Source organism: Coregonus clupeaformis, chromosome 23 (assembly GCF_020615455.1).
Source record: "Coregonus clupeaformis isolate EN_2021a chromosome 23, ASM2061545v1, whole genome shotgun sequence".
In the NCBI taxonomy this organism is placed as follows: domain Eukaryota; kingdom Metazoa; phylum Chordata; class Actinopteri; order Salmoniformes; family Salmonidae; genus Coregonus; species Coregonus clupeaformis.
Window position 1 is genome coordinate 9,814,751 of NC_059214.1, and position 72,089 is coordinate 9,886,839.

Here is a 72,089-nt window from a genome sequence, read left to right on the forward strand (position 1 = left end):
TAAATCCAACACACTGCAACTGTCTCTGCAAAGCAATGCTGCAAGGCAAACATTCCATTGAAAATAAATGTACTTCTGGTGTACCAAAACGCAATGAGATGTAGGTGTGATGAGATGTAACGCCTTGATCATACAGACAGCGTTATTGCATCAATGCTGAGTAACTTTTTGCTGAGTAACAAACATTTTCATTATGTAAATTTTTTTGTGGATATGTGTGCAACAAAAGTTCAACATCCACTATTTATGTGAAGTCTACACATACAATTTGATGCATACATTGGATAAATCCAACGTATGCACCACACAGAACACAGAACGCACTGCAACTGCCCCTGCAATGCAATGCTGCAAGGCAAACACAGCGCTCCATTGGAAATGAATGTAGACTACTTCTGGAGTACGAAAATCCAATGTAACTGTCGGTCTGATCGAGGCATAACTGTAGGACTCTGCCTGCAAAACATACACACGGTCGACGCACTGAGGTCTATGAGGAATCAAAATACTTGTTTTACTTTCTTAAGAACTTCAAGTTTTGGGAATGTTGATTTCCCTTATGAATGTCACTGATGTTATCGTTTATTGCCAAGAATCTCCCGGGAAAGAACACAATATTTCTTAAAACATCTTATTCAGATGCAGTAGACCTACTTCCTCACACATCCCGCACACCAGCGACCAGCCTACCAACATAATATAGGCCTATTCGCAGCTCAGACCTGTGATATAACTGGCGCATCCTGACTGGTTGCATCACTGCCTGGTATGGCAACTGCTCTGCCTCCGACCACAAGGCACTACAGAGGGTAGTGCATACGGCCCAATACATCACTGGGGCCAAGCTTCCTGCTATCCAGGACCTCTATACCAGGCGGTGTCAGAGGAAGGCCCTAAAAATGGTCAAAGACTCAAGTCACCCTAGTCATAGACTGTTCTCTCTGCTACCGCATGGCAAACTGTACCGGAGCGCCAAGTCGAGGTCCAAGAGGCTTCTAAATAGCTTCTACCCCCAAGCCATAAGACTCCTGTACATCTAATCAAATGGCTACCCAGACTATTTGCATTACATCCCACCCCCCTCCCCCTCTTTTACGCTGTTGCTACTCTCTGTTTATTATCACTTTAATAACTCTACCTACATGTACATATGACCTCAATAACCTCAACTAACCTGTGCCCCCGCACATTGACTAGGTACCGGTACCCCCTGTATATAGCCTCACTATTGTTATTTTACTGCTGCTCTTTAATTATTTGTTAGCTTTATTCCTTTTTTTTAGGTATTCTTTCTTAAAACTGCATTGTTGGTTAAGGGTTTGTAAGTAAGCATTTCACTGTAAGGTTGTATACCTGTTGTATTTTGCGCATGTGACAAATAACATTTGAATTTTAAAGACTGTTTTTAACATCTGAATGATAAATGAATAAAACAATTAACTACTGAAGTCACACTTATTGTATATTAATAACGTATTTTTGAATAGGTATTTTCTCAAAAAATTAGAAGAGCGCACGGCATAAACAACACAGCAACCAGCTCTTGCAGACAGCGCCTCTGCTGAAGAAGACTCGCGGTACTTGGCTTAGAACTCTCGCGAGGGGACATTGTCACTTCCACAGGAGAGGGAGAGAGATGGAGAAAGATGCGGTCTGAAAAGGACCAAATGCCCGGAGGCAGGGAGAAAAGTGTCGTCGAGATACAACTTAGAGACATTCCGAGGGAACAGGACGCCGTCTCTGTCAACTCAAAGCAGAAAGAAGAGAAGAAGGAGGTATTTACTAAGGTAGGCAGAGCGCTGTGATGGCGTGTTTGGTATTGCAGTCGGCCGCAGATATGGACGTGGCAACATAATCAGCACCACAGACAGCGAACGCGAGCCGTATGCTTAGAGTCAATGTATTCTTGATCCGAAAATGTTGTCTGAGGCTCCTTATGGAGGGTGTGACGCATTTACGGAGCCTCCAGAAGGCACACAGAGGCCAAATTGAGCTCTCTGTACTGCATCGCCGTGCGCCTCCCACATTTTGTAACGATCTGCATTAGGCGCATGCAGTATATGTCAAGAACAACATACATTACATGACCAAAAGTATGTGGACACCTGCTCGTTGAACAGCTCATTCCAAAGTCATTAATATTGAGTTGGTCCCCCCTTTGCTGCTATAACAGCCTCCACTCTTCTGGGACTTGCTTCCATTCAGCCACAAGAGCATTAGTGAAGTCGGGCACTGATGTTGGGCGATTAGGCCTGGCTCGCAGTCGGCATACCAATTCATCCCAATGGTGTTTGATGGGGTTGAGGTCAGGGCTCTGTGCAGGCCAGTCAAGTTCTTCCACACCGATCTCGACACACCATTTCTGTATGGACCTGACTTTGTGCACGGGGGCATTGTCATGCTGAAACAGGAAAGGGCCTTCCCCAAACTGTTGCCACAAAGTTGGAAGCACATAATCGTCTAGAATGTTACTGGAACTAAGGGGCCTAGCCCAACCATGAAAAACAGCCCCAGACCATTATTCCTCCTCCACCAAACTTTCCAGTTGGCACTATGCGTTCGGGCAGGTAGCGTTCTCCTGGTATCTGCCAAACCCAAATTCGTCCATCGGACTGCCAGATGGTGAAACATGATTAATCACCCCATAGAACGCATTTCCACTGCTCTAGAGTCCAATGGCGGCGAGCTTTACACAACTCCAGCCGACGCTTGTCATTGCGCATGGTGATTTTAGGCTTGTTTGAGGCTGCTCGACCATGGAAACCCATTTCATGAAGCTCCCGACGAACAGTTCTTGAGCTGACGTTGCTTCCAGATGCAGTTTGGAACTCGGTAGTGAGTGTTGCAACCGAGGACAGACGATTTCTACGCACTACGAGCTTCAGCACTCTGTGGTCCCGTTCTGTGAGCTTGTGTGGCCTACCACTTCGCTCTTGAGCTGTTGTTGCTCCTAGACGTTTCCTTCACAATAACAGCACTTACAGTTGACTGGGGCAGCTCTAACAGGGCAGCAGTTTGATGATGGAAAGGTGGCATCCTATGACAGTGCCATGTTGAAAGCCACTGAGCTCTTTAGTAAGGCCACAATACTGCCAATGTTTGTCTATGAAGATTGCACGGCCGTGTGCTGGATTCTATACACATGTCAGCAACGAGTGTGGCTGAAATAGCAGATTCCAGTCATTTGAAGAGGCGTCCACATATGTTTGTATATGTAGTGTATCTGATATCGTAGGCCTTTGTTTGAACTCAGTAATATGTCTGTTTGCTGTACGATCATATGCATGTAAAGCTACTGCAGCTTATGCTACGCTATGTTGATAAAGCGGCGAAGGTGTTGGCTGTGCACCTGTGCCGCAAAGATAGCCTACAGCACATTGCTCAGTTCAATGAACATAAATACCCGCCTGGAAACAAGCGCACGCTTGTGTATTATCGACTATTTAGGTCTACCTGTCAAGGCAATGGTAGTTGTCTATAACTAGATATGAAAACATCGTCATTATGTAATCAAACAACCGAGACGCACAGCACGGATTCAATGCTAAAGAGTAAATTCCATCCAACTATTAAACGTGACCATGAATGTCTTTGGTGTCTTCCCAATTCTGGTGTAATTTCAACCCACTATTTTGTATTTGTGTATGTCCTTCTCGGTTCCAGGTAGTAATAAGGCGACTTCCACCCAACCTGTCCAAGGACCAGCTGGAAGAACAGCTCAGTCCTCTTCCATCCTATGACTACTTCGAGTTCTTCCCTGCTGATCAAAGGTGAATATTTAGTAAGCTACTTAATGCAATGACTCCATGTGTTGGGACAGGGTGCCTCCACAGATCAGTGTTTTTCTCAAATTCATTCTGCATTGTGTGATGCCAACATCATAATATTGACATTCCCCACAGTTATCAAACAATTGGCTTCACCTAACCTTGGTTAGTAAAGTCCATACCATCTTTGCTGTTAAGGACGATTCAGTCTGAGTGGATGAATTCTAAATAATCTTGCCAAAACAAAGCTAAGACACTAGCACAGCAATCTAATCATTAGGTTACCACCTAAAAGCAGGGTGTATCAGAGAATATGTAATCATCATACCTGTGGCGTCACCCCCTTTTAACCCCACATTTTAGATAGGCTGCGCTGATGGAATGGCTTTCTAAAACAACCTGTTAATTCCATGCAGCCTCTACCCACACTTGTTCTCCAGAGCTTACATCAACTTCAAAAACCCAGAGGACATCCTGCTCTTCAGAGACCGCTTTGATGGCTATGTTTTCATTGATAACAAAGGTAGAATTTTTATGTAGATTTATAATTCAAAACATGATGGGGAGGTTTCCTGGACACAGATTATGCCTAGTCCTGGACTAAAATGTATTTTTGATGGAGATTCTCCATCGATCTAGCTTTTTAGTGCAGGACTAGGCATAATCTGTGTCCGGGAAACCTCTCCTAAATATTTCCTATTACCAATGTGTTAATGCTTAGTAGTTAGTGTTTACACAATGTTTTTGAGCACATAGTGCTGTGAGTAAAAGTACAGTGCCTTTGGAAAGAATTCAGACCCCTTGACCTTTTCCACATTTTGTTACGTTACAGCCTTATTCTAAAATGGATTAAAGAAATAACAATCCTCCGCAATCTACACACAATACCCCATAATGACAAAGTGAAAACAGGTTTCTAGAATTTCTTGCTAATTTATTTCAAACAAAAAACAGAAATACCTTATGTACATAAGTATCTAGAGCTCTAGAGTTCCTCTGTGAAGATGGGAGAACCTTCCAGAAGGACAGCCATCTCTGCAGCACTCCACCAATCAGGCGTTTATGGTAGAATGGCCAGACAGAAGCCACTCCTCAGTAAAAGGCACATGACAGCCCGCTGGCTAATAGTATTGATGGGAGAGGCAGTTTACTCGCTCGCCGTCGGATCCTTACAAGGCACCCCGACCTACGTCCACGATATCTCCGTCTCTTCCTCAGGCGAATGACGGGGATCTGGGCCTTGCCGGGTGTCTGTAGAATATCCTTCGCGTCCGACTCGTTGAAGAAAAAGTCTTCGTCCAATGCGAGGTGAGTAATCGCTGTCCTGATATCCAGAAGCTCTTTTTGGTTATAAGAGACGATGGCATAAACATTATGTACAAAATAAATTACAAATAACGCGGAAAAACACACATAATAGTACAATTGGTTAGAGGGCTGTAAAACGGCAGCCATCTTCTCCGGCGCTGTGATGGAAAGGGGCGTGTACTCCGAGCATGTGCTGACCAACTGGCAAGTGTCTTCACTGACATTTTCAACATGTCCCTGACCGAGTCTGTAATACCAACATGTTTCAAGCAGACCACCATAGTCCCCGTGCCCAAGAACTCTAAGATAACCTGCCTAAATGACTACCGACCCGTAGCACTGACGTCTGTAGCCATGAAGTGCTTTGAAAGACTGGTCATGGCTCACATCAACAGCATAATCCCAGAAACCCTAGACCCACTCCAATTTGCATACCGCCCCCAACAGATCCACAGATGATGCAATCTCTATCGCACTCCACACTGCCCTTTCCCACCTGGACAAGAGGAACACCTACGTGAGAATGCTATTCATTGACTACAGCTCAGCATTCAACACCATAGTGCCCTCTAAGCTCATCACTAAGCTAAGGATCCTGGGACTAAACACCTCCCTCTGCAACTGGATCCTGGACTTCCTGACGGGCCGCCCCCAGGTGGTAAGGGTAGGTAACAACACATCTGCCACACTGATCCTCAACACGGGGGCCCCCTCAGGGGGTGCGTGCTCAGTCCCCTCCTGTACTCTCTGTTCACCCATGACTGCATGGCCAGGCACGACTCCAACACCATCATTAAGTTTGCCGACGACACAACAGTGGTAGGCCTGATCACCGACAACGATGAGACAGCCTATAGGGAGGAGGTCAGAGATCTGGCCGTGTGGTGCCAGGACAACAACCTCTCCCTCAACGTGACCAAGACAAAGGAGATGATTGTGGACTACAGGAAAAAAAAAGAGGACTGAGCACGCCCCCCATTCTCATCGACGGGGCTGTAGTGGAACAGGTTGAGAGCTTCAAGTTCCTTGGTGTCCACATCACCAACGAACTATCATGGTCCAAGCACACCAAGACAGTCGTGAAGAGGGCACGACAAAGCCTATTCCCCCTCAGGAGACTAAAAAGATTTGGCATGGGTCCTCAGATCCTCAAAAATTCTACAGCTGCACCATCGAGACATCCTGACTGGTTGCATCACCGCCTGGTATGGCAACTGCTTGGCCTCTGACCGCAAGGCACTACAGAGGGTAGTGCGTACGGCCCAGTACATCACTGGGGCAAAGCTCCCTGCCATCCAAGACCTCTATACCAGGCGGTGTCAGAGGAAGGCCCTCAAAATTGTCAAAGACTCCAGCCACCCTAGTCATAGACTGTTCTCTCTGCTACCGCACGGCAAGCGGTACCGGAGTGCCAAGTCTAGGTCCAAAAGGCTTCTCAACAGCTTCTACCCACAAGCCATAAGACTCCTGAACAGCTAATCATGGCTACCCGGACTATTTGCACTGCCCCCCCACCCCATCCTTTTACGCTGCTGCTACTCTGTTAAGTATTTATGCATAGTCACTTTAACTCTACCCACATGTACATATTACCTCAACTACCTCAACTAGCCGGTGCCCCCGCACATTGACTCTGCACCGGTACCCCCCTGTATATATAGCCTCCCTACTGTCACTTTATTTTACTTCTGCTCTTTGTTTTTCTCAACACTTTTTTTGTTGTTGTTTTATTCTTACTTTTTTTGTTTAAAATAAACGCACTGTTGGTTAAGGGCTGTAAGTAAGCATTTCACTGTAATGTCTGCACTTGTTGTATTCGGCGCATGTGACCAATAAAATTTGATTTGATTTGATTTGATTTGGAGTTTTCCAAAAGTCACCTAAAGACTCTCAGACCATGAGAAACAAGATTCTCTGGTCTGATGAAACCAAGATTGAAGTCTTTGGCCTGAATGCCAAGCGTCACGTCTGGAGGAAACCTGGCACCATCCCTACGGTGAAGCATGGTGGTGGCAGCATCATGCTGTGGGGATGTTTTTCAGCGGCAGGGACTGGGAGACTAGTCAGGATCGAGGCAAAGATGAACGGAGCAAAGTACAGAGAGATCCTTGATGAAAACCTGCTCCAGAGCGCTCAGAACCTCAGACTGGGGCGAAGGTTCACCTTCCAACAGGACAACGAACCTAAGCACACAGCCAAGACAACGCAGGAGTGGCTTTGGGACAAGTATCTGAATGGCCTTGAGTGGCCCAGCCAATGCCCGGACTTGAACCCGATCTAACATCTCTGGAGAGACCTGAAAATAGCTGTGCAGCAACGCTCCCCAGCCAACCTGACAGAGCTTGAGAGGATCTGCAGAGAAGAATGGGAGAAACACCCCAAATACAGGTTTGCCAAGCTTGTAGCGTCATACCCAAGAAGACTCAAGGCTGTAATCACTGCCAAAGGTGCTTCAACAAAGTACTGAGTAAAGGGTCTGAATACTTATGTAAATGTAATATTTCATTTTTTTTTCTTCATTTTTATGAATTAGCAAACATGTCTAAAAACCTGTTTTTGCTTTGTCATTATGGGGTATCGTGTGTAGATTGATTATTATAATTTAAAAAAAATCAATTTTAGCATAATACTGTAACCTAACAAAATGTGGAAAAAGTCAAGGGGTCTGAATACTTTCCGAAGGCACTGTAAATAGTGGGTAGACGTATAGTGTTGCTGCATATATAATGCATTAAAACACATAGCCGACAAGGCAATGATGTCTCAGTGTGTGTGTGTGTGTGCGCTCTAATCTCTCACGAGACAAGAGGATTCTCCTTTCACTTCCCCAGGTGCCATGGTAATGGTTTGATCATTGCGTCAGGTGTTGTCTAATGATGATCTGTCTCCATGTCAATATTTGCTCAGGCCAGGAGTACCCAGCTGTGGTAGAGTTTGCACCCTTTCAGAAAGTCTCCAAGAAGAAACTCAAAAAGAAAGATGCCAAAGCTGGAAGCATTGAAGAAGGTAGGTGCTGGACTCGTCTCTTCAGAAACTATCCAGACATACATCGTGGATGCCTGATTGTTGTCAAAACACGTTGGCACTGACAAACACAGACTGAACCCATGCTTCCCTTTACATATATAGTATATGGGTTTTCAGCCCCCTCATTGTACTTTATGCAATTATTCAGCATCTGCTGAATATCACAAATATTAAATATACAAATCTGGGATGTAGTGAAGGGATGAACGCTCACAAATGCCAGTAACAAACCTTTCTATTTTGTGAATAGAGATACGCACCTATTACAGCAAATTAGCGTATTTAGCATAAGAGTTTACATTTAGGATAACGTTACCGCCTGTCATCTGAAGCTTTAACCGTATATTTTGACCCACCTTTTTCTTTACCACTACACCCTTGTGACTGATGGACCTCCTCCCTCTTCTTGACTCATCCTAATCCTTCTCCCCCTCGCAGACCCAGAGTACTGTCGGTTTCTGGAGAACTACTCCTGTGATGAGGAGAAGTCCATGGCCAACCCTGAAACCCTGCTGGGAGAGATCGAGGCCAAGACAAGGGAACTCATAGGTACTAGGATCAATCAGTCAACCAATAAGTCAGGCATTCAATCAATCTGACTTTGCATTATATGTGATTTAATTTCAGCCAAAAGAACAACACCTCTTCTGGAGTACATCAAGAATAAGAAACTTGAGAAGCAGGTAAGAGCAATGTAACAGTGAAAAATAATGAATTTATAGTTGACCTTTGTGGACTCTTATCCAGATATACAGTGGTTCCTCGATTAAAAGTTGCGTCATACCACGGTAGAGTGTGGTATGCCATGGTATTGTAAGGTGCATTAAAGCCAATTTATGCTTGATCCGAAGGCATACAGAGGCCAAATCGAGCTCAGTACCACATCGCCATGCACCTCTCAAATGTTGTAACATTGCAGAGGGCTCAGTATAGCTCCGCATTGACATGATCGGTAGGTGAGGGCGGGAGGTCCGGTATAAACACAATCTCACTTCCTTGACAACTATTAATGTTCTGGACTATGTATTATGTCATGTTTCATGTGGACCTCAGGAAGAGTAGCTGATGCTTTTGCAGCGGCTAATTGGGGATCCTAATAAATACCAAACACCAAAGCTTCCTTCACAACAGGTCTGTGCTGCTCTGCTATGTGCAAAAAAGTATGTTTGCTCTGACTCCTGCGGAGGCCACATCGCAGTAAATGGCCTATATAGTGGACATACAGCATTTTATGGTGCTTGCCGTTAATGCTCCTTTCGAGATCACCATGCCATGCAATTTGTGAATACACTTCATGATTAAAATGGAATTATATATTTCATTGTAAACCTATAGGAAGAAAAAAGGAAGAAGATCAAGCCGAGTCCCAATATGGGCAGAATAGTGTATGACATATTCAGACGGTTAAAGGCCGAAATCTGTGCGTTTCAATTCAAATGTGACTCGTTCTATTCTCATTCCATTGATATTATATCTTGGCCTTTATTTACGATTATTTTAGTTGTAGCCCGTTCTCCAATTCACAGCACTGTATGGGTTTTGGCTGACAGCCATTATAAACTTCAGCACTGCGCGACAAGAAGATGCCCCTATCTCTCCCGCTAATTGGTATACTTTTGCACATTTGTTGTCTAAATGAGGGAAATTCTGTAAATCAAGATGCCACCAGATGCTTATTTCTATTGTTGTCCAAGAGTCCCTCTGCTCTCGCACTGTAGAGTCTTGCCAGAATACAGCTTCCTAGTGAATTACCATGAATATAAATAAAGAAGAACAGTCTCAACAGCCCAAAAATCAGTTGGCGGGTGGTCCTGGAGTTGAGAGAGAACTAGGGTGATGGCGCAATTACACTCGACATGTGGACTGATGATTTTCGGAAAAAAAAGGATACTTGTCCCTTACAGCCCATTACATAAACAAAGAGTGGGTGCTTGTGGAGAGGGTGCTATTCACCACGGAGTGGGACAGTTCCCAGCGCAAAACATAACCGAAGGACAGCTATTGTGAAAGAGTGCTTGGGGATGTTGTTGATTTCCTCTATCGCTTCAAAGAGGCCACACTCGCCTTGGAGGCAGGCAAACAGCCTACTCTTCACCTGGTAATTGTGTGGTTCCAAAGGATAAGTCGCTTTGGATAAAAGCGTCTGCTAAATGGCATATTAAATTAAATTAAATTAAATAAAGTGTCACCTACAGCTGGATAGGCCTACAGTATATCTAACCGTTTTTTTTTGTATCAACTAAAAACATTCATCCATAATTCTACCAAGCCTACAAGAGTTTTGGCTCGAGAAGACGTTTTACCTCGAGAAACTGACAATGCAACAAATACATTGATCATCTCAGCAAGGTTTTACCCATGGTTGTGGAGCTGGGGGGAAGTGCAACTAAAATGGTGTTAAAATGTAGTTGAACTAAACATCTGCATTTTTAAAACATACTTTTTTATCATTCTTTTATTAACGAAAACACAAAGATGTTGATGAACAAATACTGTAGATCAGGGGTGTCAAACTCACTCCATGGAGAGCCTAGTGTGTTTTTGGTTTTCCCTTTCAATTAAGACCAAGACAACCAGGTGAGGGGATTTTTTAAACTAATTAGTGACCTTAATTCATCAATCAAGTACAAGGGAGGAGTGAAAACCCGCAGACACTCAGCCCTCCGTGAAATGAGTTTGACACATGCTGTAGATTTATTTATAAAACCCAAATAACAAAGGGAGCCTTGAATAAGTAAACAATAAATAAACCGCAACATGTCGACCAAAGGAATTGCATTCACGAATGCATGCGACTGTTTTTAATCTTAGAACAGATAAAACATTGTTTGTAAGTTATTAGTGTATTTGTTGTATTGTTTACACTGTTCCAAATGGTCAAAAAAAGATTGTTCACATGTTTGATACACGCACTGTGATAAGCACACAGCGCTCGCTCCTCCTACCCTCTCTTCTTGATCTCAAGTCCCTAAAAATATAAATCAACTCGGCGTCAAGAGTCTATTGTCCTGCTGATAGACCATCAAGGGTGGATGGCTTCTTTTGTATTCCAATTTATTGAATGAATAGGTACGGCTGCCAAACGGTTTACACCTGACCCACAGCTTTGTAGCGTACTTACAGTGCGCTTTCACAACATTCTCCGCCTGACTCTTTACCAATGCCACCAGATGCTTCTTTTATATTGTTGTTATCTATTCGGTAACATTCCACTAGTAAATTGTATAAATAAAACAAAATGTGAAACCTTTTCCCCCCCTCCGTATCCACAATGTGCATAAATGAGGCCCATACAGCCTGTCGGTTTGTCCTCGCTGGACTCTCTGTCATTCCGTTTCTTCTTCATATCAACAAAGAACAACTCTGCGCTGTGTGCTTCATATGATGCTTTCGTTTAGGATGGTCATAAAAAACAGGATGCTATGACAATGTATTTCAATATAACCGAATAGCACGTTTTGAGTTTTATTGATCCGGGCTTAGTAGCCGAGGCTATATGGCTGCGCCATCAACTTATTCATTTAGGAGACATCACTCGCGTATATTCAGTCAGCACATATATTCTAAGAACATAATGGAATATAACAGAACATTTTAGTTTGTCTTACAATAAAAGCATTACTGTGTAACAACAGTTATAGTAAGTAATAGGCTACGGTCCAGTTTCAGCTTCTTCTGACGAAGTAGAAGAAAAAAAATAGGTGTATTTTTCTGGGTGTGTACGCGGGACAGAGGAAGAGCAATTCTTACACTATTGTTCTAAATGCAATCACCCTCTTCTTCTTCATCCTCATCATTCAGTTTATTAAAATTAAATTGTGAATTCAAGAGGCAATTATCAGTTTCTATCTGGTTTCTATTACCCATTCATCAATTCACGTCGTTCATTCAGTGAGAAGAGAGACACGTTAGCGCCTGGGTACCAATGCTTTACACCGAACCCAAAAGCATAATCAGTGTTCTAGCTCCCCCTTGTGGTGGGGGAGATAGTGTACCGCACTATACCACAATCTACCTCAATGCTCTGCAGCCTAAACTTGAAACTTTGAATTTAGGAACCACTGTAGATCAACTCTCACAATGAGATGCCATTTTTCTGCAGAGGATAAGAGAGGAAAAGAGAGAGGAGCGTCGACGCAGGGAGATGGAGAAGAAACGCCAGAGGGAGGAGGACAAAAGGAAGCGGAGGGAGGAGGAGAGACGCAAGCGCAAGGAGGCAGATAAAGTGAAGAAACTGTCGGAGAAGGAGATCAAGATCAAGGTGGTCACTGGTTCTTTTGAAACAAAGTTCAAATCCAAAAACATTTTGAGTGGTATATGCACATTCACTAAATTCAAGCTTTTAGGAAGCCCTTTGTGTGCTGGATTTTGTTAGTCTTAAGTATTAGTTAGATAGTAATCTCGGGACCCAGAGTTAAAGCGGCAATCAGCAGTAAAAACAATAACAAATCACCCTCCCAGCCCCTGTTTCGGTAAAAAACAATCACTCTCAAATTCAAAGATAATTTTGCAAGGACTGACCAAAATTTGAGTTTTAACCATGTTTTGAGGCTATAGTGTTTGTGTACATTTACTTTGTTTACAAACATTGGAGTAAAACAAAAATATATTTTGGGTTCTGATTGGGTACGAGCGTTGAATTAAGCTCATGAGACATTTTTAAGTTATTCTTCAAGAATCAAATATAATTAATTTATAAGCCCTTTAAGGCTTTGACGAGAGAATAGATAGTTAGTGACTGTGTTTTGCTAATAACTGTTAGTAGTTGTTGGGCAGTAAGTGTGTTTTGGGCTTGCCTCAGCTCCTAAAGAAGAGTGACCGGGACGATGACGTGGACTCTGACAAGCTCAAGGACAAAGGGGACAGTGGGGATACAGAGAGGGCCAAGTGGGACAAACCCAGTGGACACATGAAGTTCAAGGAAGCCAAGGACAAGTAAGGACCTTTTAGTGCACTATTCATGTAGATAACTCTCTGATGTGTTTTTTAAAATTGATTTCCAGTCTCTCCGATGCTTTGTTTTTCTCAGTTATGACAAAGCCAAATCGGAGTTAGCTTGTGGTGGGATGTTTTCTATGCCTTAAGGTATTTTCTAACCAACTGCATTGCAATCTTATCATCCGAATTCACAAAAAATACAGATTCTGATACAGATTCTGATTTTGACGCACTAAACCATTCACACAAAGTCTGATGCATTTTTCCTTCCACTTTTCCAAACAATTCGTATAATTTCACCAACGCTGCACGGTCATTCTCATTGGCAATATACATTTACATTTACGTCATTTAGCAGACGCTCTTATCCAGAGCGACTTACAAATTGGTGCATTCACCTTATAGCCAGTGGGATAACCACTTTACAAAGTTTTTTTTTTTTTTTTTTTTTAAATCTTTTTTTAAAATTCTTTTTTAAAATTATTATTATTAATTTATTTTTGGGGGGGGGGGTTGGGGTAAGGGAGGGGTAGAAGGATTACTTTATCCTATCCCAGGTATTCCTTAAAGAGGTGGGGTTTCAAATATCTCCGGAAGGTGGTGAGTGACTCCGCTGTCCTGGCGTCGTGAGGGAGCTTGTTCCACCATTGGGGTGCCAGAGCAGCGAACAGTTTTGACTGGGCTGAGCGGGAACTATGCTTCCGCAGAGGAAGGGGAGCCAGCAGGCCAGAGGTGGATGAACGCAATGCCCTCATTTGGGTGTAGGGACTGATCAGAGCCTGAAGGTACGGAGGTGCCGTTCCCCTCACAGCTCCATAGGCAAGCACCATGGTCTTGTAACAGATGCGAGCTTCAACTGGAAGCCAGTGGAGTGTGCGGAGGAGGGGGGTGACGTGAGAGAACTTGGGAAGGTTGAACACCAGACGGGCTGCGGCATTCTGGATGAGTTGTAGGTGTTTAATGGCACAGGCAGGGAGCCCAGCCAACAGCGAGTTGCAGTAATCCAGACGGGAGATGACAAGTGCCTGGATTAGGACCTGTACCGCTTCCTGTGTAAGGCAGGGTCGTACTCTCCGAATGTTGTAGAGCATGAACCTACAGGATCGGGTCACCGCCTTGATGTTAGCGGAGAACGACAGGGTGTTGTCCAGGGTCACGCCAAGGCTCTTCGCACTCTGGGAGGAGGACACAACGGAGTTGTCAACCGTGATGGCGAGATCATGGAACAGGCAGTCCTTCCCCGGGAGGAAGAGCAGCTCCGTCTTGCCAAGGTTCAGCTTGAGGTGATGATCCGTCATCCTTACTGATATGTCTGCCAGACATGCAGAGATGCGATTCGCCACCTGGTTATCAGAAGGGGGAAAGGAGAAGATTAGTTGTGTGTCGTCAGCGTAGCAATGATAGGAGAGGCCATGTGAGGATATGACAGAGCCAAGTGACTTGGTGTATAGCGAGAATAGGAGAGGGCCTACAACTGAGCCCTGGGGGACACCAGTGGTGAGAGCACGTGGTGCGGAGACAGCTTCTCGCCACGCCACTTGGTAGGAGCGACCGGTCAGGTAGGGACGCAATCCAAGAGTGAGCCGCGCCGGAGATGCCCAGCTCGGAGAGGGTGGAGAGGAGGATCTGATGGTTCACAGTATCAAAGGCAGCAGACAGGTCTAGAAGGACAAGAGCAGAGGAGAGAGAGTTAGCTTTAGCAGTGCGGAGAGCCTCCGTGACACAGAGAAGAGCAGTCTCAGTTGAATGACCAGTCTTGAAACCTGACTGGTTTGGATCAAGAAGGTCATTCTGAGAGAGATAGCAAGAGAGTTGGCTAAAGACGGCACGCTCAATAGTTTTGGAGAGAAAAGAAAGAAGGGATACTGGTCTGTAGTTGGTGACATCAGAGGGATCAAGTGTTGGTTTTTTGAGAAGGACTCTCGCTCTCTGCAACTCTAGCTCTCTTGACGACGGAAGGGACATAGCCAGCGGTCAAGGATGAGTTGATCAGCGAGGTGAGGTAGGGGAGATGGTCACTGGAGATGGTCTGGAGAAGAGAGGAGGGGATAGGGTCAAGCGGGCAGGTTGTTGGGCGGCCTGCAGTCACAAGTCGCAAGATTTTATCTGGAGAGAGAGGGGAGAAAGAAGTCAAAGCATAGGGTAGGGCAGTGTGAGCAGGACCAGCAGTGTCATTTGACTTAACAAACGAGGATCGGATGTCGTCAACCTTCTTTTCAAAGTGGTTGACGAAGTCATCCACAGAGAGGGGGGTCAGGGGGAGGATTCAGCAGGGAGGAGAATGTGGCAAAGAGCTTCCTAGGGTTAGAGGCAGATGCTTGGAATTTAGCGTGGTAGAAAGTGGCCTTAGCAGCAGAAACAGATGAAGAAAATGTAGAGAGGAGGGAGTGAAAAGATGCCAGGTCCGCAGGGAGTCTAGTTTTCTTCCATTTCCGCTCAGCTGCCCGGAGCTCTGTTCTGTGAGCTCGCAATGAGTCATCAAGCCACGGAGCTGGAGGGGAGGACCGAGCCGGCCGGGAGGATAGGGGACATAGAGAGTCAAAGGATGCAGAAAGGGAGGAGAGGAGGGTTGAGGAGGCAGAATCAGGAGATTGAAGGTAGAAGGATTGAGCAGAGGGAAGAGATGATAGGATGGAAGAGGAGAGAGTAGCGGGAGAGAGAGAGCGAAGGTTGCGACGGCGCATTACCATCTGTGTAGGGGCAGAGTGAGTAGTGTTGGAGGAGAGCGAAAGAGAAAAGGATACAAAGTAGTGGTCGGAGACATGGAGGGGAGTTGCAGTGAGATTAGTAGAAGAACAGCATCTAGTAAAGATGAGGTCAAGCGTATTGCCTGCCTTGTGAGTAGGGGGGGACGGTGAGAGGGTGAGGTCAAAAGAGGAGAGGAGTGGAAAGAAGGAGGCAGAGAGAAATGAGTCAAATGTAGACGTAGGGGAGGTTGAAATCCCCCCAGAACTGTGAGGGGTGAGCCATCCTCAGGAAAGGAACTTATCAAGGCGTCAAGCTCATTGATGAACTCTCCAAGGGAACCTGGAGGGCGATAGATGACAAGGATATTAAGCTTAAATGGGCTAGTGACTGTGACAGCATGGAATTCAAATGAGGAGATAGACAGATGGGTTAGGGGAAAAATTTAGAATGTCCACTTGGGAGAGATGAGGACTCCCGTGCCACCACCCCGCTGACCAGATGCTCTCGGGGTATGCGAGAACACATGGTCAGACGAGGAGAGAGCAGTAGGAGTAGCAGTGTTTTCAGTGGTAATCCATGTTTCCGTCAGCGCCAAGAAATCGAGGGACTGGAGGGTAGCATAGGCTGGGATGAAGTCTGCCTTGTTGGCAGCAGAACGGCAGTTCCAGAGGCTGCCTGAGACCTGGAACTCCAGGTGGGTGGTGCGTGCAGGGACCACCTGGTTAGAGAGGCAGCAGCCACGCGGTGTGAGGCGTTTGTGTAGCCTGTGCGGAGAGGAGAGAACAGGGATAGGCAGAGGCATAGTTGACAGGCTGCAGCAAATGGCTACAATAATGCAGAGGAGATCGGAATGAAATGAACTAAACATCTGGGAAAGGAGAGAGCGGGGCCTCCCTCAGCACAACTCCCAAATATAACTCTCCCAGCTTCCACCTCAGAAACGATAATTGTTGTAAACTACAGCGGTTCAATGTCTCCAGGAACAGACTAACTCAGTTTATTCAGCTAGCTAACTAGGTGCAGCACTATTCCGTGAAAACCGTCCGGGCATCAAGTCATATGACGCCACAGCCAGCTAGCATGCCGGACTCCAGCAACACGGCCCAGCGCCAATACTCTGCCACAACAAACCACCAGTGTATCAACACGCAAGCAGATCGTTCGTGTCTAACGTTGTGGGTTAGTCCCGACAGCTTGAGCGAGTCCGTCGTCAACTTATTCAGCCAGTTAGTTAGCTAGAATAGTTAGCAAACTAGCTAGCCATTGCTCTCAGACAAAGAAGAACCCCTCCTTTCACGGCACGAACACACAGAGAGAGCCAAACTAACATTAACTAGTCACCCATGTCCCAAATTTCCTTGAACGACTTGGGCTATTAATATGTAAAAAACAAAACACAAATGTAGGTTATGACTTACCCCTAGCAGCTACTGTTAGCTAGCCAAGTGCAAAGCTAGCCACTGAATTGACTCAGCCAGTTTGCGTCTGTTCACACGGTCGTTCCAGCTATTGTTTACTAGTAGCTATCCAGGTAGCAACAAGCTAGCTAATATTTCAAGCACAGTAGCCACTTGCTACCTAACGTTAACGGTTCAGACAATGAGGTTAGGAAACAGCTGAATGGTAGGCAATTATTGTATGTAATGATTGTAGGCAGCCAGCTGGCGTTATTACAGGCACTCTCACTACTCGCCAGCTAGTCCCGGTGGTGGGTTAGCTAGCTAGCTTCGTGCTACGCTGGGCTACGCTGGGCACAGCCGAATACAATACTAACCTACAATATTTACATACAACAACCCACAATAACTACCTACAATACCTAACTACAATCTAAATACATAGCTTAAGCCTTACTCGACAAAGCCCAAGCTATGTGTAAAGCCAAGCTTACCCGACGCCAAGCTTACCCGACCAGGCCGACGACACAACAGTGGTATGCTGTTCATAGTGGCTAGAGAGGATGCAGTAATGAGAAAAATAATACACTACTGGAAAAACAATATGCTACTGAAAATATTAGGAAAGGGTATTCATCTATAGGATGAATCATGAGTCAATAGTATATTATTGGCTACGTTTCATTCAGTGGGACATTTAATAACATTTAATAACATTTAATAAGACAGGAAACACAAAACTGGCACCTGTCATCATTCCTCACACATACAGAATGCTGACCATCATGACGCTTGCTGCCTACAGTTTTCTTTCTATCTGATTAAAGTGATGAAGTCCAGACAGGGTAGGCCTATTTTAGGAAACTTTCTGAATGGACAAAGAGAATTAGCGAACTCATAGGCTACACGCATACCCACCCACCTAGAATGACCCATCAATCAAAGCCTCCTGCAGCGCATCTCGCTCAGACAAGCAAATCACATTTCTCCATTAACTTCAAATAATTTCTGTTGGATATCAAAAACGAGTCTACATTACAGAATAATTCTCAATCAATGAAGCCTATCATTCAAATTGATGAGGAACGTTTTAACGGGGAGATATAGAGACAGATGTGATATAGGCTATATTAACAGGAAATTGACAACTGTTAGAAAATAGAAACACATGCATGCAACCTGTCCATAGTCTAATGATCAGCCGTTTTAGTGAAGCAATGGGTGGTTATGTTGACACTTCATTTTAATTTGAGGGCTTTATCTAAATCTGTGCAACCATTTATTGATTTTCTCTTTTAGGGTTGCTTATAGCAAAGGTGATTGCCTAGATTCACTTTAGCAGGCCTATGCTACAGTTGAATTCGGAAGTTTACAAATACATTTAAACTCAGTTTTTCACAATTCCTGACATTTCATCCTAGTAAAAAATTCCCTGTCTTAGGTCAGTTAGGATCACCACTTTATTTTAAGAATGTGAAATGTCTGAAAAATTGTAGAGAGAATGATTTATTTCAGCTTTTATTTCTTTCATCACATTCCCAGTGGGTCAGAAGTTTACATACACTCAATTAGTATTTGGTAGCATTGTCTTTAAATTGTTTAACTTGGGTCAAATATTTTGGGTAGCCTTCCACAAGCTTCCCACAATAAGTTGGGTGAATTTTGGCCAATTCCTCCTGACAGAGCTGGTGTAACTGAGTCAGGTTTGTAGGCCTCCTTCCTCGCACACGCTTTTTCAGTTCTGCCCACACATTTTCTATAGGACTGAGGTCAGGGCTTTGTGATGGCCACTCCAATACCTTGACTTTGTTGTCCTTAAGCCATTTTGCCACAACTTTGGAAGGATGCTTGGGGTCATTGTCCATTTGGAAGACCCATTTGCAACCAAGCTTTAACTTCCTGACTGATATCTTCAGATGTTGCTTCAATATATCCACATAATTTTCATTCCTCATGATGCCATCTATTTTGTGAAGTGCACCAGTCCCTCCTGCAGCAAAGCACCCCCACAGCATGATGCTGCCACCTCTGTGCTTCACGGTTGGGATGGTGTTCTTCGGCTTGCAAGATATCCCCTTTTTCCTCCAAACATAACGATGGTCATTATGGCCAAACAGTTATATTTTTGTTTCATCAGACCAGAGGACATTTCTCCAAAAAGTACAATCTTTGTCCCCATGTGCAGTTGTAAACCGTAGTCTGGCTTTTTTATGGCAGTTTAGGAGCAGTGGCTTCTTCCCTGCTGAGCGGCCTTTCAGGTTATGTCGATATAGGACTCGTTTTACTGTGGATATAGATACTTTTGTACCTATTTCCTCCAGCATCTTCACAAGGTCCTTTGCTGTTGTTCTGGGATTGATTTGCACTTTTCGCACCAAAGTACGTTCATCTCTAGGAGACAGAAAGCGTGTCCTTCCTGAGTGGTATGACGGCTGCGTGGTCTCATGGTGTTTATACTTGCGTACTATTGTTTGTACAGATGAACGTGGTACCTTCAGGCATTTGGAAATTGCTCCCAAGGATGAACCAGACTTGTGGAGGTCTACAATATTTTTTCTGAGGTCTTCATTAGATTTTCCCATGATGTCAAGCAAAGAGGCACTGAGTTTGAAGGTAGGCCTTGAAATACATCCACAGTTACACCTCCAATTGACTCAAATTATGTCAATTAGCCTAACAGAAGCTTCTAAAGCCATGACATCATTTTCTGGAATTTTCCATGCTGTTTAAAGGTACAGTCAATTTAGTATATGTAAACTTCTGACCCACTGCAATTGTGATACAGTGAATTATAAGTGAAATAATCTGTCTGTAAACAATTGTTGGAAAAATTACTTGTGTCATGCACAAAGTAGATGTCCTAACCGACTTGCCAAAACTATAGTTTGTTAACAAGAAATTTGTGGAGAGGTTGAAAGACGAGTTTTAATGACTCCAACCTAAGTGTATGTAAACTTCCAACATCAACTGTATATAGCCTATATATAGGCTATACGAATGATTCATTAATATATTATCATACCCCTGCACATCGACTCGGTACTGGTACCCTGTATATATAGCCACGTTATCATTACTCATTGTGTATTTATTATTACTTTTATTATTACGTGTTATTACGTTTCTATTATTTCTCAATTTTCTTTCTCTCTGCATTGTTGGGAAAGGCCTGTAAGTAAGCATTTAATTAATTTAATCTCTCTGCCTTCTTTACTATTCCGTTCATGCGCAATTCACGCATCTCCGCTGGCAACTCGACTATCTCTTCCCCCCCTCTCTAGCGCTTGAATGAGTAGCCTATACAGTGGGGAAAAAAAGTATTTAGTCAGCCACCAATTGTGCAAGTTCTCCCACTTAAAAAGATGAGAGAGGCCTGTAATTTTCATCATAGGTACACGTCAACTATGACAGACAAAATGAGAAAAAAAAATCCAGAAGATCACATTGTAGGATCTTTAATGAATTTATTTGCAAATTATGGTGAAAAATAAGTATTTGGTCACCTACAAACAAGCAAGATTTCTGGCTCTCACAGACCTGTAACTTCTTCTTTAAGAGGCTCCTCTGTCCTCCAGTCGTTACCTGTATTAATGGCACCTGTTTGAACTTGTTATCAGTATAAAAGACACCTGTCCACAACCTCAAACAGTCACACTCCAAACTCCACTATGGCCAAGACCAAAGAGCTGTCAAAGGACACCAGGAACAAAATTGTAGACCTGCACCAGGCTGGGAAGACAGAATCTGCAATAGGTAAGCAGCTTGGTTTGAAGAAATCAACTGTGGGAGCAAATATTAGGAAATGGAAGACATACAGGACCACTGATAATCTCCCTCGATCTGGGGCTCCACGCAAAATCTCACCCCGTGGGGTCAAAATGATCACAAGAACGGTGAGCAAAAATCCCAGAACCACACGGGGGGACCTAGTGAATGACCTGCAGAGAGCTGGGACCAAAGTAACAAAGCCTACCATCAGTAACACACTACGCCGCCAGGGACTCAAATCCTGCAATGCCAGACGTGTCCCCCCTGCTTAAGCCAGTACATGTCCAGGCCCGTCTGAAGTTTGCTAGAGTACATCCAGAAGAGGATTGGGAGAATGTCATATGGTCAGATGAAACCAAAATAGAACTTTTTGGTAAAAACTCAACTCGTCGTGTTTGGAGGACATAGAATGCTGAGTTGCATCCAAAGAACACCATACCTACTGTGAAGCATGGGGGTGGAAACATCATGCTTTGGGGCTGTTTTTTCTGCAAAGGGACCAGGACGACTGATCCGTGTAAAGGAAAGAATGAATGGGACCATGTATCGTGAGATTTTGAGTGAAAACCTCCTTCCATCAGCAAGGGCATTGAAGATGAAACGTGGCTGGGTCTTTCAGCATGACAATGATCCCAAACACACCGCCCGGGCAACAAAGGAGTGGCTTCGTAAGAAGCATTTCAAGGTCCTGGAGTGGCCTAGCCAGTCTCCAGATCTCAACCCCATAGAAAATCTTTGGAGGGAGTTGAAAGTCCGTGTTGCCCAGCGACAGCCCCAAAACATCACTGCTCTAGAGGAGATCTGCATGGAGGAATGGGCCAAAATACCAGCAACAGTGTGTGAAAACCTTGTGAAGACTTACAGAAAACGTTTGACCTGTGTCATTGCCAACAAAGGGTATATAACAAAGTATTGAGAAACTTTTGTTATTGACCAAATACTTATTTTCCACCATAATATGCAAATAAATTCATTAAAAATCCTACAATGTGATTTTCTGGATTTTTTTTCCTCATTTTGTCTGTCATAGTTGACGTGTACCTATGATGAAAATTACAGGCCTCTCTCATCTTTTTAAGTGGGAGAACTTGCACAATTGGTGGCTGACTAAATACTTTTTTTCCCCACTGTATATTGACAATGAACAGCAATATAGTTTTAAACTTATTTCAAGCCATTTTTAAAACCTAATAGGCCTAGGCCTATTCGAGGAGAGAAGCATAGATCAATCCTCTTGCTTGCTAAATGGCTATAAAATAGGCTACAGCGTTGGCAATGAACTGGCAGGGAAGTTTGAATGGCGAGATCGACGTGTAGCTCGGGTGTGATGTGATCACATTGGCTAAATTTATACATTGCTGCGCTGATGCATTGCTAATGTAAAAAGCAGGCAGAGAAATGTATTGATTAATTCATTCACACAACGAAACCCACAGACCTGTCAGTGTCAGTGTCCCAGATAGCAATTTATATTGGTCAACAGCTTATAGACGGTTGGCAGACAAGTGCACGCAAATGATTTGTGGCCGGAAGCCGTGCTTTGTTATGATTCTGAACAGTCAGATAGCTAGCGAAAATGACAAGGTCTGCCATGTGGGGAATCGTAGGTGGCTCATTTCAGCTAGTTTTATCTTGTTCTTGACACCATGTCTTGTTGTGAGGTGTTTTGACTGATTTCATGTTAATGCTTATATGGCTAAAATTCGCTAGCTAGCTAACCAACAACTGTAACGATCTATTTGAGAGACAAGTGCTCATTGTGCAAATGTATTTATGTTTTCAATAAACATTTGGAGATTAAATATAGTTCACATATTGTCAACAATCTAAGCCAACCGTCTGTTTTGCTCCATAGTTGTGCACGCAGTGGTTTTGTTGCTAATCAACCAACCCGTCTATATTTGCATGTGAAAAGACACAAAAGTCAATCCAGTTCTGAATAAATAATTGACAGATTGCAGCAGGACGATATTTTAGTTTTATTATTTTTTGTTTTATTTATTAGCACCAAAGAAAACAAGTGATAGACAACAATACAGATAAAAAATAAAATAAAAATGGTGTGCAGGAATGGCTGGATTTCGCAGTTGGTGTGAATGCATCATAAAGAAGACATGTGCTCGTATTTCTTTATTTCATCCTAATTTTTTGGACGAAAATAACGAACTTGGTGAGAAAGGGCCGTTACTTTGAGTGAAACTTCCTTATCACAGTGGGATGCCAACTTTGGCCGTGACCCACCTACAACCTTACCTTTACAAAACCAATGTTTATATTCAGGGCCAAGGTCTTAAAACCTCTTAAGGATCGGACCCTTTTTTTCAATTTTCACCTAAAAGGACATACCCAAATCTAACTGCATGTAGCTCAGGATATGCATATTCTTGATACCATTTGAAAGGAAACACTTAGAAGTTTGTGGAAATGTGAAATTAATTTAGGACAATATAACACATTAGATAATACAAACAAAAAAACATGCGTTTTCAAAACAAAATTTGTTCCATCATCTTTGAAATGCAAGAGAAAGGCCACAATATAATATTGCAGTTTAGGCGCAATTTAGATTTTGGCCACTAGATTGGCAGCAGTGTGTGTGTGTGCAAAGTTCAAATTGATCCAGTGAAGCGTTGCAATACTGGACTATTTTGTATCAAGTCTGCCCAAATATGCCGAATTGGTCAATTGATACATTTTCAAGTACATAACTATAGAGAACATACAAAAATGATATGGTAATGCAAAATATAAGTTTACACACTCCCAGGAAACGATACATAATGAATCATTAGCTTATACACTAACTTTCACACATCTAGATGGCCGGGCGGGGTGGGTGTGTAGCCAGAGACAGCAGGGGTTCAAACTGTTTTTGTTGTTGTTGTTTTTTTGTAACCTTTATTTAACTAGGCAAGTCAGTTAAGAACAAATTCTTATTTACAATGACAGCCTACACCGGCCAAACCCGGACGGCCAATTGTGCGCCGCCCTATGGGACTCCCAATCACGGCCGGTTGTGATACAGCCTGGAATCGAACCAGGGGGTCTGTAGTGACGCCTCAAGCACTGAGATGCAGTGCCTTAGAACGCTGCGCCACTCGGGAGCCCAGTTCCTACATTGGAATATAAAAATGAATTTTATCAAACAAAACTATGCTACATTTGATCTCTGGGACCCTTAGGATGACAAATCAGAGCAAGATTACTGAATGTAAGTACAACATTTACCTTCAGAGGTCAATGTATCAAACCAGTTGCCGTGATACGTTTTTTGTTGTTGTGCACTCTCCTCAAACAAGCTACTGTAAATTGTAAAAGCTACTGTAAATTGACAGTGCAGTTAGATTAACAAGAATCTAAGCTTTCTGTCCATATAAGACATGTCTATGTCCTGGAACTATTGCTGTTACTTACAACAGTCATGCTAATCACATTAGCGCACGTTAGCTCAACCGCCCCGTATACGGGACACCGACCCGTTAAACTGATATCACAACCCTCCAGTGTGATAACCATTCTAACTGTGCTTCCCCTTCCTGCCACTAGGGGTCAGATGGAGAGCGATAAGGGAGAACATGGCCGCAGGCAGAGAGACAAAGACCACAGAGGAAGAGACGAGGAGAGGAAACGACAGCGCCACCACTTTGAGTTTGACAAGTTCATGCGGCGCAAGGAGGAGACCAAGTGGGGCAAAGGCTACTGCCAGGACCGGGCCAAGAAAGATGGCCACCACCACGGCTCCTATTCCTACTGCCCTGGCACGGGCGACAAGGTGGGCAAGGAGGACAGGGAGGGCATTGGCGCTAGCAGGAAGGACCGCACCCGGAACAAGGTGAGCGACAAGGTGAGCAAGAGAGGGTCAGGCGTTGGGGTAGGTTAATTTTTATTGATGTCATAACCAACTTGCCAAAACCATAGTGTGTTAAGAATTTGTGGAGTGGTTGAAAAACTAGTTTTAATGACTCCAACCTTAAGTGTATGTAAACTTCAACTGTATACCCAAGTCTGTGTTTCGTCAGCTGTGAAGACAGACAGTGTTATACTGTTATAGTGCAGTGGAGACATTTTTATTTCAATACAACTTTATTGTGCACAAGATGATGATTTACAGCTTAAGATGACCGTATGTACAGTCATCCTACATTGTGTTGAAAACAGTGAGAATTACAGTACATATGCACTACAAATAAGAACACACATCCAAACATTACATATCTGCACGTAACTCCCATTGATCCAGGCTCGTGTCTCTCAGTCTGTGTTAGCCCATCAGGACAGAGGGACGTCCCAGTCAGAGGGGCCACACCAGATAGGAGGGGCTCTGCCAAACAAGGTACAGTCAGCTAGCCTTTCCACTACCAGCTAAGGTACAGATACAGCTAGGCTTTCTACATGGGGGATGAGGGGGGGGGGGGGCACACAAAGTAGTGGGAGGGTGTATCAAAATACAGATGTACAACTACCCATGGGTCCTGTTTACATAGGCATACCTGGGTTCAATTAGCAAATAGTATTTGTAGCCTTTCAAATACCTTGGGTGTTTGGTTGAGCCTACCTGGGGTGCCAGATGGGCAGGGTTTGCACTTTTGGGAGTAATTTATTGCACCAGGCAAGCTCAGTTAAAAGCAGATAAAGAAAGACAAAATACTTTTTCAACCCGGGTCTGATAGGTGGGGGCCGGTGGTTGGGGCATCTGCTAGTACAGATCAACATCTAACAATATGCTTTTGATGTCATTTGGAGAAAAAAACGATGATGTTGACTACTTTTAAATGCCTTCTTCTCCAGAACCACTGGAGCGATCGGCACCAAATTTGTTATATAGCATCTATGGATGCATATCTTCAATATTTCCAAGACTGTAGCTGAAACAATATGGCCACTATAAGCTTGCATGAATATTTTTTCTTGTCCAACAGTGCCACAATGCAGTCCAACTGACCCATACTTTACAGGTTAGCTAGATTCATATCCCTGAGCATTTGTGCTACGTTTTATCACTCTGAGTCAAACAGATCAAGAGATATAAACGTGCCCATTATAGCACCACCATGTGGTTGATCTCAATGTGCTTGCATATGTTGAGTTTTGACAGTGTTTGGAACATGTGTATCAAGTTTAGTTACAATACGAATATCTGTGTGTGATTTATATGCATTTATGTGCCAGACCACGCCTTGTTGTTTGAGATGCTAACCTGGCCCAGTGGTTCCGGAGTAGATGTAATTTAAGTGTTTTTCACCAAATTCAAAATGGCGGAAAATCCATTATGGTGGACCTTATGGGTTCTTGAGGCAAATTTGTTCCTTGTGAGGAGAGGGACCTATGTACCAAATTATGGGGTGAGGGGCGTGACCTTTTAAAGTTTGCATTTTCAATCGCTTGTTATAGCGCCACAATGTGGCTAATGGCATTGTAGGAGAGGGTGTGGCCCATGGCCCTTTCCTCCTAGGCCTTACTATTTCACAGGAATTTGCTTTTTTTCACCAAATTGGCAGAATTGGTATAATAATTATATTGACCGAGAATAAATATCTCCAGCTTCACTGCTTGAACCCCTAATAATCAATGCCAACAAGTACAATAGGGTTTCACGCTTCGGTGATGAACCCCTAATAATAATACTTGGGACTTATATAGAGCTTTTTAATTACCCAAAGTTGTTTAATTAATAAATTAATATAGAGAGTCCCATTCTCAACGATACAAATATAGATCTTGTACTGTACAGAATAGGCAAAAAACTCCATGAGACAGGTTGAATTTTCTTTCTGTCCTCTGTCAGAATGAACGTTATTCACTTACTGTAAATAGCACTCTTAGGGACGGTTTCCCAGACAGAGATTAAACCTAGTCCTGGACTTAAAAGCACTCTCAATGGAGATTGAAATCACTTTTTAATCCAGAACTAGGCTCAATGTGTGGCCAGCAAAACAACTCTGATAGTTTAGCAGCCATTTTGTGTTGTTGTTGTTGTGACCCAGATTGTGTGGCTTTTCTCTCCCGTGTTCCTGCCTCCTCTCCATACAGGACCGACCGGCCATGCAGCTCTACCAGCCTGGCACTCGCAAATGCATGGGCTCGGCGAGCAAAGGTTACGAGCTCCCCGTCCGCCAGTCGCCAGAACACATTGCCGCGGAGCGCTGCTACGAGGCCATCGCCATGGGAACAGGCTCGGAGAAGAGCAGCGAAGATTAGTCCAGTCCGTAGTCCAGTCCGTCGCTCTGATAGGCCTTTCACAATCTTTATGCGTATTGGGCTGCCAGATGGTAGGCTTGTGCATTACCGAACAGCACTCATGTGCAAGGCTTTGGGGTTGACGGAGCTGCACTCACAGTTCAAATCATTTGAACTTTCCGACACTTCTGCATCAAAACCTTTGTGGAAGGCTTGTAAGATTGGCCCACCCCTGACAGGAGGAGGAGGGTAACAAAAATCAAACATTCCCAGAACATAATGGAAACATTTTCATTGTGTTCCCATTTGGTTGTATACTGTACATCACAGTATACAGAATGTTCTCTAAGCATGACGGGACCGAAGCTAAAGGAAGTTGTTTGTTTCTTGCCTGTATGTTATTCCCATGTTGTGTCACCCTTGGGTACAATAGCACAATAATCATGATGCTTTTTTTTTTACCCTATATGTACAGTTGTTTCATGACAGGATACTTCATCTGTGGTGTTTACACATGTCTGGTACATTCACTCATTTCAGAAACCACTGCCTGATAACAGTTATATATATATTATAGTTATATTTTGTATATTCCACGAGACATTATGTCATTGTTTTAATGAGAAGTGTACCTGAGGCAGCACATTATAGGCCAGTTTCCCAGACACAGATTAAGCCTAGTCCTGGAATAAAAAAGCATGGTCAACGGAGAAGCTTTTTAGTCCAGGGCTAAAATTAATCTGTGTTCTGGAAACTTCCCTTATGTGTCTGTCTACTACTTGCCTGTGAAGGAATACCTCATCAAGTGAGATCATATTTCTACGCCTTTTTAGTGATTCCATTTGACTGGGATGTTTTTAAAAGAAAGTCTATAGATTTTATCACAAAGAAAATATATGAAGTAGTGAGAATTCTATTTAAGATATTCAAAATGTATTTGCAGTGTTGGATGTAGAACCTTTAGAATCTGTTAAGCAAATAATTGTGTGTGTGTATGTGCGTGTACGTTTCAGCGTTTGAGTGTGTGATACGAGACAGAGAGGAGAATGTTTAGGTTTGTCAATTGTTCTCTTGTATAATGTGACTTATGACAATTCTTACATCATCATGTTTCTAGATGTCATAGACAGTAGCTATTTGTGTTAGGAAACATAAGGTGACGTGAGCTGTCTATTATTAAGCAGTATTTTCACACTTGAGCCAAGAAGAACATAATTATTCAACAAAAACTTCTGGCCCTTAAATGTCATGATGAAAATGAGGCAAAATAACATTAAAGGTGCTGAGTTGATGCTGTTGAAAGTCTCTACGTTTTCTAACTGTTTGCATGGTTTTCTACCAAATTGTGAACTGTTGGATTCAGCTGATGCCTGAACTGCAGTATGTTATGGTATAGATATGTGTAACATGCCTTAGATATTTTCTCCACATGACAGTAAAATCACATTCTTGTTAAGACACCTTCCTTCTGTTTGTTGTTTGTTTTCATGAAGAGATTTGAAAAAAAGTTAAATAAAACTATCCAATAGAGATTTCCTGTGCCTCGATTGAATTGAGCATTTGTCTGTTTGAAAAAAAGGATGTCCACTTCTTTATATCTAGGAGTACACTTATAATATCCACTATAGTATCCACTCAGTAATATCTTGATATTTCCATTACACTTTCTATGAACACCCTCTTCATGATGAGTACATTTTTATGTCTCATGGGCTATGCATACTGGCATTATAATGCTCAACATAGGTGCATAGCTGTTCTATTAATAAAGCATTACAAGCAGACAAAGACAGCACAATGGTTTAGAAAGCAAAGTGGTATAATCCATATTCTGAAGCATTGTTTATGCATGAGGCCAGATTGCCATAAATCTCCATTGACTCCATTCATTCTACTCTTACTTGATGTACGCCCTCTGCTGGCTGGTAGGAAACTGCACGTTTTATGATGAAGCGCAAAAATATGTCATACAATTGGCTGATTCTCTCGGGGATACATTGAATAGCACTTTTACATCGGCTGAAATGAAGAGAGCATTAGCTAAAGCTGGGGTAACATCTCCTGGGAAGGATGAGATGTGTTACCTCATGATGACTCATCTCAGTGACACTGCAATGGGGGAAGTATTTGGCCTTTACAACAAGGTGTGGCAGGAAGGGAAACTGCCTGGAGGTTGGAAGCAGGCTGTGGTGGTGCCAATACAGAAAACAGGGAAAGACCCTACTAGTCCTTTAAGCTATAGAACGATAGCGTTGACATCTCACGTATGTAAACTTATGGAAAGGATGATAACGGAATGGCTGACTTACTTTCTGGAGAGTAAAGGACTAATGTCACCAGATCAAAGTGGGTTCAGGAAAGGCAGGGGAACGATGGATCCTGTACTGTGCCTTGAGTCAGTCATACAGAAGGCACAGGCAAATAAGGAGGTGGTGGTAGCTGTTTTCTTTGACGTAGAGAAGGCTTATGATATGATGTGGAAGGAAAGCCTACTTATCAAGCTGGATAACATGGGGTTGGAGGAAGGGTTTTTAACTGGATAAAGAATTGTCTTTTTGGGCGATCAATACAAGTGAGCTCTATGTCAGAAAGCTATGAGGTGGATAATGGTACCCCCCAGGGAAGTGTCATTAGTCCTTGGTTGTTCTCCATTATGATTGACGATGTATTCTCTCAGGTGAGACCTGATATTGGGAGGTCATTGTTTGCGGATGATGGAGCGCTGTGGAAGAGAGGGAGAAATATTACCCATACAGCCAGAAGAGTTCAAGAAGCGATTAGTGAAGTAGAGCAGTGGTCCCTCAGGTGGGGACTTCAAGTTTTCAGTTGAGAAAACACAGACTGTGTGTTTTCTAGAAGGAAGGTTGGGGAGGAAATATGCTGGAAGTTGTATGGAAGGAATCTGGAGAGGGTGGGAGGGTTTAGGTTTCTGGGGGTCTGGTTTGACACTCAAATGCCATGGGTGGAGCATATTAACAGAGTAGTTGTCAAAAGAAAGAAAATATTGAATGTGATGCGTTGCTTGTCAGGAATGGAGTGGGGGGCAGATAGAATGGCGTTGAACATGATATATATATAGCGCTGTTAAGGTCATCAATGCATTATGGAAGTATAGCATATGGATCAGCAGCTCAGACATCTTTAAAAAAGCTAGATGTTATCCAGGCCCAAGCCCTAAGAATATGTTGTGGAGCACTCAGGACCTTAAGAAGACAACAGCTAGCCATTATATTTTGGGTAAATCTACAAAGACATATGGCTACACATCCTACAAAAAAGGTGCTCCTAGAGTGCTGGGAACATGAACACAATCTGAATACAAGCTTTGGGTGGATAGGCAATTGCATGGCGAGAGAGATGGCGTTGTTTGGGAGGGACTTTAGCCCCTCTGTGGTTCTTCCTGCTATCCCACCTTGGTTTCTCCCTCAACCAGTGATAGATCTAGGGTTGCTTGAGAGGGTAAGAGATGTTGAGGAAGGAGTAGATTCAGTTGTAAGTGAACATTTAACAACACAATACTATGCTTTCTTGAATATATTCACAGATGGATCTAAGGACCCTAAAACAGGGAGGACAGGGGCAGCTTTTAGTGTTCCTGAGTTTAAGGTGGCAGTGACGAAAAGAGCATCATATAATTTATCTGTTTACACAATGGAGTTGTTGGCCATACTATTGGTTGCAGAGTGGGTGGAGGAGGTGTGGCCAGACAGGGTAGTCATCTGCTCTGACTCCTGTGCAGCACTGATGAGCTTCAATTCGTGTGTGTCTCAGAGCAGACAGGATGTATTGTATGAGGTTTTGCAGTGTTTGTATAGGGTGAAACAGATGGGGGTATTTGCGATGTTCCTCTGGGTACCAGCTCATGTGGGAGTAGAGGGGAATGAGGAAGTGGATATTATTGCCAAGCAGGCTCTTAAACATCCTAATGTTGAGATGGAATTGTCAATCAGTGAAGCAGAAGCCAAGGGATTAATAAGAACAGTGGTTAAAAATAAGTGGGAAGAGTTGTGGAACAGGGAGAGAAAGGGAAGACACCTGTATAAGATCCAGGAAAAGGTGGGGGCAGGGAGGTCCTCAGGCCGAGAGAGAAGGGAGGAAAGTGTAGTCACAAAGCTGAGACTGGGACACACAAGGCTCAATAGTACATTGAAAGTGGTGGGGAAACATCCGACTGGGAGGTGTGATCATTGTCAGGAGGAGATGGAGACAGTGGAACATGTTCTATTTCAGTGCCAGAAATATGTGAGAGAAAGGCAGCTATTGTTATTAGATTTGAGGAGTAATGGGGTTGAAGAGCCAGGATTAAGTGAACTGCTGGGGTAATCTTCAGGGGATGTAATATTTAATTATGTATTTTGTTTCCTTGGGGAGACGAGATTATTGGGTAGGATCTGGACATTAATTGTCTCTGGTCCACACTCCAGTCCAGTTGGTGGCGGTAATGCACCTTAAAGTTGGTTACCATCCGCCATATAAAATCCACGGAAGAAGAAGAAGAAGCAGAAGAAGAAGACGAAGAAGAAGGCTGATTTTCTCGATTCTTCTTCCGCTATGCTTGCGCATGCGTTGTTTCTTGTAGCGCAACAAGGAATTGATTCGTATGGAAGACCTGCAGGTAATGTTTTTTCATTTAGCTACCGTAGATTACAAAGTGTAATTTGTTGAATTACACTTAAATGCAGCTTTGCCCAAGGTTGTATGCCGCATGTTGTAAACCTTTCTTGAGGATTGAGATGTTGTAACTGAACTTGCATGATCTGCGGAAGAGTTTCTCAAGCGTATTGATCAGTGAAATGTGCAACATGGTAACGTTACTTGTTTCCATGTCAATAATAGCAATGATCAATACCAACACTAACCAGCCTGTTCCCTTTTAAGTTGTCAACTCACTTCTAAGTCAACTTTCATAATAATTCGGTCTATTCATGGCATATTCTAGGATAGCCCAATAATGGACTAAATGGAGCCTAACGTTACTCCTGGTTGTCCAATGAACTCACATGTTCTGTTTAAAGGCGAATTGGCTCTGGCAGCCAAAACACCCAAATACTCCATCTAAACTTGAATCGATTCTTAATTGCGGTATGGTTCTATAAACATAAAGCGCTCTACTTAATTTCACAAACGCAATAAAATAATATACAGTTACTGTACACTGTTTTAAAGTTGTAGCAGACAGCATTTTTCTGTGGCAACACATTTGTGGTGTATGTCTTCTGTTTACACACGTGTTCAGAGATGCAGCTAGTTAATTAGCACAGGTATGCCTCTGTCTTCCATCTGTTTTCCGTAAACAAGTACAGTAACATGGAAGAATGGTCGCGTGGGAACCCTAACCATAACCCTATAAAGGTGTGAAGTAATTTAACCATTCGTTTTTTGAAAAATATTTATAGCTGATATGAAAGTTGTGTTTCCAAAACCGTACCGCATGCGATGTTTTTTTTAACGTTCAGAACGATCGTAGGGGTTCTCAACAAAATTCCATCAGCCAGAAGATAATATTGTCAATAGGTGCTAAGGTATTTAGCGTCAATGAATAGGTTTATTCTTGGATAGCCCTTTGACCCATTGTCACAAATTCCACGTCAGTGTATTATTGATACAAGAGAACAATGTGTAGCCTACAAAAGCATATTCAGTAGATTAAATGCATGGACAGAGGCTACATGTGTGCCTTGGGGCACCAGTTACCACATGTCATTACAGTGAGTGGGCTACAGAGCCTGCCACAGTACACACTAGTTCGTTGTCTTTCTCTGCATACATTACATTAACATGGAACACATGCATTGTATGTAGGCTGTAAAGTGTGACGTCTGACCGCAAATGGTATGTAGGCTATGTCAAGGAAAAGTCACAGGCGTCTGACACCAAACAGCTGACAGAGACAAACTAGTAGCCTAATGTTTAACTTGTGTATGCGCAGTGAGGAGGTCACCATGGTGTTGATGAATCCTGTCATTTCCAAGCTGACCGGTAAACTGGTGGTCCTGGCTAGTGCGTCTCCAAGGAGGCTGGAGATACTCACCAATGTGGTAAGACCGAGGCCTCCTTCCTTACCCTCTTCCTCTTTGCTAGGATAAATAGGTGAAAGCAAGGTTTCTACAATATTGGACATTTGCAATCACCTATCCATGTCATGAAAGATCAATGATTACTTCCGTTAAGGGAGTAAGAAAGCAAACTTTTTGAAAGCCGATTCTAACTGAGCCTCAAAGTTACAGTAATGACATGTAGTATCTGATGGTGATGATGACGATGATGCCTTGTTATTCCATTTATGTCACAGGGTTTACGATTTGAGGTTGTCCCATCCTGGTTCAAGGAAACGTTAGACAAGAGTCTGTTCAAAACGCCCCATGAGTATGCTGTGGAGACTGCCAAGCAGAAAGCCCTGGAGGTGGCCAAGAGGATGCCATTTGTCAGTGAAGCCTTTGCTTACTGTTATTATTATTATTATTATTATTACGATATCATTACCATACTTGTCTGTTAATATTCTTACCTCACTGAAGAAACAAATATATACATAATTTTGCCTCTTCTATAAACCTCATATGAATGGTTGCTGTTTCTTAATTTGTTCTAGAAACACCTGAAAACTCCAGACATTGTGATCGGAGCAGACACTGTTGTGGTAAGCAAAGTCAGCTATATCAATGTCTTCTATCCTTCATATCATAGTGGTTATTATCTCCTTTACACTGTGTGGTTGTCTTCTTTCCTCAGACAGTGGATGGACTGATTCTTGAGAAGCCAGTGGACAAGCAAGATGCCTACCGAATGCTTTCTAGGTTTTGAGATACTTTTGCCTCTGGCTAATTCTGTGTACATTTAAAAAATAATAATAATCATCATAATAGGAAAACGTGGTTAACCCTTTTTTTTCTTTGTTTTTGTGTTTCTGAACAGGTTGAGTGGTAAAGAACACAGTGTTTTTACCGGAGTGGCGATCATTCTCTGCCATGAGAAAGAAGGTAAGCCTTAAAAAAGAAATAGATAAAGGGTAGGTTGGGAAGTTGTCTGCTTTAAAGTTGTACACGTTTATTTATGTCATGGAATATTCAAGTGTTCCCCCTCTGATTCAGAGGGGTTGGGTTAAATGCGGAAGACACATTTCAGTTGAATGCATTCAGTTGTTCAACTGACTAGGTATCCCCCTTTCCCTTTATTCCAGATGAAGAGATTGATTACCAAGTAATTGACTTCTATGAGGAGACCAAGGTGAAGTTTGCAGATCTGTCTGATGATTTGCTCTGGGAGTACATCAATAGCGGAGAACCCATGTGAGTTTCACCTCTCCTTCTGTTTGCATTACTGGCTATGGTGTAATGCCAATAGATTTTTCTTTGTTTAGAACCCAACCTCACCTCTCGCAGAGGCAATTGGGGTCACTTCACTGAATTCAAACCTTGTGAACCCATGGTTTTGTGGACTTTCATACAGCCAACAAGTCCATGTTTGCATAGCTTTATTGAGATAAGGTATGGATTTTTCATATAATTTCAGCCTGAAACAAATGAGTGAGGGTCAATGAGCCTTAGTTCAATCATAGAAGCATGTTCTGCTGTGTGGTCTCGTATACCGTGGACAGTTCTGACACCATATGGCCTGACACATGATTTCCCCCCTCTGTGTGTGTGTGTGTGTGTGTTTGTGTGTGTGTTCCCTGTGTCTTTGTGTCCTGTGTCTTTCTATGTGGCCTCTCTGTCTCTCACTTTGTGTGAGACCTGTGTGTGTGTGTGTGTGTGTGTGTGTTGTGTCTCTGTCTGTGTGTCTTCCTGTATGTTTCTCTGTGCGTGCGTGTGTGTGTGTGCATGCGTCTGTGTCTCTCTGTATGTCTATGTGTGTGACAGGGACAAGGCTGGTGGCTATGGTATCCAGGCTCTGGGTGGTATGCTGGTGGAGTACGTACACGGAGACTTCCTGAATGTGGTGGGCTTCCCGCTCAACCATTTCTGCAAGAAGCTGGGTCTCATCTTCAGCCCCCCAAACAGCCTGGGTCTAAGCCCCCCAGGCAGCCTGACACACAACAGCACCCAGACCAGCCCCCAAGGCAGCCCTGTCGACACGGACCCTCCAGCCGAGCCAGCCTCCAGCAGCCCAACCCATAACGGCCCCCCGGACAGCCAAGGACAAAACATCCCTTCAGCCAGCCCAGCCCACAATGTCAGTACACATGTCAATGCATTGAAATACGTCTCTTGCCCTTAGCAATTATTGCACAACACTTAACTTTTCACTTTTTGTTGTATGTCAGTGTTGGTGTTTTCAATGAATTTTTAATGTGTTGCATGTGACCCTGCGTCTTTGATGGACAATAAAGTTTATTGAATTGAATCAATAATAATAATAATAATATGCCATTTAGCAGACGCTTTTATCCAAAGCGACTTACAGTCATGCGTGCATACATTTTTGTGTATGGGTGGTCCCGGGGATCGAACCCACTACCTTGGCGTTACAAGCGCCGTGCTCTACCAGCTGAGCTACAGAGGACCATTTATAATGTATCCATCCATCCATCAAGGTAAAGCAGGAGGAGAGTGGGTGTGGAGAGGGCGAGATGCCATGGACGTTGGTCAACAGCCTGTCTAAGTGTTCTGAGAACAGGGAGGCTGAGCCCCAGGACATCAGCGACCCTGCAGCACCAGACTTGACCAGCAGGGGTACCATGCAGAATGTGAGGGAGCACGAGACGAAAGAAAAGTTGAGCAAGATGATCGAGCTCATGGATGGATTCAAAGCCTCAAAGGTATCCTGTGGATGGATATGTATTTATATGCTATAATAAAACATTGGGTTCCACTTTCTATTGTGTTTTGGTTCCCCATACTGCTAGGTGTTATGTTGTTCATGTATTCATGCTCAGGTTGCATGAAGTTTTTTAATTTTAGGCTTATTAATCAAACTACTTGTACTTGAGGTAGGTTAAAACATTGTAATTCCGTTAATACCCACTTTTAAACATTTTGAATTGTTCTATTACCCCTCTTCCTTCTCTAATCTCTCAATGAGCGTTTGCCCTCTTTTGTCTCCTAGGTGTTGTTCACAGCATCCAAGCTACGTGTGTTTGACGTGTTAAGGAGCAGTAAGACAGGGGAGCTGCGGGCTGAGGATGTGGCCCAGGAGATCAAAGCCTCTGTGAAGGGGACTGAACGCCTGCTGGAGGCCTGCGTCTCTCTGGGACTCCTGCAAAGAACGGGAAAAGGTATACTGTTTCAATTTCTCACATTGTCTCCCTCTATAATTAGACATATTCTTTCCTAGAAATGTACCCAAGAAAGTAAAGGTAACTGAACTAAATGACTATCGCCCAGTAGCACTCACCTCTGTCATCATGAAGTGCTTTGAGAGACTAGTCAAGGATCATATCACCTCTACGTTACCTGTCACCCTAGACCCACTTCAATTTGCTTACCGCCCCAATAGATTCACAGACGATGCAATCGCCATCACACTGCACACTGCCCTATCCCATCTGGACAAGAGGAATACCTACAGTGGGGAAAAAAGTATTTAGCCAGCCACCAATTGTGCAAGTTCTCCCACTTAAAAAGATGAGAGAGGCCTGTAATTTTCATCATAGGTACACGTCAACTATGACAGACAAAATGAGGAAAAACAATCCAGAAAATCACATTGTAGGATTTTTAATGAATTTATTTGCAAATTATGGTGGAAAATAAGTATTTGGTCAATAACAAAAGTTTCTCAATACTTTGTTATATACCCTTTGTTGGCAATGACACAGGTCAAACGTTTTCTGTAAGTCTTCACAAGGTTTTCACACACTGTTGCTGGTATTTTGGCCCATTCCTCCATGCAGATCTCCTCTAGAGTAGTGACGTTTTGGGGCTGTCGCTGGGAAACACAGACTTTCAACTCCCTCCAAATATTTTCTATGGGGTTGAGATTTGGAGACTGGCTAGGCCACTCCAGGAGGAAAAACAGCCCCAAAGCATGATGTTTCCACCCCCATGCTTCACAGTAGGTATGGTGTTCTTTGGATGCAACTCAGCATTCTTTGTCCTCCAAACACGACGAGTTGAGTTTTTACCAAAAAGTTCTATTTTGGTTTCATCTGACCATATGACATTCTCCCAATCCTCTTCTGGATCATCCAAATGCACTCTAGCAAACTTCAGACGGGCCTGGACATGTACTGGCTTAAGCAGGGGGACACGTCTGGCACTGCAGGATTTGAGTCCCTGGCGGCGTAGTGTATTACTGATGGTAGGCTTTGTTACTTTGGTCCCAGCTCTCTGCAGGTCATTCACTAGGTCCCCCCGTGTGGTTCTGGGATTTTTGCTCACCGTTCTTGTGATCATTTTGACCCCACGGGGTGAGATCTTGCGTGCAGCCCCAGATCGAGGGAGATTATCAGTGGTCTTGTATGTCTTCCATTTCCTAATAATTGCTCCCACAGTTGCTTTCTTCAAACCAAGCTTCTTACCTATTGCAGATTCAGTCTTCCCAGCCTGGTGCAGGTCTACAATTTTGTTTCTGGTGTCCTTTGACAGCTCTTTGGTCTTGGCCATAGTGGAGTTTGGAGTGTGACTGTTTGAGGTTGTGGACAGGTGTCTTTTATACTGATAACAAGTTCAAACAGGTGCCATTAATACAGGTAACGAGTGGAGGACAGAGGAGCCTCTTAAAGAAGAAGTTACAGGTCTGTGAGAGACAGAAATCTTGCTTGTTTGTAGGTGACCAAATACTTATTTGCCACCATAATTTGCAAATAAAAAATTCATAAAAAATCCTACAATGTGATTTTCAGAATTTTTTTTCTTCTCAATTTGTCTGTCATAGTTGACGTGTACCTATGATGAAAATTACAGGCCTCTCTCATCTTTTTAAGTGGGAGAACTTGCACAATTGGTGGCTGACTAAATACTTTTTTTCCCCACTGTATATACTGTATTATATTCTATAATATTCTACTGTATCTTAGTCCATGCCGCTCTGTCATTGCTTGTCCATATATGTATATATTCTTAAATCCCATTCCTTACTAGTTTTGTGTGTATTGGGTATACGTTGTGAAACTGTTAGTTATTACTGCACTGTCGGAGCTAGAAGCACAAGCATTTCGCTACACCCGAAATAACATCTGCTAAACACGTGTATGTGACAAATACAATTTCATTTGATTTTGACATTGTCCATGGCGTCTAAGCTGCGTGTGTCAAGGAGCGATTTATGACATGCATTCTGACATGCCAATTTCTCCCTAGAGTACGCAAACACAGCGATGTCCAGGCATTTCCTGCTGTCGGATGCCCCCCTCTCTCTGCAGGGGTACATCCAGCACTGTAACGAACTGGTGTGGCCTCTCTTCACCCATCTGGAGAGCGCCGTGAGGGAGGGGACCAATCAGCACGAGAAGGCCTTTGGAAAGTCCTCCGATAACATTTTCCAGGTAATAACAATCTCAAGTTTCATGTCACATTCCAGTTACCTTGGTAGTTATTCAACAGATCAATCTTGTTCCTGGAGAGCCACAGTAGGGCTTTTTGTCCAAGCTTAACAGAATCAGCTAGTCAAGGTGTGGGAGACGCGTTGATTAGTTGTATCAGGTGTGAAAGCACTAAAATGGGATTAAAACGTACAGCCCATGCAGCTCTCCAGTTAACGCCAGCTAGAATGGTTTTGTATTATTGTTTATAAGTAAACAATTGAATATACACTGAGTGTACAAAACATTAAAGAACACTCTTTCTATGACATAGACTGACCAGTGAATCCAGGTGAAAGCTATGACCCCTTATTGATGTCACTTGTTGTCACTAGTCCCCTGTAGCTCAGTTGGTAGAGCATGGCGCTTGCAACGCCAGGGTTGTGGGTTCGTTTCCCACGGGGGAGCAGTGTGAAAAATGTATGCACTCACTAACTGTAAGTCTCTCTGGATAAGAGCGTCTGCTAAATGACAAAAAAACACTTCAATCAGTGTAGATGAAGGGGAGGAGAAAGGTTAAAGAAGGATTTTTAAGCCTTGAGAGAATTGAGACATGGATTGTGTATGTGTGCCAACAGGGGGTGAATGGGCAAGACAAAATATGTAAGTGCCTTTGAATTGGGTATGTTAGTAGGTGCCAGGTGCACCGTTTGTGTCAAGAACTGCAATATTTCACGCTCAACAGTTTCCTGTTTGTATCAAGAAAGGTCCACCAGCCAACTTGACACAACTGTGGGAAGCATTGGAGTCAACATGGGCCAGCATCCCTGTGGAACGCTTTCAACACCTTGTAGAGTCCATGCCCTGACGAATTGTGGCTGTTCTGAGGGCAAAAGGGGGTGCAACTCAATATTAGGAAGGTGTTCCTAATGTTTTGTTTTCTCACTGTAGAATAGAGTATTGGAGTGGTAACTCTGTTTTTGTTTCGTCCATGTTGTTCATTGTTATAGGACGCCTACTACAGCAGACATGAAGTGAAGCTACGATTCATGAGGGCCATGCACAGCATCGCAAAGGTTTCTGGTAGAGACGTGGCGACGGCCTTTGACCTCTCCAAATATAAGACGGCCTGCGACCTGGGAGGTGAGGTCATAGTAACCTAAACCTCAACTCAACATTTAAAATGGCCATCGCATTATAATGCTACAATACTGTAGTAAAATCTCAAATGGCTCTTCCGTTATTCTCTTTGTGCTTTACATTAGAAAGCCTCTGGCCAGAAGTATGCCCTTAATAGGGAATCGGGTGTAGCCGTTCAGAATCGATCAATTCCAACCATCTACCAATCAGTGTTTTTTCCTTCACCCAGGATGCACTGGGGCCATGGCATATGAGTTTGCCAAAGCACACCCGGGGTTGTCTGTGACCATGTTCGACTTACCCGAAGTCATCGAGATGAGCGGTCACTTCCGGCCACATGACGCAGACGACAGAGTATCTTTTGTAGCAGGTTTGTTTAATGACTTCCAGAGGGTGGAATGGATTTTACAATGCTGTTCTCGTCATGGGTAATGTGTTCTGTAGATGCACAAAAACATTTACATTTAGCAATAAGTATCATTTTGATCATGAATATGTTTTCTGGCAGGGTACATGTAAAATGTAATGAATGCTTTGGTAATGAATGTTTTTTATTTTTAATGTCTGAACAGGAGATTTCTTTAAAGATGAGCTTCCCAAGGCAGACGTATACATCTTGGCAAGAATTCTCCACGACTGGTCTGATGAGAAAGTGCACTTTTTGCTGAGTAAAATTGCGAAAGCATGCAATCCTGGTAAGAGTGAAAAACAATACTATTTTTGGATTCTGATAAGGATAATGATTCACACATTGGCTAGAGTTTTTTTGGTTTATCACTTGTGCTTGTGTATAACGGAGTTAGCCTGGTCCCATGCTTCATGTGCCAAAGACAACTCGTCTGTTGTTGTCATGCCATACATTTAGCAACAGAATAACATTTCCATCCAACAATTTTATGTGGATGAATTACCTGACTCCTAAAAATACTCACAACAGGCCTGATAAAAACAGCAAATCTTTCGGTAAAAAAAAAAAAATGTCAGAAAGTGACGGTGAAATGGATAGTGACAATTGCGATGGAAACGCTTTAATATGCAAATATTGATAATAACAACCATCATGTCGAAGTAAACTTTGAGTCACGCGATGTTCTGTTCTGTTGCCCACCCATCACAGTGTGGAAAAAGCATAAGTTTATTAGGCAGATGAAATAAGTTCTTATGAACTTGAATGAACACAGGAGTTGGCTCAAGCCTAAACGGAATGAGCCACAAGACTATAACAGCGTAGTGTTTTAACAGTGCAAGTTAAACTCTGCAAATCAAAAGTGAAAAGTAGAGGGCACACCTCATTGACTAGCCTAGGTACCTGACTGTTTTTGCTTTTAACAATACTACATTATTGCCTTATTAAAAAAAACGACAAATTAACTATACAAACTGACTGACGGCCGGTCCAATTTGTGTATCAGAGTTCAAAATGCCTTTATTGCATATTATGAATGTGACTTTCACATGCTAATGTAAATACTGATTGTATGCACAACGTTAAATATGTATGCATACATCCTGTGTACGCCACACCTGTCCCAGGCTGCTGCGTGCTGGTGAGTGAGATCTTTTTGGATGAAGACAGGAAGGGGCCGAGCAGGGGCCTACTTCAGGCCCTCAGTATGACCGAGGGGAGACAAAGGAGCGCCTCCGAATACAGCCTCCTACTGAGGAGCCACGGCTTCACCGCAGCGCACGTCAAGCACACACACAACCTCCTGGATGCCATCCTGTGTGTCAATGAGTGACTTGGAGTCAAACAACCTTGAAACCAATAAAGAAAATAAATCAATGAAATACATCCCCAGTCCAAAATCAAACTCTTGCCCCAACCACTAGACACTGAGGCCCTGTTTAAATACTAAAGGTTCACTGATCTGACGTGACGCGGGGATGGGTGATTGCAAACTGTGCTAACATCCATCCTGTCATGTCAGATCAACGATTACTTCAAGAAAGGGAGGAAGGAAGGACGCTTTTTAGAAGTATTCAAACGGCCTCACTCCATTGGGCTAGGTGGTGTGTCCACCATATTACTTTTACCCATCAATTTCTCATTGATCTTCAAATGGGTCAGGAAGTGTTGGGGAAATTGGGCTAGGGGTTTATTTCGGATGATAGATTCTGTGACTACGAAGCCGCCACCTCCCTTGGCTGTGAGACATGTTACCGTTCCCCACAATGACCACGCCAGTTTAATTCGACTTTTAATTTATGATAAAAATGTACCACAATGTTGTGAATTTCAATGGACCACAGTGAAGGCATTTCTTTCAAACACTGCAATATAGACACTATCAGAGGTATGTCTATGCAGCTGACTTTCATCTCACAGTAATCCTTGCAATCTCTGTCATAAAGCCAGCCAGATCACCCGTGATATAAGTCAGTATTCGACATCTATCCATGTCTGAGGACGTCGGGAGATGCCGTGGAAACCGGCCACAATAGTGAGCGCTGTTACCTTCAAGTAGGTTTTGGTTTTGCTAGAGCAGGGTTTCCCCAAACTCAGTCCTCTCAACCCCAAGGGGTGCACATTTTGTTGTTTTCCCTAGCACTACACAGCTGATTTAAATAATAAACTAACATCAAGCTTTGATAATTTTAATCTGCTGTGCAGTGTTACGCCAAAAACCAAAACGTGCACCCCTTTGGGTCCCGAGGACCAAGTTTGGGAAACGCTGGGCTAGGGGTGTTGTGGAGGGGGATGATGGATGGGCGTAATCCTTAACCCTAACCATAAAAATGTGGCGTTAATGCCTAAACTTAACCTTAAACATTTTGAAATTTGATGTTTGGAACAACGTCGAAATTTGACGTTTTGAGGAACATGGATGAACTTCTAATTCTGACATGAGACTGTGAGAACTGGTAGCATAAAACGGTCTTAAACTGTCATGACAGCACAGACAACCAACATTGTTTAACTGACCACTTTCTCAACATTGTGAGACTTTTGAGACCACAACAACCCTACGTTGTTTTCCTATCTGAATTGTTGTTTCAATAATGAAATAAATGATTGTCTAAAATAATTCAGCTGTTGTGTTTTTTTTCTCCCTGTGTACACTATTTTTAACCATGTGTTTGCAGTATTTCTGCCTTGGCTTGTCTTGAAAATCTGATTTGTCCCTGTGTTTTGAATAACAATGTTATAATGTGAACATTTCATTAAATGTTAATGCAACTGTGTAGAGCAGTGGTCACCAATCATGGTCTCAGAAAGCTTACTCCAGCCCGGCACTGTCCCACCTGATTTAAACTAAGATCGGTCTTGATGATAGGTTTATTGGATGAAACATGTATTTCAGTGTCGAGTTGGAAAGCCTGCAGGAGGAATGGGTTTGGTTCCTGGATAAAGTGATGTACCCAGTCAAACTCTAAAAGACAGCCTTGTGTTTTGGACCAGGAGGTGCTGTGATCATAGCGGAGAGAGACCATGATGGGTGGAACCTAAACGGATCTTCAGTCTCTCAACATGCTGGTCCAGACTGAAGGGGAGGAGCGGGATAGGACCCAATACTTACGCCTTCTATATAGACATGGGTTTAGGGGCGCGTGCAGAGCAGCAGAAACCAACCTCTTCATGGATGCCATGATACTGCGTAAATTGGGAAATCAACGTTTAATATCAAAGGACTCGGTGTTATTGGATATTTTTTTTGTTTTGTTTCATCATACCAGATATGATTTGAATACATGTACAATGAACAAAAATAGACGCAACATGGAACAATTTTTTCGATTTCAGTCAATTTAAATATATTCATTAGGCCCTAATCTATGGATTTCACATGACTGGGAATACAGATATGCATCTGTTGATCACAGATGGTTAAAAAAATAATTGGGCTGTGGATCAGTATCTGGTGTGACCACCATTTGCCTCATGCAGCGCGACACATCTCCTTCGCATAGAGTTAATCAGCCTGTTGATTTTGGCCTGTGGAATGTCGACCCACTCCTCTTCAATGGCTGTGCGAAGTTGCTGGATATTGGCGGGAACTGGAACACGCAGTCATACACGTCGATCCAGAGCATCCCAAACATGCTCAATGGGTGACATGTCTGGCGAGTATGCAAGCCATGGAAGAACTGACTATTTCAGCTTCCAGGAATTGTGTACAGATGGGGCCGTGCATTATCATGCTAAAACATGAGCTGATGGCTGTGGATAAATGGCACGATAATGGCCCACAGGATCTCGTCACGGTATCTCTGTGCATTTAAATTGCCATCGATAAAATGCAATTGTGCTCGTTGTCTGTAGTTTATGCCTGCCCATACCATAATCCTACCGCCACCATGGGGCACTCTGTTCACAACGTTGACATCAGCAAAATTCTCTAAAAACGCAGAGGCGGCTTATGGTAGAGAAATTAACATTAAATTATCTGGCAACAGCTCTGATGGACATTATTGCAGTCAGCATGGCAATTGCACACTCCCTCAACTTGAGACATCTGTGGCATTGAGTTGTGTGATAATTTATTGTCCCTAGCACAAGGTGCACCTGTGTAATGAGCGGGCTGTTTAATTAACTTCTTGATATGCCAAACCTGTCAGGTGGATGGATTATCTTGGCAAAGGATAAATGCTCAATAACAGATATGTAAACACATTTGTGCACAACATTTGAGAGAAATCAGCTTTTTGTGTGTATGGAACATTTATGGGATATTTTATTTCAGCTCATGAAACATGGGACCTACACTTTACATGTTGCGTTTTATATTTTTGTTCAGTATATACAGTTGAAGTCGGAAGTTTAAATACCTTAGCCAAATACATTTAAACTCAGTTTCACAATTCCTGACATTTAATCCTTGTAGAAATTCCCTGTCGTAGGTCAGTTAGCATCACCACTTTATTTTAACAATGTGAAATGTCAGAATAATAGTAGAGAGAGATTATTCAGCTTTTATTTCTGTCATCACATTCCCAGTGGGTCAGAAGTTTACATACACTCAATTAGTATTTGGTAGCATTGCCTTTACATTTTTAAACTTGGGTCAAACGTTTTGGGTAGCCTTCCACAAGCTTCCCACAATAAGTTGGGTGAATTTTGGCCCATTCCTCCTGACAGAGCTAGTGTAACTGAGTCAGGTTTGTAGGCCTCCTTGCTCGCACACGCTTTTTCAGTTCTGCCCACAAATGTTCTATAGGATTGAGGTCAGGGCTTTGTGATGACCACTCCAATACTTTGACTTTGTTGTCCTTAAGCCATTTTGCCACAACTTTGGAAGTATGCTTGGGGTCATTGTCCATTTGGAAGACCCATTTGCGACCAAGCTTTAACTTCCTGACTGATGTCTTGAGATGTTGCTTCAATTTATCCACATAATCTTCCTTCCTCATGATGCCATCTATTTTGTGAAGTGCACCAGACCCTACTGCAGCAAAGCACCCCCACTGCATGATGCTGCCACCCTCGTGCTTCACGGTTGGGATGGTGTTCTTCGGCTTGCAAGCAACCCCCTTTTTCCTCCAAACATAACGATGGTCATTATGGCCAAACAGTTCTATTTTTGTTTCATCAGACCAGAGGGAACTTCTCCAAACAGTACGATCTTTGTCCCCATGTGCAGTTGCAAACCGTAGTCTGGCTTTTTTATGGTGGTTTTGGAGCAGTGGCTTCTTTTTTGCTGAGCGGCCATTCAGGTTATGTCGATATAGGACTTGTTTTACTGTGGATATAGATAATTTTGTACCTGTTTCCTCCAGCATCTTCACAAGGTCCTTTGCTGTTGTTCTGGGATTGATTTGCACTTTTCGCACCAAAGTACACACTCTTCCAAGAGGGAGTAGCAGTGCGGTCGTGTATTCTGTTGTGTCCTCGTGTAAATAGCCTGTTTTTTTGTCTTTTTTCGTATATATTTCTCTCTCACTTTTCCATCCTTTAACTAAATATACTTTCCTGCAACCCACCTCACCCAATGTGGAAAGGATTCTATTATTTCTTTATACCTTTTATCAAGAACCTCTGGCTGAAACTAGTCAGCTAGCCAGCTAACTAGCTACTTGCTATTAGCCACCATTAGCGGTCTTCACCACTGTCCGTGGCCTGCACTACCTACCAGCCAGCTCTAGCCTGGACAATTATCGGCCAGTCTGCACAGCGTGCTATCGACCCAGAGCATATCGGATTTTCTGCCTGAATCACTGGACCTTAACACCGGATCATCGCAACTAGCTAGCTGCAACAGAATGGCTGTTGTTGTTGTTGGCTAATCACCACTGTCTGAAACACGCACCAGTTAGCCTTGAGCTAGCCTCGAGCCAGGCCCATCTCCCGGCTATCTACCTCTGTCAACTGGACGGGAACTCCTAGTGTTGACACGGAGCCCCGCCGATCACGACTGGTCTGCCGACGTAATCGTCTGATGTGGTTTCAACAGGCTTCCCATTGCGACGACCATTAAGATCCATCTGCTAGCCCCGGCCCGCTAGCACATGCAATCAACAGCCGTGCCTCCTGCTCGCCTGTGGTGTAGCAGCCTACGAACTGCTCCTGGAATCACCTATTGCTGTTCACTGGACCTTATGATCACTCAGCCACACAGCTGATGCCTGCTGGACTGTTCCTTTACACGGTACCCCATCCTGTTTATCTGTTTAGCCTCAGCCCAAACTTTCATCGCCATTACCAGTTGTTGTCTTAGCTCTCTCAAATAACACCTGTGATTGCGTTATGCCTCTCTCCCATGTCAATATGCCTTGCCTATTGCTGTTTGGGTTAGTTCTTATTGTACTATTTCACTGTAGAGCCCCCAGTCCCGCTCAACCTGCCTCAGATAGCTCCTTTGTCCCACCCCCCATACACACGGAGACCGGCTCAATCGGTACCTCCAGAGATGCTATCTCTTTCATCTTTACCCAATGTTTAGGTTTACCTCCACTGTACTCATATCCTTCCATATCCTTGTCTGCACATAATGCCTTGAATCTATTCTACAACGCCCGGAAATCTGCCCCTTTTATTCTCTGTACACAATGCACTAGAAGACCAGTTCTTAAAGCCTTTTAGCCGTATCCTTATTATATTCCTCCTCTGTTCCTCAGGTGATGTAAGGTTAACCCAGGCCCTGTAGCCCCCATTATCACTCCTACTCCCCAGGCGCTATCATTTGTTGACATCTGTAACCATAAAAGCCTTGGTTTCTTGCATGTTAACATCAGAAGCCTCCTCCCTAAGTTTGAGTTATTCACTGCGTTAGCGCACTCTGCCAACCATGATGTTCTAGCAGTGTCTGAGTCCTGGCTTAGGAAGGCCACCAAAAATTCAGAAATGTCCATCCCGAACTACAACATTTTCCGTCTAGATAGAACTGCCAAAGGGGGCGGAATTGCAATCTACTATAGAGAGAGCCTGCAGAGCTCTATCATACTATCCAGGTCTGTGCCCAAACAGTTTTAGCTTCTACTTCTAAAAATCCACCTTTCCAGAAATAAGTATCTCACTGTTGCCGCTTGCTACAGACCCCCCTCAGCCCCCAGCTGTGCCCTGGACACCATATGTGGATTGCTTGCCCCCCATCTATACTCAGAGTATGTACTGCTTGGTGACCTAAACTGGGATATGCTTAACACCCCGGCCGTCCTACAATCTAAACTAGATGCCTTCAATCTCACACAAATGATCAAGGAACCTACCAGGTACAACCCTAAATCCATAAACATGGGCACCCTCATGGATATCATCCTGACTAATTTACCCTCTAAATACACCTCCGATGTCTACAACCAGGATCTCATCGATCACTGCCTCATTGCCTGCGTCCGTAATGGGTCCGCGGTCAAACGACCACCCCTCATCACTGTCAAACACTCCCTAAAACACTTCAGTGAGCAGGCCTTTCTAATTGACCTGGCCCGGGTATCCTGGATGAATATTGACCTCATTCCGTCAGTAGAAGATGCCTGAATGTTTTTTTTAAAGTGCTTTCCTCTCCATCTTAAATAAGCATGTCCCATTCAAAAAATTCAGAACTAAGAACAGATATAGCCCCTTGTTCACCCCAGACTGGACTGGCCTTGACCAGCACAAAAACATCTTGTGGCGTACTGCATTAGCATTGAACAGATCCCGCGATATGGAACTTTTCAGGGAAGTCAGGAACCAATATACACAATCAGTTAGGAAAGCAAAGGCTAGCTTTTTCAAAACAGAAATGTGCATCTTGTAGCACTAACTCCAAGAAGTTTTGGGACACTAAAGTCCATGGAGAATAAGAGCACTTCCACCCAGCTACCCACTGCACTGAGACTAGGAAACACTGTCACCCCCGATAAATCTACGATAATCGAGAATTTCAATAAGCATTTTGCTACGGCTGGCCATGCTTTCCACCTGGCTACCCCTACATCGGCCTGCAAACTCTGGACCCCTACAAATCAGCTGGGCTAGACAATCTGGACCCTTTCTTTCTAAAATTAGCCACCGAAATTGTCGCAACCCCTATTACTAGCCTGTTCAACCTCTTTTTAGTATCGTCTGAGATCCCCAGAGATTGGAAAGCTGCCGCGGTCATCCCCCTCTTCAAAGGGGGTGACACTCTATTTCCAAACTGTTACAGACCTATATCCATCAGCCCTGCCTTTCGAAAGTATTTGAAAGCCAAGTTAACAGACAGATCACCGACCATTTTGAATCCCACCGTACCTTCTCCGCTATTGCAATCTGGTTTCCGCGCTGGTCATGGGTGCACCTCAGCCACGCTCAAGGTCCTAAGCGATATAATAACCGCAATCGATAAAATACAGTACTGTGCAGCCGTCTTCATCGACCTGGCCAATACTTTTCACTCTGTCAATCACCACATTCTTATTGGCAGACTAAATAGCCTTGGTTTCTCAAATGACTGCCTCGCCTGGTTCACCAACTACTTCTCAGATAGAGTTCAATGTGTCAAATCGGAGGGCCTGTTGTCTGGACCTCTGGCAGTCTCTATGGGGGAGCCACAGGGTTCAATTCTCGGGCAGACTCTATTCTCTTTGTATATCAATGATGTCGCTCTTGCTGCTGGTGACTCTCAGATCCACCTCTACGCAGCCGACACCATTTTGTATACATCTGGCCCTTCATTGGACACTGTGTTAACAAACCTCCAAACGAGCTTCAATGCCATACAACACTCCTTCCGTAGCCTCCAACTGCTCTTAAACGCTATTAAAACTAAATGCATGCTCTTCAATCGAACGCTGCTTGCACCCGCCCGCCCGACTAGAATCACTACTCTCGGCGGGTCTGACTTAGAATATGTGGACAACTACAAATACCTAGGTGTCTGGTTAGACCATAAACTCTCTTTCCAGACTCACATTAAGCATCTCCAATTTAAAGTTACATCTAGAATCGGCTTCCTATTTCGCAACAAAGCCTCCTTCACTCATGTTGCTAAACATGCCCTCGTAAAACTGACTATCCTACCGATCCTTGACTTCGGCGGTGTAATTTACAAAATAGTTTCCAACACTCTACTCAGCAAATTGGATGTAGTCTATCACAGTGCCATTCATTTTGACACCAAAGCCCCATATACTACCCACCATTGTGACCTGTAAGCTCTTGTTGGCTGGCCCTCACTACATATTCGTTGCCAAACCCACTGGCTCCAGGTCATTTATAAATCACTTCTAGGCAAATCCCCACCTTATCTTAGCTCATTGGTCACCATAGCAACACCCACCCGTAGTATGCGTTCCAGCAGGTATATCTCACTGGTCATCCCCAAAGCCAACACCTCCTTTGGCCGCCATTCCTTCCAGTTCTCTGCTGCAAATGACTGGAACAAACTGCAAAAATCTCTGAAGCTGGAGACTCTTATCTCCCTCACTAACTTTAAGCATCAGTTGTCAGAGCAGCTTACCGATCACTGCACCTGTACACAGCCCATCTGTAATTAGTCCACCCAACTACCTCATCCCCATATTGTTATTTACATTCTTATTTATTTTGCTCATTTGCACCCAAGTATCTCTATTTGCACATCATCTTCTGCACATCTTTCACTCCAGTGTTAATACTAAATTGTAATTATTTTGCACTATGGCCTATTTATTGCCTTACCTGCATAACTTACTACATTTGCACACACTGTATATAGATTTATTGTGTTATTGACGGAACGTTTAGTTTATTCCATATGTAACTCTGTGTTGTTGTTGTTTTTAGCGCACTGCTTTGCTTTATCTTGGCCAGGTCGCAGTTGTAAATGAGAACTTGTTCTCAACTGGCTTACATGGTTAAATAAAGGTGAATAAAATATATATCATCTAAGGCCTCCTGTAGCTCAGTTGGTAGAGCATGGCGCTTGCAACGCCAGGGTTGTGGGTTCGATTCCCACGGGGGGCCAGTATGAAAAATGTATGCACTAACTGTAAGTTGCTCTGGATAAGAGCGTCTGCTAAATGACTAAAATGTAAATGTCTAGGAGACAGAACGCGTCTCCTTCCTGAGCGGTATGACGACTGTGTGGTCCCATGGTGTTTATACTTGCGTACTATGGTTTGTACAGATGAACGTGGTACCTTCGGGCGTTTGGAAATTGCTCCCAAGGATGAACCAGACTTGTGGAGGTCTACAATTATTCTTCTGAGGTCTTGGCTGATTTCTTTTGATTTTCCCATGATGTCAAGCAAAGAGGCACTGAGTTTGAAGGTAGGCCTTGAAATACAGTGGGGGAAAAAAGTATTTAGTCAGCCACCAATTGTGCAAGTTCTCCCACTTAAAAAGATGAGAGACGCCTGTAATTTTCATCATAGGTACACGTCAACTATGACAGACAAATTGAGAAAAAAAATTCCAGAAAATCCCATTGTAGGATTTTTAATGAATTTATTTGCAAATTATGGTGGAAAATAAGTATTTGGTCACCTACAAACAAGCAAGATTTCTGGCTCTCACAGACCTGTAACTTCTTCTTTAAGAGGCTCCTCTGTCCTCCACTGTTACCTGTATTAATGGCACCTGTTTGAACTTGTTATCAGTATAAAAGACACCTGTCCACAACCTCAAACAGTCACACTCCAAACTTCACAATGGCCAAGACCAAAGAGCTGTCAAAGGACACCAGAAACAAAATTGTAGACCTGCACCAGGCTGGGAAGAATGAATCTGCAATAGGTAAGCAGCTTGGTTTGAAGAAATCAACTGTGGGAGCAATTATTAGGAAATGGAAGACATACAAGACCACTGATAATCTCCCTCGATCTGGGGCTCCACGCAAGATCTCACCCCGTGGGGTCAAAATGATCACAAGAATGGTGAGCAAAAATCCCAGAACCACACGGGGGGACCTAGTGAATGACCTGCAGAGAGCTGGGACCAAAGTAACAAAGTCAACCATCAGTAACACACTACGCCGCCAGGGACTCAAATCCTGCAGTGCGAGACGTGTCCCCCTGCTTAAGCCAGTACATGTCCAGGCCCGTCTGAAGTGCATTTGGATGATCCAGAGGAGGATTGGGAGAATGTCATAAGGTCAGATGAAACCAAAATAGAACTTTTTGGTAAAAACTCAACTCGTCATGTTTGGAGGACAAAGAATGCTGAGTTGCATCCAAAGAACACCATAACTACTGTGAAGCATGGGGTTGGAAACATCATGCTTTGGGGCTGTTTTTCTGCAAAGGGACCAGGACGACTGATCCGTGTAAAGGAAAGAATGAATGGGGCCATGTATCGTGAGATTTTGAGTGAAACCCTCCTTCCATCAGCAAGGGCATTGAAGATGAAACGTGGCTGGGTCTTTCAGCATGACAATGATCCCAAACACACCGCCCGGGCAACGAAGGAGTGGCTTCGTAAGAAGCATTTCAAGGTCCTGGAGTGGCCTAGCCAGTCTCCAGATCTCAACCCCATAGAAAATCTTTGGAGGGAGTTGAAAGTCTGTGTTGCCCAGCGACAGCCCCAAAACATCACTGCTCTAGAGGAGATCTGCATGGAGGAATGGGCCAAAATACCAGCAACAGTGTGTGAAAACCTTGTGAAGACTTACAGAAAACGTTTGACCTGTGTCATTGCCAACAAAGGGTATATAACAAAGTATTGAGAAACTTTTGTTATTGGCCAAATACTTATTTTCCACCATCATATGCCAATAAATTCATTAAAAATCCTACAATGTGATTTTCTGGATTTTTTTCCCTCATTTTGTCTGTCATAGTTGACATGTACCTATGATGAAAATTACAGGCCTCTCTCATCTTTTTAAGTGGGAGAACTTGCACAATTGGTGGCTGACTAAATACTTTTTTCCCCCACTGTACATCCACAGGTACACTTCCAATTGACTCAAATGATGTCAATTAGCCTATCAGAAGCTTCTAAAGCCATGACATCATTTTCTGGAATTTTCCAAGCTGTTTAAAGGCACAGTCAACTTAGTGTATGTAAACGTCTGACCCACTGCAATTGTGATTCAGTGAATTATAAGTGAAATAATCTGTCTGTAAACAATTGTTGGAAAAAACTATAGTCGTTAACAAGAAATTTGTGGAGTGGTTGAAAAACGAGTTTTAATGACTCCAACCTAAGTGTATGTAAACTTCTGACTTCAACTGTGTGTGTGTATATATATATAGGAACTCAGTCGGGGTCTCAACTTACTATTGAGAGTAGGAATAGTAGTTGTGGTTGTGCATCAACAGTTTTTCTATTATGTACCTAAATTGAAATGATCAAAAAGAAGCAAAAATTGCTTCTTAGCAAGTGCAATTTCTCAAGCAAGAATTTTGCGAGGACTCTCTGGGAGTGGTCTGACCGGGGAGAGGAAAACTACAATTAGCTGTTATTGGCAGGGAGGTTTGGAACTCTCTTTCTTATTGGTCTAATAATTAGCTGTTATTGGTCTAACTAATTTACCACATGGTGATGGCCAATAATCCATCCCACCAAAACCGTCTGAAATTTCTGGATCAACGTGTACGACAGCGTGTTCCGGTTCCCAACAATATCCACCAACTTCGCACAGCCATTGAAGAGGAGTGGGACAACATTCCACAGGCCACAATCAACAGCCTGATCAACTATGTGAAGGAGATGTGTCGTGCTGCATGAGGCAAATGGTGGTCACACCAGATACTGAACGGTTTTCTGATCCACTACCCTACTTTTTTTTAAAGGTATCTGTGCCCAGTTGATTCATATCTGTATTCCCAGTCTTGTGAAATCCATAGATTAGGGCCTAATGCATTTATTTCAATTGACTGATTGATTTCCTTATATGAACTGTAACTCAGTAAAGTCTTTGAAACTGTTGCATGTTGTTTATATTTTTGTTCAGTGTACATTATTAACACCAGCCAGCAGTCTAAAAATGGCAGCAATAAGACACCTTGTACAGTATAGCTTTGGGAAATGTTAGGCTTTACCTGAAAAAATTACGTACAAATAGTAAAAGACCATAAACCATGCATGGGCAGAGAAGCACTGGTCAGTTATCTTTCCAAGGAAATTTACTTCATAAATTTAAGGCTATAGTTTACTACAGTTCCTAGAAATAAATATTGATTACCCATATTTGTCTCCATCTGAAAATCGTCCCACTCCCAAAAGGTAGGCAATAATTTAACCTACAGAATGTCTTAGGTTATTTTTGAGCATTTTGATATTACCCGCAAAACACCAGTCTCAACGTTATCAGTGAAGAGGCGACTCTGGGATGCTGACCTTCTAGGCAGAGTTGCAAAGAAAAAGCCATATATCAGACTGCCCATCTTAATGTTTTCTTTTATTGGCCAGTCTGAGATATGGCTTTTTCTTTGCAACTCTGCCTAGAAAGTCAGCATCCCGGAGTCGCCTCTTCACTGTTGACGTTGAGACTGGTGTTTTGCGGGTACTATTTAATGAAGCTGCCAGTTGAGGACCTGTGAGGCGCCTGTTTCTCAAACTAGACACTGTAATGTATTTGTCCTCTTGCTCAGTTGTGCCCCGGGGCCTCCCACTCCTCTTTCTATTCTGGTTAGTGCCAGTTTGCGCTGTTCTGTGAAGGGAGTAGTACACAGCGTTGTACAGTAAAGCCTGGCGAAAACCAAACACTGCATTCCACAGTAAGAACATCATACCAAAGGTCAAGCATGGTGGTGGTGGTGTGATGGTTTGGGGATGCTTTGCTGCCTCAGGACCTGGGCGACTTGCCTTAATAGAAGGAACCATGAATTATGCTCTGTATCAGAGAATTCTACAGGAGAATGTCAGACCATCCGTCTGTGAGCTGAAGCTGAAGCGCAACTGGGTCATGCAGCAAGACAATGATCCAAAACACACAATCAAGTCTACATGAAAATTGCTAAAAAGCAACAAATTGGAAGTTTTGGAATGGCCTAGTCAAAGTCCAGACCTAATCCCAATTGAGATGTTGTGGCAGGACTTGAAACGAGCAGTTCATGCTTGAAAACCCACACGTCACTGAGTTAAAGCAGTTCTGCATGGAAGAGTGGGTCAAAATTCCTCCACAGCGACGTGAGAGACTGATCAACAACTACAGGAAGCATTTGGTTGGAGTCATTGCAGCTAAAGGTGGCACAACCAGTTATTGAGTGTAAGGGGGCAATTACTTTTTCACACAGGGGAATTGGGTGTTGCATAACTTTGTTTATGAAATAAATATGTAATTGTTGTGTTATTTGTTCACTTATGTTCCCTTTATCTAATATTAGGTTTTGGTTGAAGATCTGATAACATTCAGTATCACAAATATGCAAAAGTAGAGAAAATTAGAAAGGAGGCAAATACTTTTTCATAGCACTGTATATAGCCTCCCTACTGTTATTTTATTTTACTGCTGCTCTTTAATTATTTTTTCTTTTATATATTTTATAACTTATCTATTTTTTACTTAACACTTTTTTTTATTTTCATAACTGCATTGTTGGTTAAGGGCTTGTAAGTAAGCATTCACTGTAATGTTTACACCTGTTGTATTCGGCGCATGTGGCAAATAAAATTGGATTTGATTCTGAACTGCCTATCATCTAAAGCTGTGGAAGACCATCGCCCAAGAACTGCCAGATCCCTACATTTCTTTTGTAAAAATGTTTTTGTTTGTTTTTAAAGCAACTTTGAGATTCTAGTTGTAATGAAAAGTGCTACATAAAATAAAGCATATTTTATTATTAGTAGTAGTATTAATATATCTGCCAGTAAACCTGTCTCCTGGGCCAATAATCTAACATCACCTGCTGTCTAGACATCTGAATGCTCGGCTATGAGAAGCCAACTGACATTTATTCCTGAGGAGCTGACCTGTTGCACCCTCTATAACCACTATGATTATTATTTGACCCTGCTGGTCATCAATGAACATTTGAACATCTTGAAGAACAATCTGGCCTTAATGGTCACGTACTCTTATAATCTCCACCCGGCACAGCCAGAAGAGGACTGGCCACCCCTCAGAGCCTGGTTCCTATCTTGGTTGCTTCCTAGGTTCCTGCCTTTCTAGGAAGTTTTACCTAGCCACCGTGCTTCTTCATCTGCATTGTTTGCTGCTTGGGGTTTTAGTCTCGGTTTATGTATAAGCACTTTGTGACAACTGCTGGTGGTCCTCTGTAGCTCAATTGGTAGAGCATGGCGCTTGTAATGCCAGGGTAGTGGGTTCGATCCCCGGGACCACCCATACGTAAAAATGTATGCACACATGACTGTAAGTCGTTTTGGATAAAAGCGTCTGCTAAATGGCATATTATTATTATTATTATTATAACTAAGGAGTGGCTCCGTAAGAAGCATCTCAAGGTCCTGGAGTGGCCTAGCCAGTCTCCAGACCTGAACCCAATAGAAAATCTTTGGAGGGAGCTGAAAGTCCGTATTGCCCAGCGACAGCCCCGAAAACTGAAGGATCTGGAGAAGGTCTGTATGGAGGAGTGGACTAAAATCCCTGCTGCAGTGTGTGCAAACCTGGTCAAGACTTACAGGAAACGTATGAAATACATTTGATTGATTGACACAACGTTTGCAAAAAAAATTGTACACTAGCCTCTAGGAATTTAAACTACTAAACTTCCACCACCATAAAAACATTTTGGGTCAACTGATGCAAGCGCACACATAAAAAAAAAAAAAGTTATGTTTTTAGTTGACAGGTATACTCCTTTATATCCTCAGACCCAATCTAACCTTTTCATTATCTTGATGATCATTTCTAACAAAACTAGGCCTATGTCAAAAGCCCACCAACTGGAGAGAGCAACAGTATCTACATTTTTCTCTGCTTTCCATTGCTTTATACGATAATATCTGGTCCCAGCAAAGCCAGATTTTATTCAACTATATGGCAATCTCGAAGAGAGGAGAAAGATCTTAATGCTTAGAATCTCAGAATGCAAAGCACCAACAACAACTGCATTTGTTGTTGTGGGAAAAGCTTTGGGCCTATATGAGTTCCATTCAAGATTTACAGATATAAATCAGAGGTGAAGTGGCTAATGACTGTAAAAAACAAAATAAAAAAGATTATGTTTTATTGTCACATCAGGGTTCGTACAGACAGTGGCAAGTCAAATTCAAGGACTTTCAAGTACTTTTCAAGCACTAATACCTATTTTCATGGACCATCAATTTGTAATAGATCATATTATGCAATTGTTTCTAGTCGCCACCAGATGGCAGTATATTGCCACAACCTCATGAAAAAACCCAACTTACTATTCATCACTACCTACTACAAGTTCTACTCAATAATATGTGTTTCATTACTTATTTACTACATACATGAGTGGTAAGTCAGTACTGATGATGTTGACTGATTTCCTTATATGAACTGTAACTCAGTAAAATCTTAGAAATTGTTGCATGTTGTGTTTATATTTTTGTTTATATATTAAATTGTCTTTGTATTTAAATTGTCTAAAAATGTCACTACATTTTTGGTCCCACAGGCTGTCCCAACACATAATGACAATGTGAATTCTGCCAGTGTAAAAGGCCCTTAGTTGACTCTAAAATGTTGTATTCTATACCCATTTGAAGATAAACAACTTATTAATGTGTTTGATAAGATTAAAGACTCTCAGGTGACCCTATTTACATTTTAGGGGACCCCACATGGGTCCTGGACCCCACGTTTGGGAACCATTGTACTACTAACCTCTCTCCCTGCTTGCTTCAATGCTTCCTCTCTCTGTGTATCTCCTTTGCCTCCTTCATTGCAGCCTGACTCACCACTGTCTGTCTCACTACTCTCTATAAATAAAAATGTTTGTTATGAGAACTTAAGAGAACCATCTTTTGATTATAGCTAGCTTAATTTCAGTCAGCTGTTTAGGGGATGTCTGTTGGCACGGTAGGAGTCGAGGGACGTTAAAAGAATTCCCACTGTCAGCGGTGTCTCTGTGCTACTTGCCACCGTAGGTCTGGGCTGATGTAGTTCGTTTCACCTCTCGGCCTATGTCGTGGGCAGAGTTTCCTGTTGGACAGAGTGGTGAATGAATGCGCTGCTAACAAGGCAAATCTGGGGGAGCAGGCGAACATAACGAGCATACATGATTCTACTCGTTCGCAGAGGTAGGTGCGATTAGAACTCAGATCAATAAGCCTTCTGAGCGTTGATCAATGCTGGGAACGCAAAAAGTGGGTAAACGATCATTAACAAAATAATAAGGTGAGTAAACGCTATTTCACAAATAAAAAGGTGCGTAAACAGGGTTTACCCTCCACCACATCCCTGGTTGGGTCTGGGAAAACCCATTCATAAACATCAATATCCTGCCAGGCAGGCTTGAATCTACATTTGCTCTGCAATTTAGCTATCGATGTGACGTTTGGCGGCGCCTAATCAGTCAGGTCTGTACCTACCTGGATGAGTGGCAGTGTGGGTGGAATGAGCGAGCTCGCCTGGCAACCAGAGTGCGAAACACGTGAGGAAATAAAACTTGGTAGTCTGCCTGGAAATTCATTCGCAAGACCAATAAAAGGTTATAAGGTTTTTCATATTAACATATCTGATCATTTTCTGTTCTCCTCTCATTTTAAATGAAGTACTTTTCAAGTACTTGTGGCGCAGTGGTCTAAGGCACTGCATCGCAGTGCTAGCTGTGCCACTAGAGATCCTGGTTCGAGTCCAGGCTCTGTCGCGACCGGGAGACCCATGGGCGGCGCACAATTGGTCCAGCGTCGTCCAAGGTAGGGGAGGGTTTTGCCGGCAGGGATGTGTGTTCGTTTCCCACTGGGGGCCAGTATGAAAAAAAAGAAGAAAAAAAAATACATGTATGCATTCACTAACTGTAAGTTGCTCTGGATAAGAGCATCTACTAAAATGTAAAATGTTATGAAAATGTCTGATTTTCAAGGTATTCAAGTACTTGAATTTCAGAGTGCCAAATTCAAGTACTTTAAGCACCTCAAGGACCATTTGTGAACGCTGTCACAATCACCAGATAAGTGCAGTGAAATGTGTTGTTTTACAGGGTCAGCCATAGTAGTAAGGCACCCCTTGAGCAAATGAAGTATCAAAAGATCCTGTAATCATACTCCTCCACTATCCCAGCTGGACTCACTCACCCTTCAATATCTTGGCGTTAGTTTACCAGCATCAGTACACAGGACTTTGTAATGAAAACCATTCAAGTCAATCAGATTTAGCAGAGATCAAAGGCCAAAGCAATTTACGAAAATGGCCGAAAACTCCAGAGCAATCTTCTGTAATGTGATCGTGCTTGTTGAGCACTCACTGTACTGTATGTGTGGGATACATGTGCAGTCAATTGTTCAAATGCAGATTTGACAAACAGCATGGATATCCCACCTGCAAGTCATTACGATACTCGTGTCAAGTGCTTTGATATTAAAATGACTGATTTAAAACCATTTGCTTCTCGTAGATAGCCGGATATTTGCAACCACTTCCATATGTTGATATGCAGGGATAAGCTGAATGAGTTTATGAACAACATGGGGCACAAGCACTACATGTCAGCTGCTAACCCCTTTTTTGGCAGCCACCAAAAACACACCCCAACATAGATACATGGAGACTAATTAGATTATTGACAATTTATTTTTATATTGGTATTTAAATGTATCACATTATTCATTACAATACAGTAGTTTATGTAAAGTAGCACAGCCTATATGGGCTTACTTCTGTGTGGACTTTTATGACACTTTACACTTTATTTTCTGATATTTACTTGATATGTACTTAAATAATTACCTACAGTATAACCATACCAAGTATGGGATCCCAAAGGACCTGTTTTGTTGGTGAGTAGAGGCATTTAGTGCACTCCTTATTTTACCCACACGAGGGCAATGTTGGCCAAGAAAACAGCAACGTGGATATTTTAGAGTTCAAGTGAAGCTACACCAATATACAGTGTGTCTTTACCAATATAGTGCTATTTTACTCTATGCAAAAACTTTTAACCTTAAAAGGAACTACAGGAGTTCTTACACATGTATTTATTTGTTGAGTTAACAATATACATTTTGAGATTGTCTGTGTACCCACATTTTGTTTTATTGTTGTCCAATTAAGAAATTGCTATTCTAAAAGAAAGTCTAGAGTTATATTATGTCATACTATATTGTGCTATCTTTTAGAATTGACAAAAAAACAAGCAATTCAAATAAATGTGTGATAATTTGTTAAGTGCAGTATCACTGCTATTCATATGTGCTTTGAGACAATCAATTTGTTAATTGTCTAATCATTCCTTAAAATGGAACAAAAAGGCACTTAAATAATTACTGATCAGACCACTACTTCAGCCAACAATGAGAATAAGTCAGATGATAACTAGGTCCTCAACTAACATTTGATTTGCACAATTGTTCAATTTGGGAAGAGTTTCATTGATTTGTTTAAAAGATAGAAGAAAATGGAGTCTTGTTTGTGTATCTCTCAGGTTGGACAGAGGAGGAATAATGAGGGAATTTCAAAGTGGAAAGAACTGTATGTGTGGACTGTGTGATCATGAACATACTGTATATCGGCAGGTTTGAGAGGACAGAGGACCATTTTCACAACCTGGCTGGATCCTGTCTGTCACCAAAGAAGATGCATCATCTTTACACAACAATTACATGGTGTACCATAATAACTAATAAGACAAAATGTCTGAAATATGCCAAGAAAGATTTCTAATTAGTGACAATTTTTTGTGAATAATTATGTTCCATGTACAGTATCATAACTTCATTTGTGTAAACCTCTCAAAGCCCTTCTCAATTCACTTACTCACTCACTCACTACCCATGTAGGATGGAATATATGAAAAATAGAATAGATGAAATGGAGAGAATTGAGTGTTCATTTTGATATTATCGCATTATCTAACATTGTATTTGGAAAACCTCATCATAGTCAAACAGACAACTAGAGATGTCCTCTCTTTCCTATCTTACAAGATGAGTGTGATGTCAGTTAGTCAGAGCTACGGTAGGGGAGGGAACTTTCCGTCTGTTTCCGTGCTGAAATAGTTGGTGACAGGGCTTTCATCCAACCCACTGAGGGCCCTTGTTATTTTGGGATCTCTCACGGGGGCAAACTCAGCTAAAAGCAGACAGACTTGGTCTCATCTCCACTCACTCACACACACACACAAGACATACCACCAGACAATACACTGCGACATGTTCACTGTGACTGTCAATCAAACAAGCGTGCGTGTTGTGGTGGAGAGGAGTGTGTATGTGTGTGTGTTCGGTGTGTTTTGACTTACAGTGCCTTCAGAAAGTATTCACACCCCTTGACTTTTTCCACATTTTGTTGTGTTACAAAGTGGGACTAAAATGGATTTGCACTTTGTCATTATGGGGTATTGTGTGTAGATTGGTCAGAAAAGGGGGTATGAATACTTTCTGAAGGCACTGTATCATTAGTCTTTTTTTCTGGATATTTAGCCGAAAATAAAAGTCCTCCCACAATAATGGAGGGAAATCACAGCAACAGATATTACTTGTTTTTATACTTGCTGTAGAAAGTTTTTTTGACGTGTACTGTAACTCGAGCTCCGTCTTGTCGGTTGAGAGGAACCTGTGGTCTGGGATGTGGTTGACACCTGGGGAACTATTACACTAAACACAAGTTGTCATGACGCCACTGTTCCCATGACAATGAGTATCATCTGATCTCTATCAACGATGGTAAATTTGACTGTGTATGCAGAGAACTACAACAATAGGCAGCAATATTCTGCTTTTCAAATCTACAGTTACATCTATGAACAGCATTAATTTACTACATCTGGCAGGATGTGATTTCATTTTCAAACAGTTCACAAGAACATCCGTAACCCTGTGTCACTTTATACCACAAAACAAATAGACACAACTTAGCCTATGTGGTTTGTGTTGATTAGATATTTATGTTGGCTACGAAGTGCACTGTGAATCTGTTTTTGTTGTCTCAGTTCTAAGGGAAGTGTGTGGCCCTCAGGCACAGATAACAGAATGCTGCTGTTTAGAACAGACGAGGCAGTAGCTCTCTCTCGCAAACGCTGACCCCTGCTCTTAACCCTATACTATTTTTAAACCCCACCCCCCACCCAAGCTTCCCACTGTACACTCCTCCAAAAAATAGCAATACATTCCCCCCACATCAGACGTGGAGCCAGAGAACAACTTATAAATGAAATGCATCTCCTGCTGGTCCCATGGCAATTGCCTTGACTTTATTGTTCTGTTGCCTTTGATCCTGCCAAAGCTTTGATTCATTTTCTCTTTCACCCTTTTAGCTAAACATATCATGTGAATTTGGAGCTTTGTTCCTGACAGGCCCTGTCTTACCTTGCTCTCACCACAGGCTCCAATCGCTTCCCAGAGGACGCACGCAGGGAGGAGGAGAGGAATTCTGCGGGATTCAAAGACTTTGCCTATCCTCTCCGGTTTCTTTCTTTGACTCTTTCCTTTCCTTCCCTTTCCCCTCCCCACATTGACTTGTTCTGTCTGTGAGTGTCTGCCGGCTCTCATCCCGAACCCACAGCCCAGCCCAGGAGGACCATGAGTACAGAGTCAAGGGTGAGCAACTGCAGCCCTGGTGTGCAGGCTTTTGTTCCAGCCCAGCTTTTAATTGGTTTCAACTTGATTGAGATCTTATTGGACAATTATGATTAGTTGATTATTTGAGACAGGTGTGCTGGACTGGAAAAGAAAAGTATGCTATTTTAAATGTCACAATTATTTGTATACGCTACTGTTTCAGTTTTGGTTTGGATTCACAGTCCAGTGTGAAAACTAGGAGTAGCCAGTGAGTGTGTAATAGAAAGTGTAGAGTGCAAGGCTCCAGGGTTCCGGTCTGGAACCACGCTTTCCTCTGCACCTACAGGCTAGCTCCAGTATTGCAGTTTAGCTGAAGTCTAGCCCAACAAGACAATTCCCATAGACAACCCCAGAGAAGTCACATTTGAAAATTCGCAATACCATGTAGTGGTTTATGTTACAGCAACACAGATCTACATATCCTCAACATAACCAAACAGAAGTCAAATGCACATAAGTCAAATGCTACATGCATTAAAACAACTGGCACATTTCCCAACAACATTAACATATCACGATTGATATGACTAGAGCACTGCGACATAGACCTCTAGCCCCCATCCTACAGAGAGAGAGAGAGAGAGAGAAAGAGAGTCTCTGTCATCCCCCCCTCTTCCTCCTCCTCCTAATACTGGGGACAGCTTCTAGGTAATGTTATTGTCTGGCTGAGGTGAGATGTTCACAGAACTGTCTGATGGGCCGTGGAGATAAACGGTTCACACTCAGCCTCCTGCGTGTCACAGAGTCTACCGTAATTAGTGGCTTTGGAAACTGTGGGAACATGTTTTTATTTGACCAAAAAATCTAAGTAACACACATGCAATGCATTTAAAAATCCTTGAGGATAACACAAAAACATTTTAAAATGTATTTCCATTGTGGTCCTCTTGTTGATTTGATCACCAGCGCTTTTGGAACCATTTTGGTTTCCATCAGTGTGTTGATGGTTTGATTGAGAATGGGTGGCCAGGGTTTTAAGAAGGACTTTTTGAAGAGGATAAGGATGATTCTTTATGTTGATGTATGATTACTATCATACTCATTCACATTAGGACAAAAATGTCTTAATACTGCGGTCTCAGTATTTTGTCTGACCAGATTTTTAAAAATCACACTATCAGCTTGTTTTAACATCTATCCGAAACCCAAAGAAAAATATGATTTACTCATACCGTATGTATATGAGGTTGTACAAAACGTAATCTTAGCAGATCTGTAATCTCGTTCCCAGACTCACTTCCGCCCCAATTGCGAGGAGAATCTGGTGGACCAATGCGTCAGACTTGGCCTTCGTTAACCAATAAGAAAGACGTGTGAAACTGCTGCCACGATAGGCATTGGTTTAATTGGCTTAATCTACCAACCAATCATCTCCCACAACACCTTCCCTCACGTGTCTTGTGCACGTCTGTCATATCAGTCCGACGCCTTGGCAATAAAGATATTGTGTTTGTAACTCTTATTGGGATAGTTTCCCCACAAGCGCGACACACATCGACCACAGATTTTAAGGGTGTAGTCTTTCTTCTTCTCAGTGAAGCCATAGCTAGCTAGTTACAGTTGAAGTCAGAAGTTTACATACACCTTAGCCAAATACATTTAAACTCAGTTTTTCACAATTCCTGACATTTAATCAGAGTAATAATTCCCTGTCTTAGGTCAGTTAGGATCACCACTTTATTTTAAGAATGTGAAATGTCAGAATAATAGTAGAGAGAATGATTTATTTCAGCTTTTATTTCTTTCATCACATTTCCAGTGGGTCAGAAGTTTACATACACTCAATTAGTATTTGGTAGCATTGCCTTTAAATTGTTTAACTTGGGTCAAACGTTTCGGGTAGCCTTCCACAAGCTTCCCACAATAAGTTGGGTGAATTTTGGCCCATTCCTCCTGACAGAGCTGGTGTAACTGAGTCAGGTTTGTAGGCCTCCTTGCTCGCACACACTTTTTCAGTTCTGCCCACAAATGTTCTATAGGATTAAGGTCAGGGCTTTGTGATGGCCACTCCAATACCTTGACTTTGTTGTCCTTAAGCCATTTTGCCACAACTTTGGAAGTATGCTTGGGGTCATTGTCCATTTGGAAGACCCATTTGCGACCAAGCTTCAACTTCCTGACTGATGTCTTGAGATGTTGTTTCAATATATCCACATAATTTCCCTTCCTCATGATGCCATCTATTTTGTGAAGTGCACCAGTCCCTCCTGCAGCAAAGCACCCCCACAGCATGATGCTGCTACCCCCGTGCTTCACGGTTGGGATGGTGTTCTTCGGCTTACAAGCCCCCCCTTTTTCCTCCAAACATAACGATGGTCATTATGGCCAAACAGTTATATTTTTGTTTCATCAGACCAGAGGACATTTCTCCAAAAAGTACGATCTTTATCCCCATGTGCAGTTGCAAACCGTAGTCTGGCATTTTATGGCGGTTTTGGAGCAGTGGCTTCTTCCTTGCAGAGCAGGCTTTCAGGTGATGTCAATATAGGACTCATTTTACTGTGGATATAGATACTTTTGTACCTATTTCCTCCAGCATCTTCACAAGGTTCTTTGCTGTTGTTCTGGGATTGATTTGCACTTTTCGCACCAACGTACGTTCATCTCTAGGAGACGGCGGTATGACGGCTGCGTGGTCCCATGGTGTTTATACTTTGTACTATTGTTTGTACAGATGAACGTGGTACCTTCAGGCGTTTGGAAATTGCTCCCAAGGATGAACCAGACTTGTGGAGGTCTACCATTTTTTTTCTGAGGTCTTGGCTCATTTATTTCGCCACAGGTACACCTCCAATTGACTCAAATGATGTCAATTAGCCTATCAGAAGCTTCTAAAGACATAACATAATTTTCTGGAATTTCCAAGCTGTTTAAAGGCCCAGTCAACTTAGTGTATGTAAACTTCTGACCCACTGGAATTGTGATACAGTGAATTATAAGTGAAATAATCTGTCTGTAAACAATTATTGGAAAAATTACTTGTGTCATGCACAAAGTAGATGTCCTAACCGACTTATCAAAACTATAGTTTATTAACAAGAAATTTGTTGAGTGGTTGAAAAACGAGTTTTAATGACTCCAACGTAAGTGTATGTAAACTTCTGACTTCAACTGTATGTCCTTTGCTAATTAGCTAGCTGGGAGGTAGGGCATATCATTTTTTCTATCTTTGAGACCAGGGGGAATGCTTTTGCTAGCACACCACAAGTTCCTGAGCCAAGCCTTGCAGTCGTTTGATTCGCTAAAATGTAACGATGACAAATACTTTACTCAGTAGGTTCCCTCCCATAAAAGCCTGGTTGATGTCCCAGGCTTATATGACCTGTGCGCAATAGCCAGGGAACGAGGTTAGAATATGTGTGGTTTAGAGCTACAGTGGGGAGAACAAGTATTTGATACACTGCCGTTTTTGCAGGTTTTCCTACTTACAAAGCATGTAGAGGTCTGTAATTTTTATCATAGGTACACTTCAACTGTGAGAGACGGAATCTAAAACAAAAATCCAGAAAATCACATTGTATGATTTTTAAGTAATTAATTAGCATTTTATTGCATGACATAAGTATTTGATCACCTACCAACCAGTAAGAATTCCGGCTCTCACAGACCTGTTAGTTTTTCTTTAAGAAGCCGTCCTGTTCTCCACTCATTACCTGTATTTGTTAGGCCTACTGCTGATAGGTAGCTCTCTCTGCTCGCTCCCTCCCCTCTGTCTGTCCTTGATTGCAGGAGTGAAGTCTGGTGTGCGGGAGTCAGGGTTCCAGCTGCAGCTCATTCACCATATCACCTCAGCCTTTAAGACCCGGTCAAACTTACCACTCATCGTCAGATCATAGTCAAGACGACCATATATTTGGAACCTGACTCCTGCCTCCGCTTCACTCCTGCCACCACCATCCTGCTCTCCATTACCGGACCTCTCTTTTGGACTCACCACGGACACTAGGACATTACGGTACCACACCTGCCCTGATCTGGATCTGTTACCCTCCCTGTACCTGGACTTGCTCTTCCCATATATTTGGAAACCTGGACTTTGAACATTGTAAATAAACCTGTTAAAACTTCTCTGGCTTGGTGTACTTGTCTGCATTTGGGTTCTTATCCAGTTAAATCATTACAGTATGATCTGACCAACATGAACCCAGCAGACAGTAGCTCGGATACCACCCCAGAGTGCACTCAAATTTGGACTGCCATAGCCAATCAGGGCATTTTACTTGGCCAACATGATACCCTGTTTAAAACGATTGCTGAGGACAGTCAGGTGCTGCTTAATCAGGTTCAATTACTCTCCAATCAAGTATCTGCCCTTACTACCCCTTCAGCCCAGATCAGAGAGCCTTTTGTTCCTGCTCCAGAGCGCTATGACGGGAACATGGGAACCTGTGGCGATTTTTTGACTCAATGCTCGTTAGTGTTTGAACAACAGCCCCTCACCTACGCCTCAGAAAGAGCCCGTATTGCCTACCTTATCAACTCTACTAGCGGTTCCGCTCGTGCCTGGGGATCCGCGGTCTGGGAGAGTCAGTCGGACATTTGCAACGCTTACGTTGCCTTCACCACGGAGATGAGGAAGGTTTTTGACCACCCCGTACGAGGCAAGGAGGCTGCGAAACGGCTGTTTTCTCTTCGGCAGGGGGCTCGTAGTGTGGCGGAGATGGCAGTGGAGTTTCGGACTTTAGCAGCAGTGAGTGGTTGGAATGACGAGGCATTACAAGGAGTGTTCATCAATGCTTTGTCTGAGACCTTAAAAGATGAATTGGTGTCATATGATGAATCGCCTACGCTGGATAATCTTATTTCACTCACTATCAGGTTGGATAATCGGATTCGGGAGCGCCGCCGGGAGAGGAGTGTTAGTTCCAAGCAACCTGTCTGTCATCAACAAACTCCTCCCTGCATCGTCCCTACGGAGAGAGCCGTGTCTTCCCCGAGTCGATACGAGGAGGACTGAACCCGAAGCCATGGAGGTGGGTCGTGCACGGTTGTCCTCAGAGGAGCGTGCACGTCGTATTCAGGCTCGGGTCTGCCTTTATTGTGGAGAAGCTGGTCATTTCGTTCCTTCCTGCCCAGTTCGTCCGGGAAAAGGGCCGGCTCATCATTTATGGGAGAAGTTTTGGTGAGCCGAGCAGCGGATTCTTCCTCTTCTCCCCGCATTCTGCTCCAGGCATCCCTCCAGTGGCAGTCCCAGAATTTCTCTGTTAGTGCGCTGATTGACTCTGGTGCCGACGAAAGCTTTTGGATAGAGAGTGGGCTCAACAAATGGATTTGGAGACTGTTCCTATGGACTGTCCGCTGCAGGCTAAGGGTCTAAATGGACAATTGTTGACCCGCATTACCCATCAGACTGTTCCTGTTTGTCTTAGAGTGTCGGGAAATCATCAGGAGAACATTCAATTCCATATTATCGACTGCCCACAGACTCCCCTGGTCCTTGGTATCCCCTGGCTCATAAAACACAATCCACACATTGATTGGGTGACAGGTAGCATTGTTTCATGGAGCACATTTTGTCATGTGAATTGTTTGTGTTCTGCTCAGACTCCTGCCAGTACTGTGTCTCAACCTCCACTGGAGTCCATGGATCTTTCCGCTGTTCCTGACGTGTATCATGACCTGGCATCCGTTTTCTGCAAACACAGAGCTACTTCTCTTCCTCCCCACCGGCCTTACGACTGCGCCATTCACCTCCAGCCAGGAGCCCCGCTCCCCCAGCAGTCGCCTGTACAATCTCTCCCGGCCGGAGACGGAGGCTATGGAGAACTACATTCGGGACTCCTTGGCGGCAGGTATTATGCGTCCTTCCTCGTCACCTGTAGGAGCGGGATTCTTTTTTGTTGCTAAGAAGGATAAGACCCTCAGACCCTGTATTGATTACCGTGGACTTAACAACATCACCATTAAGAACAAGTATTCTCTGCCTTTGATTAATTCTGCTTTTCCCCTCCTTCATGGTGCTACCATCTTTACGAAACTGGATCTACGAAATGCGTATCACCTGGTGCGCATTCGTAAGGGTGATGAATGGAAGACTGCCTTCAACACACCCTTGGGACATTTTGAGTATCGGGTTATGCCTTTTGGGTTGTCTAATGCCCCTGCTGTTTTTCAGGCACTAGTCAATGATGTCCTTCGGGACATGTTGAATCGGTTTGTTTTTGTCTATCTGGATGATATCTTGATTTTCTCAGAGTCCTCCCAGGAACATGAACTGCATGTGCGCCAGGTGTTGCAAAGGTTGTTGGAGAACAAACTGTTTGTGAAGATGGAGAAATGTGAATTTCATGTGTCTGAGACCTCTTTTTGGGTTACATCATAGCTCAGGGGGAGCTGCGGATGGACCCAGCTAAGATCTCTGCTGTCACGGACTGGCCAGCTCCCTCTACCCGCAAACAACTTCAACGATTCCTGGGGTTTGCGAACTTCTATAGGAGGTTCATCAAGGACTACAGCCGCATTGCGGCGCCACTCACCGCTCTCACCTCCATCTCACGACCGTTCGCTTGGAATGAAGGGGCCGAATCAGCGTTCAAGAACTGAAACATCGCTTCGCCTCGGCTCCCATTCTGATGCAGCCGGACCCCGACCGCCAGTTTGTCGTGGAGGTGGATGCATCCGACACTGGGGTAGGTGCAGTGTTGTCACAACGTTCTCCTGAAGATAACAAACTGCATCCCTGTGCTTTTCTCTCAAGGAAACTTTCTCAGGCAGAGAGGAATTATGATGTTGGAAATCGTGAACTGCTCGCCGTTAAGCTGGCTCTCGGGAGTGGCGACATTGGTTGGAGGGGGCGGAACAACCCTTCATCGTTTGGACGGATCATAAGAATCTGGCTTACCTCCAGTCAGCGAAGCAGCTCAACCCCCCGTCAAGCCAGGTGGGCACTATTTTTTGGGAGATTCAATTTTTCTCTGTCTTACCGTCCTGGGTCACGCAACGTCAAGCCTGACGCCCTGTCTCGTGTTCATTCGGCTGTTGATACTGGTAGTAACCCTGAACCCATTTTGCCTCCTACCTGCAGTATTGCAGTCATCACATGGGACATCGAGGGGATTGTTAGACAGGCTCAACATCATCAAGCTGACCCTGGGAGGGGTCCTCCTAACCGGATGTTTGTCCCTGAGTCTGCTCGCTCCCAGGTACTTCAGTGGGCTCACTCGTCTCCCCTTACCTGTCACCCTGGAGTTTCGCGGACCCTTGACTTTGTGCGACGGAAGTTCTGGTGGGCCACGATGGAGGCGGACACTCGAGCCTTCATTGCTGCTTGTACGGTATGTGCACGAAGTAAAAACTCCACCCAGGCCAGCGCTGGTCATCTACGACCTCTACCTATACCCAGCCGGCCCTGGTCGCATATCGCTATGGATTTTGTCACTGGACTTCCCCCTCATCTGGTAAGACTGTCATTCTTACGGTGATTGATCGTTTTTCTAAGTTCGCTCATTTTTTGGCCCTACCTAAACTGCCCACTGCCAGAGAGACGGCTGATATTTTGGTTGAACATGTGTTCCGCTCTCATGGTCTACCCACGGATATTGTCTCTGACAGGGGTCCCCAGTTTGTCTCCCAGGTGTGGAAAGCTTTCTGTAAAGCTTTGGGCATTACATCCAGCCTGTCCTCTGGATATCACCCCCAGACCAACGGGCAAGCCGAGAGAGCGAACCAGGAGATGGAGACCGCTCTTCGCTGTGTCACTGGGTCTAACCCTGGGTCATGGAGCTCCATGCTCCCCTGGGTAGAATATGCTCATAACACCTTGACTAACGCTTCCTCTGGTTTGTCTCCTTTTCTGTGTGCTCTGGGTTATCAACCTCCCCTGTTCCCTTCCCAAGAGAGGGAACTTGCGGTACCCTCGGTGCAGTCCCACATGCGCCGCTGCTTCAAGGTCTGGAGGAAGGCCAGGGTAGCTCTGTCCCGAGCTTCGGCGTACATGCAGAGGCAAGCCAACCGTCACCGGTCCCAGGCTCCCGGTTACTCTCCTGGTCAAGAGGTATGGCTGAAGTCACGGGACCTTCCATTGAAGGTGGAGTCTAAGAAGATGGCGCCTCGTTTTATAGGACCGTTCAAGATACTGTCTATTGTTAACCCCTGCGCGGTTAAGCTACAGCTTCCTGCCTCCCTACGGGTTCATTCCACCTTTCATGTTTCCCAGATTAAGCCTGTGTCGGTTAGCCCTTTGTGCCCGCCTCTCGTCCCCTCCTCCGCCCAAGATCGTGGGTGGGGGTCCGGTCTACACTGTCCGGCGCCTTCTGGATGTTCGCCGCCGAGGTCGTGGTTTCCAGTACCTGGTGGATTGGGAGGGTTATGGTCCCGAGGAACGTTTCTGGGTGCCCAGGAGCTTCATTGTGGATCCTGATCTGGTCCGAGAGTTTCATAGGTTACATCTCGATAAACCCCGTCGGCCGCCAGGTGGCGTCCGTAGAGGGGGGGGTACTGTTAGGCCTACTGCTGATAGGTAGCTCTCTCTGCTCGCTCCCTCCCCTCTGTCTGTCCTTGATTGCAGGAGTGAAGTCTGGTGTGCGGGAGTCAGGGTTCCAGCTGCAGCTCATTCACCATATCACCTCAGCCTTTAAGACCCGGTCAAACTTACCACTCATCGTCAGATCATAGTCAAGACGACCATATATTTGGAACCTGACTCCTGCCTCCGCTTCACTCCTGCCACCACCATCCTGCTCTCCATTACCGGACCTCTCTTTTGGACTCACCACGGACACTAGGACATTACGGTACCACACCTGCCCTGATCTGGATCTGTTACCCTCCCTGTACCTGGACTTGCTCTTCCCATATATTTGGAAACCTGGACTTTGAACATTGTAAATAAACCTGTTAAAACTTCTCTGGCTTGGTGTACTTGTCTGCATTTGGGTTCTTATCCAGTTAAATCATTACAGTATTAACTGCACCTGTTTGAACTCGTTACCTGTATAAAAGACACCTGTCCACACACTCAAACAGACTCCAACCTCTCCACAATGGCCAAGACCAGAGAGCTGTGTAAGGACATCAGGGATAAAATTGTAGACCTGCACAAGGCTGCGATGGCTACAGGACAATAGGCAAGCAGCTTGGTGAGAAGGCAACAAATGTTGGCGCAATTATTAGAAAATGGAAGAAGTTCAAGATAACGGTCAATCACCCTCGGTCTGGGGCTCCATGCAAGATCTCACCTCGTGGGGCATCAATGATCATGAGGAAGGTGAGGGATCAGCCCAGAACTACACGGCAGGACCTGGTCAATGACCTGAAGAGAGCTGGGACCACAGTCTCAAAGAAAACCATTAGTAACACACTATGCCGTCATGGATTAAAATCCTGCAGCGCATGCAAGGTCCCCCTGCTCAAGCCAGCGCATGTCCAGGCCCATCTGAAGTTTGCCAATGACCATCTGGATGATCCAGAGGAGGAATGGGAGAAGGTCATGTGCTCTGATGAGACAAAAATATAGCTTTTTGGTTTAAACTCCACTTGCCGTGTTTGGAGTAAGAAGAAGGATGAGTACAACCCCAAGAACACCATCCCAACCGTGAAGCATGGAGGTGGAAACATCATTCTTTGGGGATGCTTTTCTGCAAAGGGGACAGGACGACTGCACCGTATTGAGGGGAGGATGGATGGGGCCATGTATCGCAAGATCTTGGCCAACAACCTCCTTCCCTCAGTAAGAGCATTGAAGATGGATCGTGGCTGGGTCTTCCAGCATGACAACGACCCGAAACACACAGCCAGGGCAACTGGGTGGTCCTCTGTAGCTCAGCTGGTAGAGGACAGCGCTTGTAATGCCAAGATAGTGGGTTCAATCCCCGGGACCACCCATACACAAAATATTTATGTACGCATGACTGTAAGTCGCTTTGGATAAAAGCGTCTGCTAAATGGCATATTATTATTATTATAACTAAGGAGTGGCTCCGTAAGAAGCATCTCAAGGTCCTGGAGTGGCCTAGCCAGTCTCCAGACCTGAACCCAATAGAAAATCTTTGGACGGAGCTGAAAGTCCGTATTGCCCAGCGACAGCCCCGAAACCTGAAGGATCTGGAGAAGGTCTGTATGGAGGAGTGGGCCAAAATCCCTGCTGCAGTGTGTGCAAACCTGGTCAAGACTTACAGGAAACGTATGATCTCTGTAATTGCAAACAAAGGTTTCTGTACCAAATATTAAAGTTCTGCTTTTCTGATGTATCAAATACTTATGTCATGCAATAAAATGCAAATTAATTACTTTAAAATCTTACAATGTGATTTTCTGGATTTTTGTTTTAGATTCCGTCTCTCACAGTTGTAGTGTACCTATGATAAAAATTACAGACCACTACATGCTTTGTAAGTAGGAAAACCTGTAAAATCGGCAGTGTATCAAATACTTGTTCTCCCCACTGTATATCTCTCATATCAGTGGTGTTAAGATGGAGAGCAAACTTTTCACTCGCAGACTGTCCAGTCTGCTCCGTTTAGGTAGATTACTGGACCACATCTAACAGATGAAGACACATGTCATGA

The 72,089-nt window shown here is 43.5% G+C and overlaps 2 protein-coding genes across 8 annotated transcripts; both read left to right on the forward strand.

Annotated features, from left to right (window-relative positions):
* Positions 1-1,591: 1,591 nt before the first annotated feature.
* Positions 1,592-28,602, forward strand: LOC121536617 (regulator of nonsense transcripts 3A). 7 transcript variants are annotated; one of them, XM_041844020.2, is made up of 11 exons: positions 1,592-1,787; positions 3,664-3,770; positions 4,184-4,290; positions 7,983-8,081; positions 8,541-8,651; positions 8,730-8,785; positions 12,205-12,363; positions 12,904-13,037; positions 24,440-24,737; positions 25,134-25,226; positions 26,924-28,602. In XM_041844020.2, exons 1-11 carry the CDS (start codon positions 1,647-1,649, stop codon positions 27,089-27,091), a joined length of 1,473 nt encoding a protein of 490 aa, XP_041699954.2. In that variant the 5' UTR covers positions 1,592-1,646; the 3' UTR covers positions 27,092-28,602. The 7 variants fall into 7 exon arrangements, with proteins under 7 accessions (XP_041699954.2, XP_041699956.2, XP_041699955.2 ...); XM_041844022.2 differs by having other exon boundaries at positions 25,149-25,226; XM_041844021.2 differs by having other exon boundaries at positions 24,440-24,725.
* Positions 28,603-31,589: 2,987 nt separating this feature from the next.
* Positions 31,590-42,062, forward strand: asmtl (acetylserotonin O-methyltransferase-like). The gene is made up of 15 exons (XM_041844028.2): positions 31,590-31,685; positions 33,000-33,108; positions 33,363-33,494; positions 33,663-33,710; positions 33,803-33,867; positions 33,986-34,050; positions 34,251-34,359; positions 34,930-35,242; positions 35,604-35,828; positions 36,116-36,284; positions 38,311-38,495; positions 39,482-39,614; positions 39,841-39,981; positions 40,184-40,306; positions 41,145-42,062. Exons 2-15 carry the CDS (start codon positions 33,013-33,015, stop codon positions 41,348-41,350), a joined length of 2,010 nt encoding a protein of 669 aa, XP_041699962.2. The 5' UTR covers positions 31,590-31,685; positions 33,000-33,012; the 3' UTR covers positions 41,351-42,062.
* Positions 42,063-72,089: the final 30,027 nt, after the last annotated feature.

Coding starts and splice junctions, on each gene's coding strand:
- LOC121536617 (XM_041844020.2), top strand. CDS start 1,647: ATGCGGTCTGAAAAGGACCAAATGCCCGGAGGCAGGGAGAAAAGTGTC. Junction 8,082..8,540: donor AGCTGGAAGCATTGAAGAAG/GTAGGTGCTGGA, acceptor TCCCCCTCGCAG/ACCCAGAGTACTGTCGGTTT. Junction 13,038..24,439: donor TTCAAGGAAGCCAAGGACAA/GTAAGGACCTTT, acceptor TCCTGCCACTAG/GGGTCAGATGGAGAGCGATA.
- asmtl (XM_041844028.2), top strand. CDS start 33,013: ATGGTGTTGATGAATCCTGTCATTTCCAAGCTGACCGGTAAACTGGTG. Junction 33,495..33,662: donor TGGCCAAGAGGATGCCATTT/GTCAGTGAAGCC, acceptor AATTTGTTCTAG/AAACACCTGAAAACTCCAGA. Junction 33,711..33,802: donor TCGGAGCAGACACTGTTGTG/GTAAGCAAAGTC, acceptor TTCTTTCCTCAG/ACAGTGGATGGACTGATTCT.